The sequence below is a fragment of the Rana temporaria genome, chromosome 5, assembly GCF_905171775.1.
Source record: "Rana temporaria chromosome 5, aRanTem1.1, whole genome shotgun sequence".
Taxonomy (NCBI): domain Eukaryota; kingdom Metazoa; phylum Chordata; class Amphibia; order Anura; family Ranidae; genus Rana; species Rana temporaria.
The window spans coordinates 41,160,432-41,232,210 of record NC_053493.1 but is presented as its reverse complement, the minus strand read 5'-3'; the positions used below and the strand labels follow the sequence as shown (position 1 = coordinate 41,232,210).

Below are 71,779 nucleotides of genomic sequence, written 5' to 3'. Positions count from 1 at the left end.
TCTGCATTAAAAAAAACGGCGCCGCTTCGGCTGTGAAGCGGTGATCGTTTTTTTATTTTAGGCTTCCCAGTCTAGTGGTGAGATGTGGGGTCTTATTGACCTCATATCTCACTGTAAAAAGGTCATGTCATGCCATATTCCTATTACAAGGGATGTTTACATCCCTTGTAATAGGAATAAAAGTGATCACATTTTTTTTAAGTGTCAAAATATATATTTTTTTTAAAAAATGTACAATAACAATTTTTTTTTTTAAAGTGGCCCTGTCCCGTGTGCTCGCATGCAGAAGCAAATGCATACGTAAGTCCCACCCACATATGAAAACGGTGTTTAAACCACACATGTGAGTTGTTGCCGCGAACGTTAGAGCAAAAGCAATAATTCTAGCCCTAGACCTCCTTTGTAACTAAAAACATGTAACCAGTAAAAAAATTGAAAGCGTCGCCTATGGCGATTTTTAAGTACTGAAGTTTGGCGCCATTCCACGAGCGTGTGCAATTTTGAATCGTGACATGTTGTTGGGTATCTATTAACTCAGTGTAACTTCATCTTTTACATTATACCCAAAAATTGGGCTAACTTTACTGTTTTTTTTTTCTTTTTTCTAAACATTAAACAGTTTTTTTTTTTTTTTAACATGTTTGAAAAAATGCTGCGCAAATACCGTGCGAGATAAAAAGTTGCAATGACCACCATTGTATTCATATATACATATACATATGTATACATATATATATATATATATATGTATGTTTGGGGGTTCTATGTAATTTTCTAGCAAAAAAATTACGATTTTTTACACGTAGGAGAGAAGTGTCAGAATTGGCCTGGTTGTTAAGTGGTTAAATGAGATCGGGTGATTTTTTATATTGATTTAGTTATTAATGATTGCAGGTATTTGTACAGCACTGTCAATGTAAGCAACGCTTTCAGTGCCGGCCCAAGACATTGTGCTGCCTGGTATCAAGAATGAAATGCTGCCCCCCCCCCAAAAAAAATTACGTTCACCAAAATGCCCCCACATCCATTATTTTATATCATGATAACTAAAGTGGACCTATCATGGCTCCTATACATGTATATAGGAGTATAAAAAGGACCTGTTATGGCTCTATTCATGCAATTAACCCCACAGTGGAGCAGAGAGCGGAACGGGAGGAGCGGTCGGGCGGCAAATAGCCCCACAGTGGAGTGGAGAGTGGAGCTGGCGGAATGGGATGGCGTGCGGGCAGGAAATTTGCTGCCCCCCTGAAAGTGCTGCCTGGTACAATGGTACCGTCGGGTCCCATGGTAGGGCCGGCCCTGAACGCTTTATATACTATTAATTTACATCAAACCCTGTCCACAATTAGCTTACAATCTAAGGTCCCTACCTTACACACATACACACACTAGGGTCAATTTAGACAGAAGCCTACAAGTATGACTGTGGAGTGTGAAGTAAGCACAAACAGAACATGCAAACTCTATGCAGATGGTGTCCTGGTGGGAATTCAGACTGAGGACCCCAGTGCTGCAAGGGAGATATGCTTACTACTGAGGCACTCTTCTGCCCTCCTATATATTGTTCCTGACCCATAACACTGAGCTGAAATTCCAAAGGATACGTGCAAATAAGCTCTGTTCAGACTTTTCCTTGTACCTACAAACCCCAGCAGCTGCCCTAATGTAGTACAGTACATAGGTGAACCTAACTGTTAAGTGGCAACTTTTTATTATGTTTAGCAAAGAGTGCGCTAATGTTAGAAACATATACAGTTGTATTCAAAATTATTCAACCCCCACTGAAATTGATTGTTTTGCCCAGTTTGACATTGAATTTGATCATCCTGTCATCCTGCTTACAATTAAATCAAAGAGGCACGTGTAGGTCAGACAAATATAACATAACATTTATAATGAAATAACCACAAATGTCTTTTCTGTGCTCACATCATTATCAGTTTTATTCAACCCCCCAATTGACATTCAATCTTAGTACTTAGTACAACATCATTTTACAGTTATAACAGCTTTTAAACTTGAAGCATAGCTTGACACAAGTGTCTTGCAGCGATCTACGGGTATCTTCGCCCATTCGTCATGGGCAAAAGCCTCCAGTTCAGTCACATTCTTAGGCTTGCGCACTGCAACTGCTTTCTTTAAGTCCCACCAGAGGTTCTCAATCGGATTTAAGTCTGGTGACTGCGATGGCCACTCCAAAATGTTCCAGCCTTTAATCTGCAACCATGCTCTAGTGGACTTGGAGGTATGCTTGGGATCATTGTTCTGTTGAAAGGTCCAACGTCTCCCAAGCCTCAGGTTTGTGACGGACTGCATCACATTGTCATCCAATATCTCCTGGTACTGAAGAGAATTCATGGTACCTTGCACACGCTGAAGCTTCCCTGTACCTGCAGAAGCAAAACAGCCCCAAAGCATGATTGACCCCCCGCCATACTTCACAGTAGGCAAGGTGTTCTTTTCATCATTGGCCTTGTTCTTCCTCCTCCAAACATAGCGTTGATCCATGGGCCCAAACACTTCTAATTTTATTTCATCAGTCCAGAGAACACAATCCCAAAACTTCTGTGGTTTGTCCACATGATTTTTGCATACTGCAGTCAAATCTTCTTATTCTTTGGAGATAGCAAGGGTGTGCGCCTGGGAGTTCTGGCATGGAGGCCTTCATTACGCAGTGTGCGCCGTATTGTCTGAGCAGAAACTTCAGTACCCACATCTGACAAATCTTTTCTCAGTTCCTCAGCAGTCACACAGGGACTTTTCTTCACTCTACGCTTCAGGTAGCGCACAGCAGTCGAAGTCAGCATCTTCTTTCTGCCACGACCAGGTAGCGTTTCAACAGTGTCCTTTGCCTTGAATTTGCGAATGATGCTCCCTATGGTGTCTCTTGGTATGTTTAACATCTTTGCAATCTTCTTATAGCCATTGCCCTTCCTGTGAAGAGTAATCACCTCTTCTCTTGTCTTCCCAGACCATTCTCTTGACTTCACCATGTTTGTAACTACACTAGTAAATGTCTAGAAGGAGCCGAGTATCAAAGTCATTTGAAAGCTGCCTGATTGGTGCTTATTAGGCTTTATTGCTGCTCCCTGACATCCACAGGTGTTTTCAATACCTGATTGAAAACACTTCAATGAACCTCTGTTCTTCAGAGTGGTAGTCTTTAAGGGGTTGAATAATTGTGTAAATGAAGAATTCACAAAATAAACATTTACTACTGTATTACAAAACCAATTGATGTCATATTAGTTGCATATGGTTCTTTAAGAAGTCCTTGTAGGATTTCATTCTGAATACAATTACAAATGTACACTAAATTCACTAAAACCCTTTACAGCATTGGGGGGTTGAATAATTTTCAACACAACTGTATATGTGACATTCCAACCAATGAAGCCTCATCGATCCCAGTATGCTCTGAAGCTTTGCCGATATATGTGGTTGACCCATTTAGAGATGCCACAATAGCAGTATATGAAGTGCACCATTTCCCTTGTCAACAGCAGGCCTTTCCTCATATGGATGATAACAATAGTATGCGTTCAAGTGTGTGACATAAAAGACATGACCACAATAGACCTACTACTATAGTTACTTGAATAGAAGGTACTTGGCACAGCTAGTTTAGCCTTTCATCTCTACTGCTCTGATGACACGGTTCAGGATATTGATCCAGTTAAAGTGGTGTTCCGGAATTACAGACACTAATACACAGTCTCCGCATGATTTAGTGTTATAGTATTTCCCTTATCTAGTAAGGATCTCTAAATGTCTACTGCACATTGTAAATATCTTTTAAACTCGATCTCACAGATTCATATTTGATATTCGGCTCAATTATCTCATCCAGATATTCAGTAAAAGAGGTCATTGCACTGACCCTTTTCTCTTTTAATAAAAAAATGCACTAAGCACACAGTTTTTGCAGTTCTTGAATACCAAAAATATTTGTCATCTTTATTTCATTCAGATATATAAATAATTTACATAATCGTAAAATACTGAATCCGTTTCATGTACCCTCAGAAATGACAGATCTATTCCCAGCAGCCGTTATCAAGAATACAGCTGAAACGATTTCAATGCCAACTTTGTATAAGTTCATGATACGTTTGGTTGGATGTAATTGGGCGATCAGCGACCTACCTGAGAATAATCTGACATAAAAACATTAGAAAGAAGGCAACCTTGGTTTTACACAAACATATTGAGAGATCGCCATGAAAGAATCTTCCCAGGTGTAGGATAGTGTCAACTCATCAGGACGTGCAGTTTTTGCTTTGCCATGCACTATTTGCCATTTTTTATAAGGTAAGGTTACTTTCACCTCACTAATCTCCTAGCCCTCCGGATCTATTCTATAACCCCCCATTCCATCTGCGTATGTGTCTCAGAAAGACTCTAGCCTGATCAGCGGCTTTGTTTACGTTCTCTGGCCTTATGTTAAAGCCTCGTACACATGGTACGATTGTTGGCATGGGATTGTCTGTTGACAGACTGTTGTCCTAAAATCTTACCGTTAGTACGCTCCTTTAGACAATTGTTGTCCAACTTTTGGCCAACAAATGTTGGATGACAGGCTAGTAAATTTTCGGCGGACAACGGTTTGACGTCTGATTTTCATATGGTCAGTACATGCATGCTCGGAATCAATGCTCACCAAACACAAAGGGCCAAATCCACAGCCCCGCAGCGCAACGTAACTTAAGTGATTTAAGTTACACTGCCGCAAATTTCCTAAGTTAGGTATCGATCCACAACACACTTACCTGGAAATTTGCGGCGGTGTAACTCAAATCCGTCCGGCGCATGGCGTGCCGAATCTAATGGGGCGAGTCCCATTTAAATTAGGCGCGCTCCCGCGCCGGACGTACTGCGCATGCTCCGTCGGGTAACTTACCCGACGTGCATTGCGCTAACTGACGTCGCTCCAACGTCATTTGCTTAGACGGTAACGTAAATGGCGTCCAGCGCCATTCACGGACGTCTTACGCAAACGACGTAGAGTTTGAATTTTCGGCGCGGGAACGACGGCCATACTTAATAGGGCTTAGTCAAATAGGGCTCAGCCCTATTTTTACACGGCGTAACTCGACGTAAACAACGTAGCATTAGAGCGACGGGCCCGTCGGAGCGTTCGTGGATCGCCGTAAGTGTTCATTTGCATATTCTAGGCCGGCCGCAATGGCCTCGCCACCTAGCGGCCTGCCTAGAATTGCATCCTTAAGATCCGACAGTGTAATTCAATTACACATGTCGGATCTTCTGTCTATCTATGGTAAACTGATTCTGTGGATCAGTTCCAAAGATAGAAACAGGGATACGACGGCGTATCAGTAGATACGCCGGCGTATCCCTTTTGTGGATTACCCCCAAAGTTAGCAGAAGGGGCCCAAAGTGTGGCGCTCAAGAGCTGAAATTCCTCGTAGTACGTCACTACGTTTGTGTTTGTGGCAGGACAATTGTGTATGCAAGACAAGATCCTGGCACACGCCCTTTTGACAAAAATCAGACGCTCGGTTGGCCAACAATCGTATTGTGTGTACAAGGCTTAACGTTGACCATGCTGGCTCAAAGATGGGAAGATAACCCTACATAAATCTATGAGAGATCACTGTGCAGGCATGGCCAGCATTAAAGAGGACTTCAAGCTTTAAGTGGAGGTTCACCCAAAATATAAATTTTTTAACATTAGATTTAGGCATTAAATCAATGCCGTACTTACCGTTGTAGAGATAGATGTTCTCCCGCCGCTTCCGGGTATGGGCTGCGGGACTGGGCATTCCTATTTGATTGACAGGCTTCCGACGGTCGCATCCAGCGCGTCACGAGTTTCCGAAAGTAGCCGAACGTCGGTGCGCAGGCGCAGTATAGAGCCACACCGACGTTTGACTTCTTTCGGCACCTGGTGACGCGCTGTCTGCGACCGTCTGAAGGCTGTCAATCAAATAGGAATGCCCAGTCCTGAAGATCGGGTAAGTACGGCATTGATTTAACAAAATATATCAGTTTCTGCTCCCCTTAATTAGCCTAAATCTAATATTAATTTTTTTGTTTTTCGGGTGAACTCCCGCTTTAAGGTTTTAAACAAGGCCATTGCTCAGAGCAGACTATAGCTGTCCTCCTGATGTAAGCAAGTACTAATTTAGGGTGGGTGGTTGTGCTATAGAATAGGTCAAGAAGGTAAAGAAATCTTTATCGCATGGATCAGCTGAATTTATCACCACAAGCTAATTTATTGATTTCTGCAGAAAAATAATTGTAAAAGTCAAACTATCGGAAGAGTTCCTACTTCTTAAAATACCACTAGTTTTAGACAGTGGGGTAGATTCACGTACCTTTTACGGCGGCGTATCTCCAGATACGCCGACGTAATTTGAAATCCGCGCCCGCGTATCATTACGCCGATTCTCAAAGGCATAAACGCTAAAAAAATAGGCTTCCTCCGCCGACGTAACTTGAATGCTGCGGCGTAGAATTGTGTGCAATATTACGTTGGCCGCTAGGGGCGCTTCCTATGTTTTCGGCGTAGAATATGCAAATTACCTAGATACGCCGATTCACAAACGTACGTGCGCCCGGCGGTAGTTTTTTACGTCGTTTGCGTAAAGGCTTTTTCTGCGTAACGTTGCTCCTGCTATTAGGAGGCGCAGCCAATGTTAAGTATGGACGTCGTTCCCGTTTCGAAATTTGAATTATTTACGTTGTTTGCGTAAGTCGTTCGCGAATAGGGCTGGACGTAATTTACGTTCATGTCGAAACCAATATGTAGTTGCGCCATACTTGGAAGCAATGCACCCTGGGATATGTACACGGACGGAGCATGCGCCGTCCGTACAAAACGTCAATCACGTCAGGTCATCATAAATTTACATAAAACACACCCCCCCTTCCACATTTGAATTACGCGCGCTTACGCCGGCCCCATTTACGCTACGCCGCCGCGACTTACGGAGCAAGTGCTTTGTGAATACTACACTTGCTCCTGTAAGTTGCAGCGGCGTAACGTAAATACGATACGCTGCGCCGCCGTAAGCTAAAGTGAATCTACCCCAGTATGTTTTGGAGGTGCTTCCATTCATTTGTAATGGGCCCCTAATGCACATGTATGCAAGAAACAACCCACCTGATCCCTTAATGTTTCACAATGCATACATGTGCAAAAAGGTGTGCGTGTGTTTTTTTTTTGGGATGTGTGGATGCTGTTTGAGGATCAACGAGAAAAAAATGGGCACATGTACCACAAGGCACATCAATGCGCATGATAAAGCAGGCATAGGTGTAAAGCACTGTTTCATGCAAAAGTAAACTGCACACCTTGGCAGGGCCGGTACAAGGGATGGGCGGGAGGGACGGGTGCCCTGGGCAGAGTGTGAGAGGGGGCGGGTTGTTAGCAGGCATAAGAGTATCATTATCCTATGCCGGGCATTACTAAATGGCGGCCCGTGGTCGGCGTCCGGCCTGAGCTGCTGCTCTTTCTGGACCACCGCGATTGCCGCTTTTGTCCCCAGCCTCCTCCGCTATCATTAGCAGTGTAGAGAGGAATGGATGACGGGAGGCGGGACAATTCTGCACTAGGGGTGGGACCAGCACTCTGTGGAGAGCGGTAGCTGCCTATCACGTTAATCGGGAGGTGATTGTCTGCTAGGAGGCGGTCCTAGCAGCCAATCACCAGTTCGCTAATATGAAAAGTCAATCCAGCAGCTCCCGTGCCCCGCTGCTGTGCCTTCAGTTTAGGATTGCCCCACCTCCTGCTCTCCGCTCTGTGAAAGGTAGGAGAGTGAAGGGAGGAAAATATATGGAACTGTGAAGCATGGGAAGCGGGGGAATGGGGGCAGTGCTGTGTGGATGGGTCGTGTAAAGGGGATAATACTGTGTGGGGGGTCTTGTAAAGGGACACTACTGTGTGTGGGGTGATGTGTAAAGGGGGAAATGCTGTGTGGGGTGATGTGTAAAGGGACACTACTGTGTGGGGGAGTCATGTAAAGGGGGAAATACTGTGTGGGGGGGATATGTAAAGGGGCAATACTGTGTGTGGGGTGATATGTAAAGGGACAATACTGTGTGTGGGGGGGCATTTAAAGGGTGAAATACTGTGTGTGGGGTGATATGTGAAGGGGCAATACTGTGTTGGGTGATTTGTAAAGGGGCAATACTGTGTGGGTGATATGTTTGAGTGAACTCTGTTTCTGTCGCAATGAACCTAATTGAATTTGTATTGTTTTAAGTATATTCTTGTTTTGAAACAACATTGATTCTTTCTTAAAAATGGGGGGGGGGGGCGGCTGCTCAGTTTGCCATCTTCGCCCTGGGCACCAAATGGCTGTCCCAGCACTGCACCTTGGCAATAATCATGTATGTGAATTGAACGAATTGTACGTAGTCTTGGAGCTTCTGCTATACAAAATGCCCTCTAAAATTATCTTTCAGAAGTTGGCATCCGGCATCAGATCCAGGGGTTAATAAATGTGACTCCTGTGGAACAAAGAAAGAATAATGCATATTAAACACAGATTTATATTTCACTAAATACATTATATGGCCAAAAAGAATGCAGATTTTTGTCCATCACACGTTTATGAGCTTAGTGGATATTCAATTCCAGGATAGTGGCCATTCATATGGCATTGCCCACCCCTCCCTGGTGGCTATAAGCCTTAGTTTTTACGATGTTGGAAGTTTGCAGTCATCTAAATTGTTTTTGTTTGCTGTAGCATTACCATTACCTTTCACTAGAAACACCTGAACCCAATAATCTGGTGAGGTGTCCACATACTTTTAGTTAGTGTACTTCCCAACACTCACAAAATGAATGCTTGGTAAAAAAAAATCTGATCACTCACTGTTGAACATATAATAACATTGCTAGTAAAGATGAAAAAAAGACTGGAGTCTATCAAGGGCAACTTATTTTACCATCACTGCCTACCCACTTAAAGACTGACAGATGTCTCACTAAAAGGTATAGGACATCTGCTAGCCAAAGAATATGTCTTATGTCTTGGCTTAATATTTTAACCTTAATATTTTCACTGACCTGGAACAAGTACACTAAGGCCCGGATTCACGTAGCACTTACGCCGGCGTATCTCAAGATACGCCGCGTAAGTGTAAATGTGCGCCGTCTTATCTGTGCGCCGTGCCCACAGAACTAGATACGCCTGAAAATAGGCTTCCTATGACCGACGTAAGTTTCCTACGCCGTCGTATCGTGGGCGCATATTTACGCTGGCCGCAAGGGGCGCTCCAATTGATTTACGGTTCGAATATGCAAATGAGTGAGATACGCCAATTCACGAACGTACTTGCGCCCGGCGCATTAATATACGCAGTTTACGTAAGGCTTACGTCCGGTGTATAGTTATTCCCCATCTATGCAAAGGTATGGACCAGGAAACAGCCGTCGTATTTTACGCTGTTTACGTAGTAGTACGTGAATATGGATGGGCGTAGGTTACGTTCACGTCGTAGGCAGTGATTCGACGTATCTTAGGGAGTATCTTCGACGTAATTCTGAGCATGCGCACTGGGATGCGTCCACGGGGCGGCGCATGCGCCTTTCGTTCGGCCCATCATTTGCATGGGGTCACGCTTCATTTAAATGGATCACGCCCACTTCCACCTACTTTGAATTAGGCTGGCTTACGCCTACAAATTTACGTTACGCCGGCGCAACGTTGGGAGCAAGTGCTTTGTGAATACTGTGCTCGCCGCTCTGCGCTACATCGGCGTATCGTATATTCGATACGCTACACCGGTATAACTATGCGCTGCTGTATGTGAATCCGGGCCTATATTGTCAAAAGTATTGGGACACCTGCCTTTACAAGCACATGAACATGGTATCGGCACATAAATACAGATGGTTTGACACTCTGATGGAGTTACCTTTATCTGGTTTGTGTAGGTATAATGATAAATTTGGAGATGCCAGTTGTCTTCTGCCCATTCCATGAGACCTGGAGAGTACGCAGTCTACATATATGTCCCAGAAGTCCTGCGCTAACCCATCAAACAGAGCGTTATGTTTGGGGTTTGCCGATTCCTTCAAATAGACCATGAAGTCCCAAAGGCCCATGATAGTGTCTGCGACCCTAAGCTTCTTCATTTCCACCAGCTTGCGGGATGCTGCCTCCCAGCACTCGTGGTCAATTTCACCAAGGCCTTCTGCGTTTAGATGTCTTTGTGATTCTTTGTTATACATGGATCTAGCATATATTGAAGTCACCATCAGAAGGGAGATAAACTGGAGATACCAATTGCTTGCTGCCAAATCCATTGTCTCTACAAACAAGAACAGCAATGAACAACGAATTAAAACAAGTTTTCAAGCTGATAATAGCACTTGTTTCTGGTGTAAGTCCCAACAGCCTACACAACAGGTTGAATTTATATTACTTTGAAAAGGACAATCACTAAGATGTAGTAATTTTTCATACTTGTAGTGACACTATGGATCAAAATCCTGGAGGGAAATACAGGAAAGGTATAAAGAAAAAATAAGCCACGCAAATAACGTGATAAAAAAATTTCAACTAGCATACGTAATTGTGAACATTGTGCTATTGATAGATTGAAATCACTTAAAACGAACAGGTGACCCTATTCGCAATACATTTTAATGAGTCCCAGTGAAAAAATGAAAAAAAATCAATAAATCAATCAAAAAAAACAATCAATGTCTTATTTCAAACAAAGGACGCATCAGATGGTAGTTCGGTGGCTGAAAATACACTGCTCTCCTTCAGATACAATGGTGACATCAAACCATAGGGAACCATAGAACAGTGAAAAGATAGAAAGGAAATCCTCCACCTTCCAAACAAACTGCCTCTTACCGAAAGGTAGGATCCCAACCAGAGATCTTCTGTTGGCGTGTGGCTTTCTACCCAGCCTGGGGGTCTATGCAGCAAGATATCCGGTATCCGATAGATCTCCCACGCTCACAGATGATCAATAGTGATTAGCCAAGGTGAGGAAGGAAAGAAGGCTGACATAGCGTAATCCAGTAAAACAATTTAATATAAAAGAATGTTTAAAATCACACTTACAATAAGTAGATAAAAGTTTGCATGTGAAAATATGTAGCCGGCCAGCTAACACAGCCCGTTCACTCCGGGACACTGTATGTAGTGATGACGTCAGCACGCCGATACCCTACGCCGTTTCGTCACAATTGACTTCATCATGGGGCACCTAATGATGCGTACGTTGTTTGAAATAAGACATTGATTGTTTTTTTGATTGATTGCTTGATTTTTTTCATCTTTTTTCATCTTTTTCACTGGGACTCAGTGAAATGTATTGTGAATAGGGTCACCTGTTCGTTTTAATCTATCAATAGCACAATGTTCACAATTCCGTATGCTAGTTGAAATTTTTTTATCACGTTATTTGCGCTGCTTATTTTTGCTTTATATTGGTCTCATTTGTGTGTGTCTCACATTTAAAGCTGCATGCATACCTATTATCTGTTCATTTACTTGACAGCGCAGTATTACCACATTTTTCACAATACAGGAAAGGGTAACAAAATGGGATCTTGGAAAAAGTGGTTCCAAATGAAAAAAAAAAGAGAATCAAGTATCCCTTGTCTTTATTGTTACATGAATGTTGCAAATTTTAACAATTTAATAAATAATTTAAAGGATCACTAAAGTAAAACATTTTTTCTTTAAATAACAAACATGTTATACTTACCTCCACTGTGCAGCTCGTTTTGCACAGAGTGGCCCTGAACCTGGTCTTCTGGGGTCCCTCGGCAGCTGTCTCGGCTCCCCCCGCAAGGACTCAACACCTTCATGCGAGAGAGCTTGCATGGTGTTGAGCTCTTGCGGGCACGCTCCCATGATACAGCCGGCAACCATAGCCGCCGACTGTATCACTTGGCCCTGCCCCCTGGCGCGCTGCATCATTGGATGTGATTGACAGCAGCGCGAGCCAATGGCTGCGCTGCTTTCAATCAACCAATGATTGAGCGGGGAAGCCGGCCGAGAAGTCTGCGCGTTCACGGCACGGGACTTTCGAGGGGTTAGGTAAGTAAAGGGGGGGTTCGGGGGGCCTCTAATCTGCAGATGTTTTTTCACCTTAATGCATAGAGGTGAAAAAACTTTTACCTTTACAACCCCTTTAAGGTATGCAGTTGCAGGATCATGAAGATCCAGACCTGGCGAGTGAATGTGACCCATTGAGTACTACTTTGATAGGCGTGGGCACACCCTAATCACCCTGTGTGATGCAGATTCCCCCTGTTTAGACCATTGATCCCCATACCTAACAGGGCTCCTAAACAAATTGTAATATTAATAAAAAAATAATAATAATAAAACAATAAAATAATAAGACTAAAAACTACTGACACTGTCCACTGCCTTGGCGACACCAGTCTCTCCCTGACTGACATCGTCCAATGCTCTACTGACACTGTCAATATGTATACACATGCATGTGTGTTTGAGTTTCGGGGTACACACCCTAATGCAATAGGCTGCGCACACCTATGACTACTTTTACCATGGATTAATACGAATCCTCTACAGGAGTAATTTCAAATACTTTTCAAAGGCCTCCAGAGTTGGCAGGAGTAGTTGGTGCTTCAACTCAGGTTAGGCCTTTGGAGAGACGTTTATGCTGTGCTCCTTCCTCTATGTCTCTCAATGTAGAATAAGGTAGTTCCAGTTTTTCACATGATGATGGTAGGCATTTAAAATGCCCCAATTACTGAATTTTGCTATAAACGTGCAAGGCCGGCTGAAACCATACCAGGTTTTACCAGGAGTTGCCAGGTAATCAAAATGATTACTAAAACTCTAACTGCTGGGAGCTCTAATCTATACCTGCCTGCTGCAGACAAGAATGACACTTGTCACTCGTATTGGGGACAGCAGGGACCAGGATAACTGCTGCAGGAAAGATTCTTCTCTCTGCACAGAGGCAACAATAAGCAGAATAGTATGCAGTTTCATAAGTCTAAATATGCTAAAATCATGGGGCCAGATCCACAAAAGAGTTACGCTGGCGTATCTATTGATACGCCGCGTAACTTCTAGTTTGCTCTGGCGTATCTTTGTTTTGTATGCACTAAACAAGATACGCCTGAAGCTGGGCTAGATCCGATGGTGTACGTCTTAGTACGCCGTCGGATCTAAGGTGCATATTTACGCTGGCCGCTAGGTGGCGTTCCCGTCGATTTCCGCGTCGAGTATGCAAATTAGCTAGATATGGCGATCCACGAACATACGTCCGGCCGGCGCATTTTTTTACGACGTTTCCGTAAGGCTTTTTTCGGCGTATAGTTACCCCTGCTATATGAGGCGTATCCTATGTTAAGTATGGACGTTGTTCCCGCGTCTAATTTTGAAAATTTTACATCGTTTGAGTAAGTCGTTCGCGAATAGGGCTTTGCGTAGAATGACGTTCACATCGTAAGCATTGGCTTGTTGCGGGTTAATTTCGAGCATGCGCACTGGGATACCCCCACGGACGGCGCATGTGCCGTTCAGAAAAAACGTAATTTAGGTCGGGTCAAGTAAAATTAACATAAAACACGCCCACATCTTTAACATTTGAATTCCGCGCCCTTACGCCAGCAGATTTACGCTACGCCGCCGTAACTTTAGAGGCAAGTGCTTTGTGAATACAGCACTTGCCTCTCAAAGTTGCAGATCCACGTAGCGGATCGTAATTTTAGTCCGGCGTAGCGTATCGTATTAACGCTACGCCGGACTAAAATTACGATCCGCTACGTGGATCTGGCCCATGGTGTCTGGTTTGCAGCTCAATCTTTGGCATTTATTTCCAGGTTACAAAATAACTTTGATAACACAACCATTTTATTATTAGGGCTTTTTGACAGACTTTTTGTCTGTGAAAACTTGCAGAACTCTTTCAATCCTGAAAGGTCAATGTTACTGCACCTCACTATTGTAAACAGAAAAAACATTCTATTAAGAGAACAGCCTTGTATGTGTATTGAGGATGTTTACACGCAATAATTCAATGTCGACATGATGACGGAGGAAAAAGAGTTATATTTACTGTCCTTCATGTTTGAAGTGATCACTCAGAGAGACCCAGAATACCATCTGCCAATACTAAATGCTTTGTAACATAAGTACGTTGTCCTATCCTGCCTTTGATTCTTATTGTGATTGACCATTGTTCCCCAATCTCCTTGATGTACATTCCATGGTGGATGAACACTGATGCCTTGTACACACGATCGGAATTTCCGTTGGGATAAACTCTGACGGATTTGTCCGACTGAATTCCTTTCAAGCTGTCTTGCATACACACTGTCACACCAAATTCCGACCGTCAAGAACGCGGTGACATACAACACTACGATGAGCCGAGAAAAATGAAGTTCAATCCTTCCGAGCATGCGTCGACTTGATTCTGAGCATGCATGTTTTTTTTCTCCATCGGTGTTCCATACAGACGAACAGAATTTCCGTAGGAAAAAAAGAGAACATGTTCTCTTTCTATGTCCGTCGGAATTTCCGAAGGAAAAACTCAGATGGGGCACACACGGTCGGAATGTCCGATGAAAAAATTCCGTCTGACTTTTTTCATCGGAAATTCCGATCGTGTGTACAAGGCATGAGTGATACAATTTTCTAGTTTTGCTCTGTAATCAATTATTAAATTGCCACTTTAAAGTTCCTAATAATACACAAATATATGCATAATGATAGAGAGTGAACATATAGAACATGTCCCTGATACAGGGCAGAAGATATCAGGGCAGAAGATATCAGGTCATACTTTTAGGAGTGCCTTCATCTCCATTCTCAGAAAGCATTGCATGTGTGATACTTTGATCCTTGAAAGGAGTGAATGATTGGGCCCACTCATAGAGAAATGTTATCAACAGGTTGGTAAATCTTGCTATGTAAACATTGGCACCTTCAAATGCCTAATTTGGGGGTCCTAGTAGATGACAGGGTCAGCAATGGCATGCAATGAAAAGCTGCTGCAAGCAAAGAAAACAGAATATTGGCATGCATTAAAAAGGGGATTAACTCCACAGATAAAACAATAATTCTCCCACTCTACAAGACTCTGGTCCGGCCTCACCTGGAGTATGCTGTCCAGTCCTGGGCACCAGTCCTCAGGAAGGATGTACTGGAAATGGAGAGAGTCCAGAGAAGGACAACAAAGCTAATAAAGGGTCTGGAGGATATTAGTTATGAGGAAAGGTTACGAGCACTGAACTTATTCTCTCTGGAGAAGAGACGCTTTCTCCAATATCGTACTGATGACCAACAACAGAGATAAAACTTTTCCACGATAGGGAATTTAAAAAGACATTCACTAAAATTAGAAGAGAAGTGGTTTAACCTTAAACTGCTCTTTACTGTAAGGCCCCATACACACGAGAGGATTTATCCGCAGATACGGTCCAGCGGACCGTTTCCACGGATAAATCCTCTCAAAGATTTCCGCAGATTTCGATGCGATGGAGTGTACACACCATCGCATTGAAATCCGCGCGGAAATCCTCTGCCGATGACGTGTCGCGCCGTCGCCGCGATTATGACGCGGCGACGGGCGCGACGCTGTCATATAAGGAATTCCACGCATGCGTCAAATCATTACGACGCGTGCGGGGAATCCCTTTGGACGAATGGATCCGGTAAGTCTGTACAGACGAGCGGATCCATCCGTTGGAATGGATTCCAGCAGATGGATTTGTTGTGCATCACAGCAAATATCCGATCTGCTGGAATCCATCCCAGAGGAGATTTCTCCGCGGAAACAGATCCGCTGGCGTGTACACACCATAGGATCTATCCGCAGAAACCCATTTGCTGGGATTTATCTGCGGATGGATTCTATCGTGTGTACGGGGCCTAAGAGTGGTAAGGATGTGGAATTCCCTTCCAGAGGCGGTGGTCTCAACGGGGGGCATCGATAGTTTAAAAAAACGATTAGATAAGGACCTGAACGGCCACAACATACAGAGATATACAAGGTAATACTGACATATAAATACACACACAGGTTGGACTTGATGGACTTGTGTCTTTTTTTGTGTCTGCAACCCTGTTAGGTTAATTGCTCTGTGTCTATGCTGGCGAAATGCACTTTCTCTTTTTGTCCGGGTGACCATTGTCACAGTGACTAAAAGTAATGAGAAAACCCAAAATTTGAGCTGTCACTGGAATAGAACTAGAGGAAAAATCATCCAATGGGAACACCTGTTGAGGTGGCAACTGTCTAAGATCACAATTCCTTCACTTTGAAGAGACTTACTTCCTGTTGTATCTACAGGACAAGTCAAGGGAAATGTCCCTAATTTAACACAAAAAACAGACAGTAGTTTTAACCTTTCTTACTGTATCCAAAATTATTAAAAGACTCTGTGGTTGGGGTGAAAATAGGAAACGCTAGCAGGTTTATACCTAGAAATATCTGAAGCAGCCTCCCAAGCCTTCCTATCATTGCTGAAGGCCATCCCTACTAACAGGCAACGCTCTGATATTTATGGGTGATGTTAGAGCTTGCCCCCAGGCACATTCCTTGTAGCCAATTATTATGATGGGCAGCCTTACGGTCCAATAGGTAGAAAAAGTAACAAGTGGTGGGTGGCCAAGTGTTGCCCGTCAGAACGGCTTGAAACTTGGTCCTGTCTGGAAGATTTGGGAGGCTACTCTGCAGGTAGGTGCACATCTAAATGTCTACAGCAGTTGCCCACTTCCTTCTTGTGACGTTCTCATCAATTTCCTCTATAGGAGGTCTAAAATGCACCAATAATTAGTTCTTAAAGCGAAGACTATTTCTTCTAATTGTAGGTTCATCTAAGGTCACTGTATAGCTTACATCACACTGTCAGAGTTGCGAGAGTCAAAACAGGTGGATGATCCTGATCTTTACCACCCTTCACCTCCCGCCTCCTTATTTACATGGCAGCTAGAGGGGTGAGATGACATTGCCATGACTGCAATGCTTTATTTTGCAGTGCGGCAATTTTTAACTTGGAATGTTGAGTATGATAGGTAGCACCTGTAAAACTCACACATTGAAGTCCATGGGACCACAGGCCAAACACGGAAATGGCAGTTGCGACATGGCAGTTCAATGCAAAACCCCCTTTGGGATAGAAAAACAATGTTTTTATTCTGTGTGTTATGATTTGGAATTAATGTTTGCTTGCTTTAAAATGCCCCTTTCATCTCTGAAAACGCAGCTGATAATGATTTTGGACCAAACAGGCAGTATGGTAATGACCATGGATATGCCCAAGGTTTTTTCTTGGGTTATGAGATTCCGCCACTTATTCTCTATATTTCCCCCCCTTTACATCCTATTATTGTAAAACATTTTACTTAGCTTTCTTCTTACTATAATACTGGGTCTAAAATATTACTGAAGTGCTGTAAATATTGAAGAATGTATTTTCGATAATCACATTGTCACTATGCCTTTCTATGTTTTGCCATATATGTGGCTTGTATTGTCCTTATTACTATATAGGAGTGCTACGTCACGGACCTTGTTCAGTATCCTTTGCTTGTATTGTAATAAACTGCTTGACCTTCAATAAAAAAAAATGTCTTGGGGGAAAAAAATGCTGTTTACTGAGTGCACTGGGTCTAACTCTGATGCCTATTGGCCTGCACAACTGCTGTAATAGGAATGTGGAGGTAAGACAATGACAATGAAGATGTTAGAACAATATCTATTGGACTGCATACCTATTTATTTGACTTTGGTTGGCCTGTGTAAATGCATCTACCGGCAATTTCTAATATAATAATATTAAACCTTTAAAAAGGAAACCTCATGCTAATCCTCTAATTTAGCTATTTACTGATTCAGAACACATTTCCGGGGTGTGTGTTCCAAACTCACTAGATGCATACTTTTTCCCAGGGCAGCAACTCCTAGGTTCTGCATCCAGAGGATCAATACGTCAGCCAACAAAATAGCATTTTAGGGGAGGATCAGGAATAACAGCAAATACGATTTCTCTAAGAGCCGGTTCCATACCTTCCAACTTTTTGAGATGGGAATGAGGGACACCTATCAGCAAAAGTATGCAGGCATAGGACACACCCCATGCCACGCCTCCTTAAAGGAGAGTTGTACAAAAAACAAGATTGGTTAAATGCTTGTTTTACCACTACTATTCCTTTATATAGATCTTTGGACTTTACAAATGCAGCAATTTAGAAATCAGATGAAAGGTTTAAGGCTGGAAAACACTTTTTGATAGATAAAAAGTACATTTATATACAACTATATAGATAAGATAAAAAAAAAGCTTCTTTTTGACCCATAAAGGGTCGATAGCTACAAGAACGCAAGAGAAGGCATATAAATTGATGAGCAGATGGTACAGGTGTCCGTCTACTATGCATCAAATTAACCAGGATAAATCTGATATCTGTTGGCGTTGCCATGAGTCAAGGGGAAATATGTTCCATATCTGGTGGGATTGTCCCCCGGTGAGAAGGTTTTGGAAACATATCTTTGACTTATATGGAAAACTAGTGGATATAAATACCCACGCATCACCCAAAGTGGCTCTCCTAACCATGATTCCAGGATCTTTAAAGACAGCAAAGGAGGATGTGCTTATACACTTCCTCGCTGCAGCCAGAGCAGTTATCCCACGACACTGGAAATCGACAACGGTACCTTCCCTGGGGGAATGGGCAATTGAAATGGACTTTTCTAGAGATTTAGAAGGTATGCTGGCACGGGAAATGGGAAGAGAAGAACAGTTCTCTCGAACATGGTCCGTTTGGTCCAAGTTTAGACAGTCAGCTGAGTTTCTGATCTGGGTTAAAGGGAACCCTACCACTGTTTAGCCATATCGGAGTGATTATAATTATTAATGTTTTCATAAATTCCCCCCCCCCCTTTTTTTTCTTTTTCCTTTATCCCCCAGTGCTTTTTTTTCCCTTATTTTAGTTTTTCATGTAAGATTGTATGAAAAAGATATGTATTGAAGATTTGAAAGAAGATGTAAAGTATTCTATTAGTATATGTATATGTAGTCTCCACATAAATGTATCTGTTGTGTATAGGGTAAAACCCCTGTAACACTTTATGAAAATAATAAAAAATAATAATATTATAATAAAATGAGGGACAGATGAGGAGGAATGAGGGACAGAGGGACATTGCTCCAAATTAGGGACAGTCCCTCGAAATCAGGGACAGTTGGAAGCTATGCGGTTCACACTGGGGCAGCACGACTTGCCGAGCGACTCGGCAAGGTGATCTGCCCACGACTTCAGAGGCGACTTGCAAAATTACTTCTGTATTGAAGTCAATGCAAGTCGCCCTAAAGTCACCTCAAAGTAGTACAGGAACCTTTTTCAAAGTCGGAGCGACTTGAGACGTTCCTATTAGAACGGTTCCATAGTACAGAGCAGAGCGCGACTAAGTCGCCTGACGAGTCGCCCCTGTGTGAACCAGCTCTAAAGATGTCTTTGTTTTAAATTTTAGACTAGAAGCTCTTTTACCACAGTTTTTATTAATTTAGCTTCATAAACCCTATTTAGCTATCAATATGTTCTACAAAGCAGAGAGGGATTAGAACATCTGTCTGGCTTTTACTATTGTCTGTGCCCCTTTAGAGAGATTTGCCCTCTCTATTGGACCTCTTTACCTGTTATCACTGAAAATAAAAGTGAAAGAGAATCCTAAAATTTGGGTCGTCACCAAAACAGGAAGAGAGAAGAAGACCAATGGGGTCACTAGTTCTCTAGTTTCCTATTCCCTATTCTCGGAGGGATTTCATCTCATGTCTTTTTTTCCCTATGTGACAGAAAGTGAAGGAAAATCTCCCCAATGGGACACGGATTACAAAAAAAAAATGTCAGGCATTATAACACCCACAATTCCCCCCCCCCCCACCCCCTTTACTCTATCCAGCATTTTTTCCCTTCAGTACTTTACATTTTTTACATATCCAAAACGTATTTTTACATTTTTGGAGAGAGTAGTAACTACTGTCCCGTCTTTACAAAGTGAGGGAAGTCCTCGTGGGCCATTCACAGCTGCGCAAGAACTCAGCATATTCCTGTGACTGTATGTACAGCTGGATGCGGAAAGCCATGTTCACTCAGCCTGTACACAGCAATGGCAGGCTGACAACAGTTGCATCTGTCCCACAGGGGTTTGGATGCGAATAGTTGTGACAACTTATCTTGTACAAAGCAATGGCAAGCCGACAGCGGGGGCAGCTGTCCACAGCTTCCCACTGGTCTTACAATATAATTGCACATGGAACAATTACCTGTGGATAGGGACAGATAATTGCCCCAGGACGTGAACAGCTTGCATCCAGGATCAGTCATCTGTCCCTAACTGTAGGTAATTGCTCTTTATGTGATTATACCTGAACACCCATGGACAACCTGTCACCCTGTCATTGCTTTGTACAGGCTGAGTGGGCTCAACTATCTGCACCCAAACCCCAGTGGACAGCTGCAACTGCTGTGAGCCTGTCGTTGCTTTGTACAGGCTGAGTGGAAAGACAGCAGGAACAGCAGTTACAGAGGAACAGCAGTTGCAGCAGTTGCAGCTTACAGCAGTTGAAGCTGTCCACAAGGGTTTGAATTTAGTATTTATGTGGCAACTATCCACATCCAAACCCCAGTGGATATCTGCAACTTCTGCCAGCCTGTCATTGTAAGCTGAGTGGTCACAATTATCTGCATCTACCTGTGGATTTAGCAACAGGAATACACTGGAGTCTTGCTGCAGCTCTGATAAAAAGTCAATGAGGCCTTAGGCCAGGGATCTCCAAACTACGGCCCTCCAGCTGTTGCGGAACTACACGTCCCATGAGGCATTGTAAAACTGACATTCACAGACATGACTAGGCATGATGAGAATTGTAGTTCCTGAACAACTGGAAGGTCATAGTTTGGAGACGTAGGCAGTTGAATTAGTGTCCCCATTGGAACATTTACCCTCTACTCCTGTTCTGGTGACAATTCTACAATTTTGGACTTCCCCTCACTTGCCAAGAGTCTCCAAATCAAATAAAGAGAGGGAATCCACCCAGCAGACACAAACAGCAATAAAACTTGACAGGGATTTTAATCTCCCACTACTCCATCCAAAACTAAAAAAAATAAAAAATAAAATAATAATATTATGGAAAAAGAAAACATTTATAGAGTGGTATACATATACTAGAAATGTACTAACATCAATGATCATCAATAAAGTTGACTTACCTACAGTGTGCGCAGTATGACCTAAAACATAAAAAAATGTTTGACAAAGTTAATACAATACGTATGTAACATCGGAGAGGATTGTGCAGAGAACACTGAAGGAGAGAGATGATAGACTGACTTGTGCAGACCTTTGCAGTCTTCTGATCGGAGGATGACAGGTGAGGAGTAGGACAGCCTAGACAATTTTTATATTGACGCTCCTCCTACGGTCCTGCGTCACAAGGGGGGCCAGATACTGTCTGTGAGTCAGGAGTATTCCTATCAGTGTGCAGTGCTGAGATCACCGCTGTGAGCAAGAAGAACGCAGACACGGGAACAAGTCACTCAGCACAAACAACACATTGCAACTCCTCTGCCACACTCCATCCCCACATCTAATGAAGAACAAACAGTTTAACAGTTTTTTTTTTAAAAAAAGACAAAAAAATACAAAAACAAAAATAACATATTAGTTTTCTTTTTGTCTTTTTTTCCTCTTTTTTTTTAACAAGCAATGATTTTTTTTCCCCATAAGTGTAGGGAAAATTATTAATGGAAAGACTATGATATCTTTAATGCAGAAAGTTGAGCTTTGTCCAAAAACTATTTTTTGACGTTCATTGAAAAAATAAATTCAAACGAAAGAAGTGTGCCCAATGTGAAGAGGCTGCAGTATTTTGTACATCTCTGACTTTTTCTCCCCCCCCATACAGTGCAATTGGCACTGAACGACTGGCAAAGAGAGTAATGCCGCGTACACACAATCGGTCAATCCGATGAGAACGGTCTGATGGACCGTTTTCATCAGACCAAACCGATCGTGTGTAGGCCCCATCGGTTATTTATCCATCGGTTAAAAAATGTGAAACTTGTTTTAAAATTAACCGACGGATACCTAACCGATAGAAAAAAAAACGATCGTTTGTAGGCACGTCCATCGGTTAAAAATCCATGCATGCTCAGACTAAATTAGGGGATGGGAGCGCTCGTTCTGGTAAAACTAGCGTTCGTTATGGAGATAGCACATTCATCACGCTGTAACAGACAGAAAAGGGCGAATCGTCTTTTACTAACACAAAATCAGCTAAAGCAGCCCCAAGGGTGGCGCCAGTGGATTTGAACTTCCCCTTTATAGTGCCGTCGTACGTGGTTTACGTGACCGCGTTCTGACACGATCAGTTTTTTAACCGATGGTGTGTAGGCACGACTGACCATCAGTCAGCTTCATCGGTTAACTGATGGAAAAATCCATCAGACCATTTTCATCGGTTTAACCGATCGTGTGTATGTGGCATTAGCCTTCAATAACAGATTCAACCTTAATTAATTTGGATTTTCGGATGAATGCATTTTTTAACTAAACAAAATAAATAAAAAAACAATTTTCGGGAGTAACTAAATAAATGAATTTTTCGGACAAAATGATGCTGGGTTAAAGTGGACCTGAACCGAAAATGAAAATTTGCTATCTTATAGGTTACATCTATTAATGTTAATGGTGCCCTGATACAGTGGGGAAATGTATTATTTAATCCTTTGCAGATTTCTTAAGTTTGCCCACTTGCAAAAAAATAAGGGTTTATAATTTTTATAATAGGTGTATTTTAAATGATAAAGACAAAGGGCCAGATTCACGTAGCCGCGCGGCGGCGTAACGTATCCCCTTTACGTTACACCGCCACAAGTTTTCAGCGTAAGTGCTTGATTCACAAAGCACTTGCGTGTAAACTTGCGGCGGCGTATCGTAAAGCCGTCCGGCGCAAGCCCGCCTAATTCAAATGGGGCGTGTACCATTTAAATTAGGCGTGCTCCCGCGCCAAACGTTCTGCGCATGCTCCGTTAGGAAATTTCCCGTCGTGCTTTGCGCAAAATTACGGCGGACCGACGTATTTTTTGAACGGCGACGTGCGTTACGTCGTTTCGTATTCCCGGACGTCTTACGCAAAAAAAAAAAAAAAATTTAATTCGCCGCAGGAACGACGGCCATACTTAAACATGGATGGTGTAATTTTACACCACCTAAAGAGGACTCGTAACTTTGCGACGGGAAAAGCCGACTAGCGAAGACGTAAGCGAATGCGACAAACGCGCGTACCTTCGTGGATCGCCGTAAACATCTAATTTGCATACCCGACGCAGGAAAACGACGCGAACTCCACCCAGTGGCCGCCGGAGAATTACACCTACGATCCGAAGGCGTACGAAGCCGTACGCCTGTCGGATCGAAGCCTAAAGCCGTCGTAACTTGTTTTGAGGATTCAAAACAACGATACGACAGGGCAAATTTGAAAATACGCCGGCGTATCAGTAGATACGCCGGCGTATTTCCTCTGTGAATCTGGCCCAGAATATCAATCCAAAATCCAGAAATAACATGATACAAATGTTATAAATTGAGTTGCAGTTCAGTGAGTAAATTAAATATTTGATCCCCTACCAACCAACAATAATTCTGGCTCCCACAGACTGGCTACAGTATATGCTCAGATTAGTCCTGTCAATTTAAGAAGGTGCTCCTAACGACAACTTGTTATGTGTATAAAAGACACCTGTCCACAGAATCTCTTTCTTCCATTCAAACCCACCATCATGGGAAAGACCAAAGAGCTGTAAAAAGGACATAAGGGACAAAATTGTAGACCTACACAAGGCTGAGGTACAACTGTTGAAGCCAATATTTGCAAATGGAGGAAATACAAAATAACCATAATTTGCTGTCGGTCTGGAGCTCCATGCAAGATTTTGCCTCATGGGGTAAGGACGATAATAAAAGTGGGGATCAGCCCCGAACTACACAGGAGGAGCTTGCAAATGATCTGAAGGCAGTTGAGACCAAACAAAACATTGGTAACACAATACACCACCATGGATTGACTGCAGCGCCCACAAGGTCCCCCTCCTCAAGAAAGCACATGTACAGGCCTGTCTGAAGTTTGCCAATGAACATCTAAATGATTCAGAGAAGAATTAAAAGAAAGTGCTGTGGTCAGATGCGAGCAGAATTGAGTTTTGGAGGAAGACAAATGCTGACTTTGAACCTAAGAACATCAGGGGTAATCCACAAAAGGGATACGCCGGCGTATCTACTGATACTCCGTCGTATCCCTGTTTCTATCTATGGAACTGATCCACAGAATCAGTTTCACATAGATAGGCAGAAGATCCGACATGTGTAAGGGACTTATACTGTCGGATCTTAGGATGCAGTACCGCAGCCGCCGCTGGGGGCATTTCTCGTCGAAATGCCGCTTCGGGTATGCAAATTAGCACTTACGGAGATCCACAAAGCTTTTACGCTTCGTTTTTTCTCCGTAAGTATTAGTTTGCCATCGCAATATTAGGGCTGCTTTTACAAGGCCTAAACTGTTTACACCTTGTAAAAGTAGACCCTTCTATCCCGCGTCGCTGTCTTTTTTTAAAAAAAACACATTTTTCCTGCCGCAACTCGTTTTTTTTTTTTTACGCCCGTCGCGATTCTCAAAACCCGGCGCAACGTAAAACCGCGCAAAGCACGTCGGGAAAATGACGTCGGGAGCATGCGCAGTACGTCCGGCGCGGGAGCGCGCCTAATTTAAATGGGACTCGCCCCATTAAACTAGGAACGCCTTGCGCCGAACGGATTTAAGTTACACCATTTCTAGGTAAGTGCTTTGTGGATCGGGCACTTAGGTAGAGACTTTGCGGCGGTGTAACTTAAATGGCAAAAGTTACGTTGCGCCCGGTTTTTGAGGATTAGGCCCATCGTCCCTACAGTCAAGCACAGAGGTGAAAACATGATGCTTTGGGTCTGTTTCTCTGCTAAAGGTAGAGGCTGATTTTGCTGCATTGAGGGGCCAATGGACGGGGCCATGTATTGTAAAATCTTGTATAAGAACCTTCTTCCCTCAGCCAGAAAACTGAAGATGGGTCGTGGATGGGTCTTCCAGCATGACAATGACCCAAAACATACCACCAAGACATCAAAGGAATACATCAAGAAGAAGCACATTAAGGTCATGGGGTGGGATAGCCAGTCTCCAGACCTTAATCCTGTAAAAAATGTATGGCGGGAGCTGAAATTTCGAGTTGCCAAGCAACAGCCAAAAAAACCTTAAAGCGGGGGTTCACCCTAAAAAAAAAAATCTGACATTACATCCAGCTCACTACCGACATTGACAGTATGCAGATCTTTTTTTTGGTGTACATACCTCGTATAGCTATTTTCTTAGCCGGCACCATGGAGGTACATATCAAATTTGGCTATTGCCGAAATCAGGATAGCCCTCTCCTCCTTAGAAAAATTCCTCTTCCTCCTCTCCTTAGCAGCTGCCATCGCTCAGCAAAAGTACTTTGCTTCAGGGGGGGAAACAAGCAGGATGTACTTTTGCGCCGGACGGGTGTATGGCTGGGCGTATTTATGCGCTCTGCGTAAGCCGGTGGGCCGGCGTATCCCAGGAAGTTGCGCCGGCGTAGTTGTGAGCATGCGCACAGGGGTGCGGTCATACGTCCGCGTCACTGCGCATGCTCCGTTCATGATACGCCGGGCGCAAAACACTGCTCCACGCTCGGACCATCATTTGCATCGGGTCACACCTACGCCGGCTTACGCCTTTGAAATCTAAGCCACGCTGACGCAGCTTGGGGAGCACTGGCTTCCTGAATTCCATGCTTGCCTCTCTGTGCTGCGTCGGCGTAGCGCAAAGGATATACGCTACACCCGCATAAATATGCGCCAATGTATGTGAATCCGGGCCAATGTGTGGGGGAAAACTAACACTGCACATCACCCTGAACACACCATCCCCACCGCAACACATGGTGGCAGCATCATGGGGATGCTTTGGTTCAGCAGGGACAGGGAAGCTGGTCAGAGTTGCTGGTAAGATGGATAGAGCCAAATACAAAGAAAACCTGTTAGAGTCTGCAAAAGACTTGAGACTGGGGCTGGGGTTCACCTTCCAGCAGGACAATAACCCTAAACATACAGCCAGAGCTACAATGGAATGGTTTAGATCAAAGCACATTCTTGTGTTAGAAAGGCCCATTCAAAGTCCAGACCTAAATCCAGTGGCGGCCCGTCCATAGGGGGTGCCTTATGTAGTCTCAAAAAAAAAAAAAACGGGCCCTTTAAGAATTTGTATTTTCCTTAAAATATAGTTTTTACTTATGCAGTGATGGCGGTCCGTCTATAGAGGGGGCTGCAGCGCCGCCGGCTCTTGAAAATAACATACATTCATGCATTGCATGAATGTATGTTATTGTTGCCAGCTGCCGCTGGTCTATTCAGTTGGCCGGACATTGAGCACCGACCACCTGAATAACGGCAGCTGGTTGTCTGTGTGGAGGTGCCTATCAGAGCCCGCGGCTCTGATAGTCTTTCTGAGTACAGCCCTCGGCTCCCAGAAGGTCTATCCTCGGAACGTACGGGGGGTGCGTTTCTTTGGATAAGACTGATGGCCGTCTCAGCCAATCAGGTTCCCGGATTCTGGTTATCGGTAACCTGATTGGCTGAAGCGTCACCAAGGCGGGAGAAGACATCGAGGGACGTGGAAGCAGAAAGGTAAGTTAATTTTACAGGGCACAGCGGACGACAATGGGCACAGAGGCGACAAAGGGCACAGTGGCATCAATGGGTAGAGTGGTGACAAAGGGCACAGTGGTGACAATGTGCACAGTGGCAACAATTAAAGGGCACAGTGACATGCACAGTGGCAACAATGGGCACAGTGGTGACAATGGGCACAGTGGCAACAATTAAAGGGCACAGTGACATGCACAGTGGCAACAATGGGCACAGTGGCGCCAATTAAAGGGCACGGTGGTGACAATTGATGGCACAGTGGCTGCGTTTGATGGCATGGCACAGTGGTGACAATTGATGGCACAGTGGCTGCGTTTGATGACATGGCACAGTGGTGACAATTGATGGCACAGTGGCTGCGTTTGATGGCATGGCACAGTGGTGACAATTGATGGCACAGTGGCTGCATTTGATGGCATGGCACAGTGGTGACAATTGATGGCACAGTGGCTGCGTTTGATGGCATGGCACAGTGGTGACAATTGATGGCACAGTGGCTGCATTTGATGGCATGGCACAGTGGTGACAATTGATGGCACAGTGGTGACAATTGATGGCACAGTGGCTGCGTTTGATGGCATGGCACAGTGGTGACAATTAATGGCACAGTGGCTGCGTTTGATGGCATGGCACAGTGGAGACAATTGATGGCACAGTGGCTGCGTTTGATGGCATGGCACAGTGACTGCATTTGATGGCATGGCACAGTGGTGACAATTGATGGCACAGTGGCTGCGTTTGATGGCATTGCACAGTGGCTGCATTTGATAGGCACAGTGAGGCTGCAATTTTTTTTTTCGGTTTGCGCCCCCCCCAAATTTTTGAGCACCAGCCGCCACTGTCTAAATCCAATTGAGAATCTGTGGCAATTGCTGTTCACAAACGCTCTCCATCCAATCTGACAGAGGTTAAGCTATTTTGCAAAGAAGACTGAGCAAAAATGTCACGTTCTAAATGTGCAAAGCTGGTAGAGACGTCCCCAAAAAGACTTGCAGCTGTAATTGCAGTGAAAGGAGGTTCTACAAAGTATTGACTCAGGGGGGCTGAATACAAATGCACACCGAATTTTTCACATATTTATTTGTAAAAAGAAATGAAAGCCATTTATCATTTTCCTTCCATATTTACAAAGCAGGGAATAGTTGCTTTGCTGATCAATTATCCCCACAGAGACCCCCATATGATCAATCGCGCCTAAAATCCTGGTTTTCCGTTTGGCCTTTGCCAAAAGATTTTGTAAAGATAACTTAAGAGTTTCTACACCTGTAAGATTTAATTAATGTAATGTAATTAATTTACTATTGTTATCATCTGTTTTTATAATTAGTACCCTTCATTTTTAGAAATTTGGAAAAAAGTGACTTTTCTTTTATGACTATTAATTATAACCACCATCATCATCATGTACGATAGATTTTTTTATAGTTTTCATTTCTAATAAAAGCAAACAAAAAAAAAACAATGTATTCACAACATATAGTAAACTGCCTATTGGTTTTAGTTGAGAAAAGATGAAATAATATGAACTTTACAGCTAGACATAAAAAATAAACAAAATAAATTAAAAAATAACCGATAATCCTTCAGCACAGCCTAATTCAGCTAACAGTCAGAGCTCTGCCCGGAACTGATGTGTGGGAGCTGCGGGACAGGTTTGTCGGTGCACATTGTCAGCAGGAAGAGGAAGCAGCGTGCTGGTTGTGTACTGATCAGAGGTGACAGCAGGCTGAGTGGAAGAGCAGTATGGTGCACTGTAGTAAGGTGCTACTGAGGAAGGTAACCGAGCAGTGTCTGTACTACATGTCTTTTCTCTGTGTTCTGATACTAGGAGTACCTACATGCTGCATGTACTTACCTCTGTGTCATACATCCTGACATTCATATAGAATAGCTGGCAGTTCTGCAGTTTACACACCTCACCTCATGTTACAGGTGTGTATAAAACCAACTATATAAACTGTCTGAGAATATATATATAGATATATATATCTATATATATATATATATATATATATATATATACAATATATCATTTAGACGTTTTTTTCCCAGACTACCTCCTATATAATGATCATTAAAGTGGAGGTTCCCCCTAAAAAAAAATTAAAAAAATACATTGAGAAGACTGATTACACTGCGGGTATGCTGGGTTTTTTTTTTTTTTTTTTTTCGTACATACCTCGTTATCGCCGTTTCATCCCTCGGCTTCCGGGTATGATTCTTTTGGGTCTGGGCGTTCCTAGTTGATTGATGTTCCTCCGACCGACGAATACTTGACGTCACAACTTTCCGAAAGAAGCCGATCGTCGCTGCGCAGGCGCCGTATAGAGCCGACTCTATACGGCGCCTGCGCAATGACGTTCGGCTTCTGCCGGAAAGTCGTGACGCGCAGTATGCGCCGGTCAGAGGAACGTCAATCAACTAGGAACGCCCAGTCCAGCAAGAATCATACCCGGAAGCCGAGGGATGAAACGGCGATAACCAGGTATGTACGAGAAAAAAAAAACCAAACCCCAGCATACCCGCAGTGTAATCAGTCTTCTCAATGTATTGTTAGAATTTTTTTTTAGGGGGAACCTCCACTTTAAGGATAAGCTCTGGTGTGTTCGCATAGTACACGTGTAGAGCCCGCCAGGAAGTCTGCATGGTGCTGCGCTAATCACAACCAGGGAGACATTTCCCGATGCTCGGCTGCAGAGATCGGGAAATGTCTCCCTGTCTGTGATTAGCTTAGCGCCGTACAGACTTCCTGGCGGGCTCTGCAAGTGTCGTCTTTGTTACTGACATGTGAAAATGTCATGTCAGTAGCACCTTTAGAAACATATTTCCCTAGAAAAATGGTGACATGTTCAATACTTATTTTACCCGCTGTATATCTACATATATGGGCCCGGATTCACATACATCGGCACATATTAATACCGCCGTAGCGTATCTTCTTTACGCTACGCCGCCGTAGCGTATCTTCTTTACGCTACGCCGACGTAGCGCAGAGAGGCAAGCACTGGATTCACAAAGCCAGTGCTGCCAAATCTGTGCTGGGTTTCTTAGGCGTAATTCGTTGTAAGTGTAAGTGGGCGTGAGCCATGCTAATGAGGCGTGGCCCCATGCAAATGATGGGTTGAGTCTCAGACAGATACATATAATGAATGGCGAATGCGCCGTCCCGTGGACGCAACCCAGTGCGCATGCTCAGGATCACGTCGGAACTACTCCCTAAGATACGACGAATCACTGCCTACGACGTTAACGTAACCTACGCCCAGCCCTATTCACGTACTACGTAAACGACATAAGATACGACGGCTTGTGTTCCCTGGTCCATACCTTTGCATGGGTTGCGCCTCATCTATGGGGAATAACTTTACGCCGGACGTACGACTTATGCAAACCGCGTATATTATGCGCCGGGCGCAAGTACGTTTGTGAATCAACGTATCTCCCTCATTTCCATATTTTAATAGTAAATCAATGGGAGCGCCACCTACGTCCAGCGTAAATATGCGCCCACGATACGCCGGCGTAGGAAAGTTACATCGTTCGGATGAAGCCTATTTTCAGGCGTATCTTGTTTTCAGGGTCCGGCGCATAGATACGACGGCGCATATTTGCACTTACGTGGCGTATCTGTAGATACGTCGGCCTAAGTGCTTTGTGAATCCGGGCCATATTATACAGTCAATACATTTAACAAGCATCATTATTATATATGCGTTATGTTGGTTGTACGTTCACACCTGGGCGTTTTGAATCATGGGCTGAATCGCCGCAATTCTGCCCACGATTTCCAAATTCTCTGCTGAAATGACCAATCTTGCAACACAAATTTCAGATGCCATTTGTTTTAATGGCAGCTAAAAATGCGGTGCAGTTCTGCCGCCCAAAAGAAGCTCCTGATCCTTTTTTGGGCAGCAAGCTTCACGCGATGTGGTTTGACATGATTGCAGCACAATTTATCGCGCCAGAACCGCACCATGTTTTTAGGTGCCATTATAATGAATGGCATCTGAAATTCGCATTGGGCACTCTCTCATATTGGCAAAGCATTTTGAAATTGCGGGCAGAACAGATGTCAATGCCGCCTTAGGCCCATGTCACTGTAGCCATTTTGTTACCGGTAACATCTCACTGGTGACAGAATCGTTTTTGCCATTGATTTACTAAAACTGGAGAGTGCAAAATCTGGCGCAGCCCTGCATAGAAACCAATCGGCTTCCAGTTGTGTTTTTGTTTTTTGTCAAAGCTCAATTGAACAAGCTGAAGTTAGAAGCTGATTGGCTACCACTAGAGATGAGCTCTGGCGTGTTCACACAGTCCACATGCAGAGCCCGCCAGGAAGTCTGCACGGAGCTGCGCTAACCACAGGCAGGGAGATATTTTCCGATCTCTGCAGCTGAGCATCGAGATGATGTCTCCATGCCTGTGATTAGCACAGCGCTGTGCCGACTTCCTGGTGGGCTCTGCATGTGGACTGTGTGCGAACACACCGGAGCTCATCCCTAGTTACCACGCATAGTAGCACCAGATTTTGCACACTCCAGTTTTAGTAAATCAACCCCTTTTGAGTCTCGGTCGCCTTCATCTGAGTTGTTCTTCCTTCTCTGGCTCAAACCCACCCTAGCGAGCCCACCAGGACGCTGCCATCTGTGCTGGTCAATCTTTTGCGGCCTGGGCATTCTCTGCTCCACAGCCACTCGTATACAAAGGGCATGTATTCACAGCTATGATTGGCTTAGTATGATTGGATGGCTTCCAGGTGGGTTTGGACCAGGATCTGAGCTCATCCCTACTCTGCAGCATGTCAGCCTTTGGGTAACAGCACCCACTTTGAGCGATATCCTTTTGAAATCAATAAATTAAGTTTGAATATAACTCCCATAGCATTCCTTTTTGTAGCACTGATCATTGTCTAATGTTTAATCTGTTCTCCGCAGTATGGAAACTTCATAGACAATCTGAGGGTCATGGTGAAAGGTGGAGCTGGAGGAATGGGACTGCCACGGTTAGGTGGAGAAGGAGGAAAAGGTGGTGATGTGTTGATGGTAGCAAAGCACGGTGTCGCCCTTCAAAATGTCAAAGAGAAGTATGCACACAAACGATTCGTTGGGGATGATGGAGCCAACAGCAGGTGAGTGTCTCACACAGAAATCAGAAGCACATGTCTAAAAAGACACTTTTATAAGTGTGTGTGCATAATACATAAATGTGGGTGCATGTCCCTGAGCTCACCATTGGTGCATTCAGGGCTATGCATCCACATGGATGTCGTATCAGGACACAGCGACTGTTCATGCAGCCACGTATCCCAATAGATATCTGTGGGACTGCTGACATTCACGTTGTGGCGTACATGAAATAAAGCTTTGCATGATGCCCAGGGATTGGGAAGGGGGCCTCTGTGCCAGAGGCAGGCTGCCATTGGGAAGGGGGCCTCTGTGCCAGAGGCAGGCTGCCATTGGGAAGGGGGCCTCTGTGCCAGAGGCAGGCTGCCATTGGGAAGGGGGCCTCTGTGCCAGAGGCAGGCTGCCATTGGAGGGGGGGGGGGGAGGGGCATGGTGGCTGAACACACTACTCAATGTTTATTAGACACAAAAGACTTTGAGACCCATAAGAGCTGTACTGCATCTCCAGTGCTCTCACGGCTGGCAGAATAAACACGTAAACCATCTGTTTCTCTATGTATTCTTGTTCTTTCAGTGTGCGTTCACTTAAAGGCTCATCCGGTCCAGACTGTCCTGTTAATGTTCCTGTGGGAATAACTATCACCACTGATGATGGGCATAGGATAGGTAAGAAGCAATTCCTAATTCATGTTTGATTGCCTACAATGTTAATTAGCCCATCACCACCTGCAGCCTGTATATTAATGTTCCCTGTGAGCTCTGATACAGTAATGCTATGCAGGAGGAATGCTCTATTGATAAAAATGAAAGTATTGAGCCTGCAGATGGACCCAGCTGTCTTTCTCTGTGTATCCCCCAGGGCGGGCCTTTGCGGTGTGCGAGCTGTGCGACCGCACAGAGCGCCCTGGGCAACATAGGGCGCCGTGCGGCCATCACAGCTCGCAGCAAGCTCTGCCACCAGCACAGCGCCCGGCCGCGAGTTGGACAGATCAGCAGGGAGATCGGAGCTTGAGAGCTCCAGAGAGAGAGAGAGATGAGCTGGGCGTATCACAGCCAGCTCTGACATCTCTCCCCTCCCCTTGCTTGCCCACACAGCCAGTTAGAGGAGAGGAGCTGCTTTTACTCCTCCCCTCCTCTCCTCCTCTCCTTGTGTCTGCCCCGCCCACTCTCCCCGGCATACAGGGGATGTGGGCGGGAATTTTTAAGCACAGCAAACAGAAGGGAAAGATGGAGGAGTGTGATATCCATCCAGTCCCTCCTGCCGAGTGAGTACACTGTACACTGATGTAGGGGTGGCCTTCATTCCCTTCTCTCTCCCTATTATCTATCTTTCTTTGTCTGTCTGTCTATCTATCTTCCCTTTGTTTCTTTCTATCTATCTTTCTTCCTTCTATCTATCTATCTATCTATCTTTTTATCTATCTATCTATCTATCCATCCATCCGCCCATCCATATATCTATCTATCATTTTTTCTTTCTCCTCCCTTTCTTTCTTTCTCCTCCCTTTCTTTCTTTCTTTCTTTCTTTCTTTCTCATTTCTTTCTTTCTTTCTTTCTTTCTCATCCTTTTCTTTCTTTCTCATCCCTTTCTTTCTTTCTCATCCCTTTCTTTCTTTCTCATCCCTTTCTTTCTTTCTCATCCCTTTCTTTCTTTCTCATCCCTTTCTTTCTTTCTTTCTTTCTCCTCCCTTTCTTTCTTTCTTTCTTTCTCCTCCCTTTCTTTCTTTCTCCTCCCTTTCTTTCTTTCTCCTCCCTTTCTTTCTTTCTTTCTTTCTTTCTTTCTTTCTCCTTTCTTTCTTTCTTTCTTTATTTCTTTATTTCTCCTCCCTTTCTTTCTTTCTTTCTTTCTTTCTTTCTTTCTTTCTTTCTTTATTTCTTTATTTCTTCTTTATTTCTTTATTTCTTCTTTCTTTCTTTCTTTCTTTCTTTCTTTCTTTCTTTCTTTCTTTCTTTCTTTCTTTCTTTCTTTCTTTCTTTCTTTCTCATCCCTTTCTTTCTGTCTTTCTTTCTTTCTGTCTTTCTTTCTTTCTTTCTTTCTTTCTTTCTTTCTTTCTTTCTTTCTTTCTTTCTTTCTTTCTTTCTTTCTTTCTTTATTTCTCCTTTCTTTCTTTCTTTCTTTATTTCTCCTTTCTTTCTTTCTTTCTTTATTTCTTTATTTCTCCTCCCTTTCTTTCTTTCTTTCTTTCTTTCTTTCTTTCTTTCTTTCTTTCTTTCTTTCTCATCCCTTTCTTTCTGTCTTTCTTTCTTTCTTTCTTTCTTTCTTTCTTTCTTTCTTTCTTTCTTTCTTTCTTTCTCATCCCTTTCTTTCTGTCTTTCTTTCTGTCTTTCTTTCTTTCTTTCTTTCTTTCTTTCTTTCTTTCTTTCTTTCTTTCTTTCTTTCTTTCTTTCTTTCTCCTCCCTTTCTTTCTCCTCCCTTTCTTTCTTTCTTTCTTTCTTTCTTTCTTTCTTTCTTTCTTTCTTTCTTTCTTTCTTTCTTTCTCCTCCCTTTCTTTCTTTCTTTCTTTCTTTCTTTCTTTCTTTCTTTCTTTCTTTCTCATCCCTTTCTTTCTGTCTTTCTTTCTGTCTTTCTTTCTTTCTTTCTTTCTTTCTTTCTTTCTTTCTCCTTTCTTTCTTTCTTTCTTTCTTTCTTTCTTTCTTTATTTCTTTCTTTCTTTATTTCTCCTCCCTTTCTTTCTTTCTTTCTTTCTTTCTTTCTGTCTTTCTGTCTTTCTTTCTTTCTTTCTTTCTTTCTTTCTTTCTTTCTTTCTGTCTTTCTGTCTTTCTGTCTTTCTTTCTTTCTTTCTTTCTTTCTTTCTTTCTTTCTTTCTGTCTTTCTGTCTTTCTGTCTGTCTTTCTGTCTTTCTTTCTTTCTCCTTTCTTTCTTTCTTTCTTTATTTCTTTATTTCTCCTCCCTTTCTTTCTTTCTTTCTTTCTTTCTTTCTTTCTTTATTTCTTTATTTCTTCTTTATTTCTTTATTTCTTCTTTCTTTCTTTCTTTCTTTCTTTCTTTCTTTCTTTCTTTCTTTCTTTCTTTCTTTCTTTCTTTCTCATCCCTTTCTTTCTGTCTTTCTTTCTTTCTGTCTTTCTTTCTGTCTTTCTTTCTTTCTCATCCCTTTCTTTCTGTCTTTCTTTCTTTCTTTCTTTCTTTCTTTCTTTCTTTCTTTCTTTATTTCTCCTTTCTTTCTTTCTTTCTTTATTTCTCCTTTCTTTCTTTCTTTCTTTATTTCTCCTTTCTTTCTTTCTTTCTTTATTTCTTTATTTCTCCTCCCTTTCTTTCTTTCTTTCTTTCTTTCTTTATTTCTTTATTTCTTCTTTATTTCTTTATTTCTTCTTTCTTTCTTTCTTTCTTTCTTTCTGTCTTTCTTTCTGTCTTTCTTTCTTTCTTTCTTTCTTTCTTTCTTTCTTTCTTTCTTTCTTTCTTTCTTTCTTTCTTTCTTTCTTTATTTCTCCTTTCTTTCTTTCTTTCTTTATTTCTCCTTTCTTTCTTTCTTTCTTTATTTCTCCTTTCTTTCTTTCTTTCTTTATTTCTTTATTTCTCCTCCCTTTCTTTCTTTCTTTCTTTCTTTCTTTCTTTCTTTCTTTCTTTCTTTCTTTCTCATCCCTTTCTTTCTTTATTTCTTTATTTCTCCTCCCTTTCTTTCTTTCTTTCTTTCTTTCTTTCTTTCTTTCTTTCTTTCTTTCTGTCTTTCTTTCTTTCTTTCTTTCTGTCTTTCTTTCTTTCTGTCTTTCTTTCTGTCTTTCTTTCTTTCTCATCCCTTTCTTTCTGTCTTTCTTTCTTTCTTTCTTTCTTTCTTTCTTTCTTTCTTTCTTTCTTTATTTCTCCTTTCTTTCTTTCTTTCTTTATTTCTCCTTTCTTTCTTTCTTTCTTTATTTCTCCTTTCTTTCTTTCTTTCTTTATTTCTTTATTTCTCCTCCCTTTCTTTCTTTCTTTCTTTCTTTCTTTATTTCTTTATTTCTTCTTTATTTCTTTATTTCTTCTTTCTTTCTTTCTTTCTTTCTTTCTTTCTTTCTTTCTTTCTTTCTTTCTTTCTTTCTTTCTTTCTCTCTTTCTTTCTCTCTTTCTCTCTTTCTTTCTTTCTCTCTTTCTTTCTCTCTTTCTTTCTTTCTTTCTTTCTTTCTTTCTCTCTTTCTTTTTTTTTTTCTTTCTTTTTTTCTTTTTTTTTTTTTTTCTTTCTTTTTCCTTTCTTTCTTTCTTTCTTTATTTCTCCTTTCTTTCTTTCTTTCTTTATTTCTCCTTTCTTTCTTTCTTTCTTTATTTCTCCTTTCTTTCTTTCTTTCTTTATTTCTTTTTTTCTCCTCCCTTTCTTTCTTTCTTTCTTTCTTTCTTTCTTTCTTTCTTTCTTTCTTTCTCATCCCTTTCTTTCTTTATTTCTTTATTTCTCCTCCCTTTCTTTCTTTCTTTCTTTCTTTCTTTCTTTCTTTCTTTCTTTCTCATCCCTTTCTTTCTGTCTTTCTTTCTTTCTTTCTTTCTTTCTTTCTTTCTTTCTTTCTTTCTCATCCCTTTCTTTCTGTCTTTCTTTCTGTCTTTCTTTCTTTCTTTCTTTCTTTCTTTCTTTCTTTCTTTCTTTCTTTCTCCTCCCTTTCTTTCTCCTCCCTTTCTTTCTTTCTTTCTTTCTCCTCCCTTTCTTTCTTTCTTTCTTTCTTTCTTTCTTTCTTTCTTTCTTTCTTTCTTTCTTTCTTTCTTTCTCCTCCCTTTCTTTCTCCTCCCTTTCTTTCTTTCTTTCTTTCTTTCTTTCTGTCTTTCTTTCTTTCTTTCTTTCTTTCTTTCTTTCTTTCTTTATTTCTCCTTTCTTTCTTTCTTTCTTTCTTTCTTTCTTTCTTTCTTTATTTCTTTCTTTCTTTATTTCTCCTCCCTTTCTTTCTTTCTTTCTTTCTTTCTTTCTCCTTTCTTTCTTTCTTTATTTCTTTCTTTCTTTATTTCTCCTCCCTTTCTGTCTTTCTTTCTTTCTTTCTTTCTTTCTTTCTTTCTTTCTTTCTTTCTTTCTTTCTTTCTCATCCCTTTCTTTCTTTCTTTCTGTCTTTCTTTCTTTCTTTCTTTCTCATCCCTTTCTTTCTCATCCCTTTCTTTCTTTCTTTCTTTCTCATCCCTTTCTTTCTTTCTTTCTTTCTTTCTCATCTCTTTCTTTCTTTCTTTCTTTCTTTCTTTCTTTCTTTCTTTCTTTCTTTCTTTCTTTCTTTCTTTCTTTCTTTCTTTCTTTCTTTCTTTCTTTCTTTCTTTCTCATCCCTTTCTTTCTTTCTTTCTTTCTTTCTCATCCCTTTCTTTCTTTCTTTCTTTCTTTCTTTCTTTCTTTCTTTCTTTCTTTCTTTCTTTCTTTCTTTCTTTCTTTCTTTCTGTCTTTCTTTCTTTCTTTCTTTCTGTCTTTCTTTCTTTCTTTCTTTCTGTCTTTCTTTCTTTCTTTCTTTCTGTCTTTCTTTCTTTCTTTCTTTCTTTCTTTCTTTATTTCTCCTTTCTTTCTTTCTTTCTTTATTTCTCCTTTCTTTCTTTCTTTCTTTCTTTCTTTCTTTCTGTCTTTCTGTCTTTCTTTCTTTCTTTCTTTCTGTCTTTCTGTCTTTCTTTCTTTCTTTCTGTCTTTCTTTCTTTCTTTCTTTCTTTCTTTCTTTCTTTATTTCTCCTTTCTTTCTTTCTTTCTTTATTTCTCCTTTCTTTCTTTCTTTCTTTATTTCTCCTTTCTTTCTTTCTTTCTTTATTTCTCCTTTCTGTCTTTCTTTCTTTCTTTCTTTCTTTCTTTCTGTCTTTCTGTCTTTCTGTCTGTCTTTCTTTCTTTCTTTCTTTCTTTCTTTCTTTCTTTCTTTCTTTCTCATCCCTTTCTTTCTCATCCCTTTCTTTCTCATCCCTTTCTTTCTTTCTTTCTTTCTTTCTTTCTCATCCCTTTCTTTCTTTCTTTCTTTCTTTCTTTCTCTCTCCTCTCTTTCTTTCTTTCTCATCCCTTTCTTTCTTTCTTTCTTTCTTTCTTTCTTTCTTTCTTTCTTTCTTTCTTTCTTTCTTTCTTTCTTTCTTTCTCATCCCTTTCTTTCTTTCTGTCTTTCTTTCTTTCTTTCTCATCCCTTTCTTTCTTTCTGTCTTTCTTTCTTTCTGTCTTTCTTTCTTTCTTTCTTTCTTTCTTTCTTTCTTTCTTTCTCATCCCTTTCTTTCTTTCTGTCTTTCTTTCTTTCTTTCTTTCTTTCTTTCTTTCTTTCTCATCTCTTTCTTTCTTTCTTTCTTTCTTTCTTTCTTTCTTTCTTTCTTTCTTTCTTTCTTTCTTTCTTTCTTTCTTTCTTTCTTTCTTTCTTTCTTTCTTTCTTTCTTTCTTTCTTTCTCATCCCTTTCTTTCTTTCTTTCTTTCTTTCTCATCCCTTTCTTTCTTTCTGTCTTTCTGTCTTTCTTTCTTTCTTTCTTTCTTTCTTTCTTTCTTTCTTTATTTCTCCTTTCTTTCTTTCTTTCTTTCTTTCTTTCTTTCTTTCTTTCTGTCTTTCTTTCTTTCTTTCTGTCTTTCTGTCTTTCTGTCTTTCTTTCTTTCTGTCTTTCTTTCTGTCTTTCTGTCTTTCTTTCTTTCTTTCTTTCTTTCTTTCTTTCTTTCTTTCTTTCTGTCTTTCTGTCTTTCTTTCTTTCTTTCTTTCTTTCTTTCTTTCTTTCTTTCTTTCTTTCTTTCTGTCTTTCTGTCTTTCTGTCTTTCTGTCTTTCTGTCTTTCTGTCTTTCTGTCTTTCTGTCTTTCTGTCTTTCTTTCTTTCTTTCTTTCTTTCTCATCCCTTTCTTTCTTTCTTTCTTTCTTTCTTTCTTTCTTTCTGTCTTTCTTTCTTTCTTTCTTTCTTTCTTTCTGTCTTTCTGTCTGTCTTTCTTTCTTTCTTTCTTTCTTTCTTTCTTTCTTTCTTTCTTTCTTTCTTTCTTTCTCATCCCTTTCTTTCTTTCTCATCCCTTTCTTTCTTTCTTTCTTTCTTTCTCATCCCTTTCTTTCTTTCTTTCTTTCTGTCTTTCTTTCTTTCTTTCTTTCTTTCTGTCTTTCTGTCTTTCTTTCTTTCTTTCTTTCTTTCTTTCTTTCTTTCTGTCTTTCTGTCTTTCTTTCTTTCTTTCTTTCTTTCTTTCTTTCTTTCTTTCTTTCTTTCTTTCTTTCTTTCTTTCTTTCTTTCTCATCCCTTTCTTTCTTTCTCATCCCTTTCTTTCTTTCTTTCTTTCTTTCTCATCCCTTTCTTTCTTTCTTTCTTTCTTTCTTTCTCATCCCTTTCTTTCTTTCTTTCTTTCTTTCTTTCTCATCCCTTTCTTTCTTTCTTTCTTTCTTTCTTTCTCATCCCTTTCTTTCTTTCTTTCTTTCTTTCTTTCTTTCTTTCTTTCTTTCTTTCTTTCTTTCTTTCTTTCTTTCTTTCTTTCTCATCCCTTTCTTTCTCATCCCTTTCTTTCTTTCTTTCTTTCTCATCCCTTTCTTTCTCATCCCTTTCTTTCTTTCTTTCTTTCTTTCTTTCTCATCCCTTTCTTTCTTTCTTTCTTTCTTTCTTTCTTTCTTTCTTTCTTTCTTTCTTTCTTTCTTTCTTTCTTTCTTTCTTTCTTTCTTTCTTTCTTTCTTTCTTTCTTTCTCATCCCTTTCTTTCTCATCCCTTTCTTTCTCATCCCTTTCTTTCTTTCTTTCTTTCTTTCTCATCCCTTTCTTTCTTTCTTTCTTTCTTTCTCATCCCTTTCTTTCTTTCTTTCTTTCTTTCTTTCTTTCTTTCTTTCTTTCTTTCTTTCTTTCTTTCTTTCTTTCTTTCTTTCTTTCTTTCTTTCTTTCTTTCTTTCTTTCTTTCTTTCTTTCTCATCCCTTTCTTTCTCATCCCTTTCTTTCTTTCTTTCTTTCTTTCTTTCTTTCTTTCTTTTTCATCCCTTTCTTTCTTTTTCATTTCTTTCTAATTTTTTTTTATATCTATCTATCTATCTATCTATCTATGAAGATGGGGGGGGGGGGGGGCGCCACAGGATTTGCTTGCACAGGGCGCCTGAACACCTAAGGCCGGCCCTGGTATCCCCACACCTTAATTTCTGCCATTAGACAGGATTTAAAAGTTCAACTTTCAGACACTGTACATATGCACTATTAAAAAAGTAGCATAATTAGAAAAAGTGTTTTTCCCTATCTCAGATATGGCGGTATTTGCTAATGAAGATATTTCATAATGAATCTGTTGCAGTGGCAGCAACGTATTGGCAAAGCACAAATACGTTTATGAATCTACCGTATGCCTGTGAATGGCTATGGAATTGCCACATATCTTATATGAATCTGCTGCAAAGTTCCTTGTAGCGCTCCAATGCCACAATTATATTGCAAAGCATTTATTGAATCGTCCAATGTGCGCCTGTTTACACACTTTTAATATTTATCTAATGTTCCACTTTAAGTCCTTTTTGTTACCTTAACCACTTCCCCACCGCTCCTATAACCTGAAAGACGGCTACAGCGTGGAGGACGTCATAACACATGCGCATGCACGCCCCCTGCATGCTCTGTGACCGCTATGTCCTTTGGATTGTGGTAAAGGGCCAATCGTAGCAGTCCTTTACCATGCAATCAGCTGTGTCCAATCACAGCTGATCACATGTAAATAGACTTGTCGGTTATCGTATTTTTTTTACTCACACTGTCTCTGTGTAAGGAAAGGAGAGCCGATAACCAGCAAGTCTGACAGGGCACAGTGAGTACACAATGATGCCCTGATTATCGGTGTAGCCCCTATCAGCGCACATCAATGTAGAAAAAAAAAATGACTTTAGAACCGAAACTAAGAAAATCATTATTTTATGAATTTTTTTTTAAAATATTCTGGGGTAGATTCAGGTAGGATGGTTTAAATTTGTGCGGGCGTAGCGTATCTCCGTTATGCTACGCCGCCGTAACTTAGTGAGGCAGGTTCTGTATTCACCAAGAACCTGCGCCCTAAGTTACGGCGGCGTATCGTAAATCTGCCGGCCTAACCGCGCCTAATTCAAATTGTGAAGAGGTGGGTGTGTTTTACGTAAATAAAACATGACCCCACGTAAATGACGTTTTTGACTAACGGTGCATGCGATGTCCGTGAAAGTAACCCAGTGCGCATGTTCCAAATTAACCCGCAAAAAGCCAATGCTTTCGACGTGAACGTAAATTACACACATACCCATTGAATGAATGAATGAATGAAAACTTATATAGCGCGGCACATGCGAACTAAATCGCCTCTGTGCGCCATTCACGGACGACTTACGCAAACAACGTAAAATTTTCAAATTTCGACGCGGGAACGACGTCCAACATAGGATACGCCTCATATAGCAGGGGTAACTATACGCCGGAAAAAGTCTAACGTAAACAACGTAAAAAATGCGCCGGGCAAACGTACGTTTCGGAATCAGTGTATCTAGCTAATTAGCATATTTGACACGTAAATATACAGAAGTGCCACCTAGCAGCCAGCCTAAAATTGCAACTAAGATACAACGGTGTAAGAGACTTACGCCGGTCGGATCTTAGTCAAATCTATGCGTAACTGATTCTATGAATCAGGCGCATAGATACGACACCGCACACTCAGAGATACGACGGCGTATCTGAAGATACGCCGTCGTATCTCCTACCTGAATCTACCCCTCTGTCTTTGGAAAAAAATTACAAAAATGTCATATGGGTACAGTGTTGCATGACCGAGCAAATGTCATTTAAAGTGCGACAGCGCTAAAATTTGAAAATTGGCCTGGGCAGGAAGGGTATTGAAGAGGTTAAAATATCTTAGAAATATGTAAGGCCTGAACAGATAAAACACAATAAAAGTAATGTAGCCAGTAAAATCTGAAGCTACAAAATAGTTTTGGATTAGAAGTAATGAGTACACAAGGGGGTGATGGCCCTGGAGCCGCCCCCTTTGAATCAAGCTATGAATGGAATCATTCTAACTTCTATCATATCAGGTTCAGGTAAATCCCTATATGCCTTCTGCTGCAAAATACTCAACTGTCTTTGACCTAAATTATGTGTTTGTATCTGCTCCACTGACTGCGGTACATTAATTCAGTGGAAAGAATTTGGGAGCCCCCATGTCCATCTAGAGGTGCAACTTATCGAATTGTATTCTTCTGTTGTAGGTGAGCTGGATAAAGAGGGAGACCAGCTCAGAGTCGCCAGAGGGGGTCAAGGCGGTAGTTTCCGAACAAACTTCCACCCATCCAAGGGACAGAAAAGGGTAATTCGGTTGGACATGAAGCTGATCGCAGATGTGGGATTGGTTGGGTGAGTAGTTCAGTGGACAAAACCGATAACAAATTATTTTACTGCCGAGACCTTCTCTTTCAAATTATTCATTAGAAATGGTATGTTTCCACATATCTGTGGCAACTGAATATACAGACATAAATTGCCACAATTTATTACATCAAATCCCATCACATCTGAATTTTTTTTTTTTTTTTATAAATAAAGTTTTTATTGAACAATTTACATTTGAAACCTGGTTCTGCAAGTTACAAGACAATATTGGAGAAATGCATAAAATAAAGAAATATGGCTTCTACACATATAGGCACAGTAGATAAAAAAAAACGTATTCAGATCGAACAATGGACTCTAGTAACTATCAATGAGTGGAAAACCTTGTGCCTACGCTATTCATGGGATTGTACGCTAGAAGAATATATAGGTTTACGGACCCTCAGTGCATGTGTCTGTGGACTCAAGCCATCTGTCCCAGATTTTGTTGTACTTATCTGGACAACCTCTGTTAATGTATATGAACTTTTTGTAGGGAAGTGTTATTTATATCTAGTTTCCAGTCGTTGAAGCTGGGGGGAGTGGGTCTCATCCACTGTCTGGCTATAATTTTTCTAGCAGAAAACAATGTTTCATGCAAAAATGTTTTGGTGAATTTGTCCATTTCTGCATCAGGGAATATCCCCAGTAAGCATTGTTTGGGATCCAGGGACAATGGGGATCCCATGTCATCATGGAGGAAGTCCACAATCTGCTTCCAAAGACCCTGAAGGACCGGGCACGCCCAAAGTAGATGGAAGAACGTGCCTGTCGCTTGGTTACACATTGTGCACGAAGTAGAAGACTGCTGTCGAAAGCGGGCGATTCTTAGGGGGGTCTTGCATGCGTCAAGTGCTTCACTCCACTCCTCCTCCTCCATTGGGCCCACCTCTCTTTCCCATCTTGGTTTAAGGCTGTAAGCTAGCGTAGTAGATGACGGGGTGAGGAGCATGGTGTAAAAATCAGAGATCAGTTTACGTGGGTCTACATCCTTAACCACTGCCATGATGATATTTGGTGCAGATTGTGGCAAAGATTGGGGGAACTGAGCTTGGGCTGCGTGACGCACCTGAAAGAATCTAAAAAGCATGGAATTAGGCAGCAGGAACTCATTTTGGAGGTCTAACTTAACATTTTTGATGAAAAAAAAAGCCTGACATATGGGCGAAACGTGTTTGGAATTCCACTCTACAGTGCTGTATCCATAAAACTGTATTGATATGTACTTTCCAATTGTTACCTTTTTAACAATTTTTTATTTGCTCTTCAAATAAAAAAATTCTTGTATATCATATTTGATATTATTGCATCTCATTCTGCACCTTAAAAATCCCAATCAATCCCCTTGTATCTATTTAACATTTTTGATGATTTCATTTTTTCAGGTGTATGCGAGGTTGGGGGTAGGATGTTTAGGTGAAGAGTGATATGTGAGAGCAGATGCAGAAGGGGAGGAAAGGTAACTGAGACAGACAGGGAAATATCTGGCTTTATAGTGGAGGGGAACAGGAATTGGTGTTGCTGTAGAATAATTAGGGTAAGGATTGGCAATTGGAGTTTGGAAGAGATGTGGACGTGAGGCTGTGAGGAAGATGCAGTATTTGGGGCTGCCTCCAAAGGTGGGGGGGGGGGGGTGTTTGCTGCCGGTAGGCGGGGTTGAATAGAAGCTGCTCTCCCCTGTGGATCGGCTAGGAAACTAGGTAAGAGAGAGGAGAGGAAAATAAGAGCCGGCCGGATCACACAGAGTGGGGATCTCCCTTTGTTACACAGCTTGGATTTGTCCGGTGGCCGCTGGCAAACAAAACAAAGCCCCGCCTCCTGGACCGGCATTGGACCAGTGTGCTGTCTATCATAGGAGGCGGGGCTTTGTTTGGCAGCGGCTGCCGGGGCAATTCAAATCCAAGCTGTGTCACAGCGGAGATCCTCGCTCTGTGTGATCTGGCCGACTCTCATTCCTGCGATGCCTGTGCACTGGCAAGGCTGTATTGATGAAGAAGGGGGAAAAAAAGACTTTAGTATCACTTAAAAGCCTGGCTAGTAACTCAGGACTTGACATTTTGAGCCCTGGTAAATATAAATAGATACTTGGGAATTGAGTCTCAAACCAGGTTTTTATGGCAACATTTGGTGTTCTAGCTGGTAGTATTTGGCCACATTCAACTGAACTTGTTCTGTAATGAAGACATTTTAACCCCTCATCCAACGGTTTACTTGGCTCTAATTGTAGTACGATACGGCATGGCTCCAAGGCCTGGAGTAGTATACAGTTCATGGCGTTTGGTCCGTGTTTCCTGCCTTTCTCATCTCTTGATTTGATTACTGGTTGTCTTTAATGTGGCTGGGCGAGGAGCTCCCTAATTATGTTCAAACATGAATCTTTTACTGACCTACCCTCCAAAACCTGCCTGCTTGATTCATAGAAATGCAGCAATGAGTGTTCTCTTACCTTTGCACTAATAGCGGCTCCATCATTTGATCTCTAATTGTTGTTTTCTTATTGTATGTTCGTCTTTTAGTGGATTCCCTTTGATGGGGATATTATTGTGGAAACTAACAATACCTTCTTAAGAGATGATCTTTTTTCATACATAATAAAATTCTGTAGTTGGATGTAATAGTTTATTAAGGGGAAGATAATCATTATTGGCATTTTTAATTGAGAGCTCCAATATCGGTGGTCGTTGTCTTTGCATTATTTAGCAGTCATTTATGTTTGTTTTTATGCAATTAGTGATGGAATAATACTTTTCACAGAATGTACCCCCTAAATACAATGCAGTGTTGAGTCTGTCTTTTAAGTCATAAAATAATAAACATACACTATATGGCCAAAGATTTGTGGACGGCTGACCTTCACCATTATATGAGCTAGCCAAGGGCTGATGGATATATATATATATATATATATATATATATATATATATAATATATAAATATATATAATATATAAATTAGTGACGGGGTATGCGAGGTGGGATACATAATCATAGGTACATTTCACCTCGCATACGTTCTATTATGAGAGACTGAACCGGAATCCGGTCCGGGTTTTACAGCCTCTGGGCCTGGCTAGGGTTCCGGGTCTGGATGTTTGGGTCCACTGGAGTCCACAATCAGCTGGACTTTAAAAGACCAGGAAGAGAGCACAACAGGGCTCTGGCTTGAGACTCAGGAAGGGACCGGAGTGAGAGGAGCGCTGAATGTTGGACTAAAAAGAGGTTTGCTTTACTGCATGTTTTGTGGGTGACAGGGGCCAGCCCTGCACTCTTTAGAGAGGAGACTATTTGTTTAGTTAGCGCCGGACGGCAAGGATTTAATTTATTGTTTTCTTTATTTTTTATTTTTTTTTAACCTGCAAACCTTTTAATAAAACCTGGCATCTGCCAGACTTAAAAAGAAAGTGCCTGCTTGCGGACTGTCATTCAGAAAAGGTGATCCTCACGAGCTAATCTCCCACAAAAAAAAAAAATATATATATATATATAATATATATATATATATAATTTATATTTATATATTTATATTTATATTTATTTATTTATATTTTTTTTTTTTTTTTTTTTTTTAATAAAGCACGTAAAGACAGTCAAAAACTGTCCTTTTTTTGGTTTACTAGTCTTTTTTTTTTTTTGTGAATGAGTAGGGCTACTGTGTACCCCCTACTCATTTGCATGGGTGTGCCAGGTTCTGGGGGCCCCATTGTTGAAGGTTTCGATAAGTTACTCCCACAACCACCAGGCCAGGATTGTGAGGAAGAGGTCCTTGTCCTCTCCAACATATGGACAAGGTGCTTTGGAGGTCCCCTTTGTGTTGATGACATATAACATGGTATGGAGGAGGGGGGGTGCTTGTTGCTTGGATAAGGGTCTGGTATATTATGGACTGCAGGGGGGATGGGGGTTCTTCTTTCTTTCTCCTCCCTCCTGTTACCACAAGGTGTCAACCGCACCATTGAAATACCTTTTGTATGACGGCTGGAATATTAACAATACCCTTCACAGGGAACGCCTAAAGGCAATAATTTGGGGTGGTGGCCATATAGTTTATTATAAATAAAATATTAGTTTTTTGTTTTTTTTATTCTATTGCTCTGATTTTCCTTTATACTCTCATTACTGATTTGAGGCCAGAGACAAAGTTCAGGTAAGTATTTAGCAATCTAGGGCTACCCTTGGGGCTGATGAGCATTTACAGCAATCACAAGCCTTTGATTATCACTTGCATTTGTTGAGCGATCATTGCCTGTCAGATCATTCTTCCTTTCCCAGAGAAGGGAAGGAAATTACTGACTGCATGTGTGCTGCCTCTAATCGGTCAATAAGAAATCTTGCATATGAAAATGTTTATATATATATATATATATATATATTCAGCAGGTACAGGCCAAACTTCCATTTATGTGGGGCTGTGCCTGTTCGTCAGAAGTCGATCGTTAGATCTGCTTCTATCCAGTGGCTTGTTGAAAACATTTTCTCGATCAAGTGGCTGTAGCCACTGATCAGTGTGTTTTGATAGTAGAGGATTCCCACTGCCAGAATACACATCCACCTTGCTCGTGTGAATGGAGGAATCCATTTGTTTTTTGCCTGTTTTATTTATTTTCCCCTGAGTCAGCTATGGTCATCTTAAATCTAGATGGCAGCTGATGTCTCGGCAGTAGGATGAGGGATTCGTGGGCCTTCCAATATTCTAGCAGAGATGGCACCAGATTTTGCACCCTCCACCCTTTATAATGTCTGTGCCCCCTTCCTTTGAAAAATGTCCTGCTGATTCTATGTCCAAAGGATACCTGTAAAGAAAAAAGTAAAGTATTTTCTACTGACCTTACATTGTCATCTGCCATTTGAGATCCCAGGGAATAGGGAGCAGCCCAAATCTCATGAAACTATGCTCTTGCATGGACTAGTGGGTCAGAATGTCATCTTGTAATATTTAGGCTACTCTGCATTCCCCAGTAATCACCCTGGAAGGAAACGGCGATGCGGAAGACTGGAAAAGGGAAGTGTAAAATCAAATTTTTGTTGCTTTATACAACAGGCACCTTTTGGACTTGGATACTTAGGGACGGGGCCCCGGACATTATAAACAGAACTTTCATTTTCCTACAAGGTCCACCTAATAAATTGGATTAATAAAGACTGCCAGAAAGCACAAATGTAGTGCTAGGCTTTGTTATCAGAAAGCCCAGCACACCATACAGATGTTAATTAATCGAAGCGGCAAGCACGCAATAAGATATCTATCGCAACATATAATTATTATAGTGTGGAACATTTGTGATAAATGTGATAAAACAAATGCTGCAATGTATAATGAATGTAAAAGCTTAAAGTCTCTTGGGAAATAATTCCAATAAGCTTCCAAAAAAGGCTTCCTCCAGCATGATCCACCACCACCACCAAGAGATCCAAATTTGCTTACAGATGTTAATGACTCCACAAGAGTCTAACCCATATTAAGGAAAAGTTTCCCACTGGTCATTTCCAGCAATATTCTGGAAAGTGAATCCCTGGAAATCCACTCTACCTCATTCAGATGACTTCTCAACACCATCTGCCACAATCAATCAGTGCGTGAAGGTAAGTACCCAAAATAAGACAATTGTATGCTACACATAGTGTGAAAACTGTATGCATTTATTATTAAACCCATTAAAAGTGCACTATTAAGAATGGAATAATAGACAGCGCTGTAAAAAAAAAAATTCAAACGTGCAGAGCGCATAACTGTGTACTTCGGAAGTAAAACGGGTTAGTGTGATGAGGTCACAGCCAGGCTCTGTCCTAATGTGTTTCGTCATAGATGACGTCTCTTGGGGTAAGTTGTGAATCATTAACATCTGATAAGCAGATGTGGATCTCTTAGTGGTGGATCACGGTGGAGGAAGCCTTTTTTTCTGGAAGCCTATTGGAATTTATTTCACTAGACAGAGGCTTTGTGCTTTTACATTTTTATTATGCATTGCTTTTGTAGCATATGTTTTATCAGTTTTGGTGGTGTTGCAGTGGTTAGGGTGGCACAGTTGTTGTTGTTTAAACAAACTACTTAAAGATATAAAACATAAGTTCATAAATGTTAATAAGGAAATGTCACGTTTTTAATGTTTTTATTTTTTTTTTTTAACTTAGGTTTCCGAATGCTGGCAAATCGTCTCTGCTTGGTAAAGTGTCCCATGCCAAACCTCAGATCGCTGACTATCCGTGTGAGTTTTCTGCTCTATTCTATTATGATGTTTGTGAAAATTCAGATAGACTTCTGTGCAATCAGCGTGTTGGAGTTTCCCCGCTCAGTCAGTGCCGTTTACTATAGCCAGCAGCGCTGATCAGTGTATTCTGATGACAGGAAAGTCTGTCTGCCTTTAGGATACAACGGCTCAGCAGGGAGGATTGAATGTGTGGATGGGAAATTTGAGTACATTTATTTTATTTTAATTTTGCTGGTTGAGCATTAACAAAAAATACTCATCTATGAACCAACAGGGACACCCTTGGACATACCCTGCATATTGGACTCCCGAACTACATCTGGGAAGTGGTCTGATTGTGGCTATACTCCTCCAGGCCCCCCCCCCAAAACAGGAGGAAGTGCTGGATATAGATGTTAAAGGCTCCGTTCAGCATATTTAGCTGAAAACTGGAGGAACACCTGGGTGGACACATCCAGCTGACATCTTGGTCTTCTAATTCCCCCCCCCGGGAGTTGATAACAGTAATTACTATTAACATCGATGGTGATGTCCCAATGTATAGCCCGCTTTTCATATCCACTGCAATCCATTTACTTGAATCTTCTTGATTCTTAGATTCAAGAACTGCCATTAATCGCGAATACAGCATTCAAGTGTCAGAGCAATCATTTGTCATTGTTTGGATAGATTCCTGTCCAACTATCAATCTCAAATCTACCCTTTGTGTTGTTCCCCACATCTGCCCTTTTGGCTCATTAGCACCTACCCAATAACTGTCCTGAAGAAGCAATTTGTGAAACGCGTTGACAAGAACGCATGGAAAAACTCATGGACTCTACTCACTGATACAGTATTATAGTACTCAGGGCCAGTGCTACCAATAGGCAAACTAGGCGCCCTGCTGCCTAGGGTGCCCAGGCCACTGGTCTTTCTACTCCTCTCTGCAGCAAGCAACTAAGTCTCAGCAGCGGCCACTCCATTCGCACATAATGTCAGAGGCACGGTGGAGGACTGTGTGTCCCCGACTCCCGAATGAATGAAAGCAAGCAAACATTCATTGATGGGCGCTGGTGAGGCTGCATTTTATGTGCGCTTCGTTAAAAAGGTGGGGTATACGTGGGCAGGGCAAAGGGGGCGGAGCCAAGGGGGCAGCAAAATTAGGTTTCGTCTAGGGCAGTGGTTCTCAACCTGGGGTTCGGGACCCCCTCGGGGGTCAAATTATGATTTGCCAGGGGTCACCGAATCCTGGGCTGTTCCTAAAGCCCACGCTGCTCTCCCAGCCTTTTCACGGCCACCCAGCATGGCTGTTCCTGGAGCCCGCACCCGCCCACTTAGTCTCTTCGCAGCACGCCCATTCTGTTCACAGCATGGTTGGGGGGCAGAGACTAGAGGTCAGCTGACTGGTGAGGAATGTGAAGTGGGAGGGGCTGGAGGAGACCCTATCTCCTGATTTCGGCATTAGGGGTCACTGCTACGAGACACTTGAACCCGAAGACACAGTGAGTAACACTTATAGATGCCATTAAAAGTCCCTACGACAGTTCTCAGATCAGCAGATGACCTTGATCAAGAGCACCTCAGTTGGCTGATCAGAACTCTCCCCAGCACTTCCACTCATCCCAACTCCCCACCAAGGAGTAAGAGAAGGAGTAAAAATAGAGAATACATGGAAGGAAAAGGAAAAAGAGGGGGAGGAACAAAGAAAGGGGGAGAGAAAGAACAAGAAAGATGGCAAAAAAAATTTGGATAAAGAGAGATAAAAGAAGAACAAAGAGAGTGGTACATCCTAAAATGTACCATAAGGGGATTTAATACTGTACGAGTAGAAGGGTGCGCTAAATGTCTGTGGGTTAGGAGTGCAAATTACTCATCTTGCCTTGGGTGCTGACAACCCACGCTACAGGTTTTTTTTTTTTTTTTTTTTTTTTTTTTCTGTTGGGGGTCCCCACAACTTGGGAAATTTTATCAAGGGGTCGTGGCACTAGAAGGTTGAGAACCACTGGTCTAGGGTGTCAAAAATCCTTGCACCAGCCCTGATGGTACTTTTTTGTTCATATGGATTTTACTTGTATCCATATTTCCATGCCTATTGTATTGGGTACTTGTTCTCAGTCAGTTAGGTGTTTTGGTCCGTTTTATTTTAATTGGCATATTTGTATTAATGTATTATTATTATTTTTTAATACACTGTCTCATGTTGTGTCCATAAAATCCCACCTTTTCCTTGATTGAGTTGTTCTCAACTTATTCAATATTTTTCTACTCCTCTATGGGGTGACTTTCTCTGTTGCAATTTTATACTGTAGCTGGAATATGTTTGTTTTCTCTCCCAACCCCCAGCTTGCTAGCAAGTCTGGACAGTGAAAAAGCAGCCACAGGCTCTGATCTCTCCTCCTCTCAGCATGTTCCTTGTCAGTAGATTGTAGTACCTACGGTATATTGTGATCTGGGGCAAATGCATTCTTTCTATGTCTTTTGCAGTTACAACAATGAAGCCAGAGCTGGGGAAAATCATGTATTCTGACTTCAAGCAGGTAATCATGAGGATTATGCTGTATTTCATGACTGGATACATTATACCAGAAAGCAAAGAAGTTCAAGTACAGCTAAAGGCTCCTGTATGGCGGTCTAAAGAAGTCCCAAATCAACTTGCTATATGGTGCACAAGCCACATAAAGTAAACCAACTGTAATACAAGCTGGTAGGGATGTCCCGCTCCCGATACTAGTACAGATACCGAGCATTTCCCCGGGTACTTGTACTCGGGGAAATGCTCCGATGCTTCAGCCCGATACCTGGGCAGTCAGGGTGATCAGTGTGGCAGGGGAGTTACAAGAACTGATCTGCCCCCTTTTCAGCTGCTTTAGTTAAAGTTCTACAGCGGTGATCAGTGCTTGTAACTCCCCCCTCTGTGCTGTAGTCCGTGCTCCGTGTCCCCCTCTGTGCTGTAGTCCGTGCTCTGTGTCCCCCTCCGTGCTGTAGTCCGTGCTCCGTGTCCCCCTCCGTGCTGTAGTCCGTGCTCCGTGTCCCCCTCCGTGCTGTAGTCCGTGCTCCGTGTCCCCCTCCGTGCTGTAGTCCGTGCTCCGTGTCCCCCTCCGTGCTGTAGTCCGTGCTCCGTGTCCCCCCTCCTTGCTGTAGTCCGTGCTCCGTGTCCCCCCTCCTTGCTGTAGTCCGTGCTCCGTGTCCCCCTCCTTGCTGTAGTCCGTGCTCCGTGTCCCCCTCCGTGCTGTAGTCCGTGCTCCGTGTCCCCCTCCGTGCTGTAGTCCGTGCTCCGTGTCCCCCCTCCTTGCTGTAGTCCGTGCTCCGTGTCGCTCTCCCCCCTCAATGTCCTCCTCCGCCCCCTCGATCTGTCAGGATGGAGAGCGGAGGTAGGAGCCGCTAAATCCAGCTCCTACCTTTTTTGAATGAACAGAGTCAGTGATCACTGGGGAAGGCACTGCTTTTGTGCACGTCGCTGGATCAAGATGGGGCTCAGTTAAGTATGGGGACTCTGGGGTCTGCTTTTCCCACTGTAGCTCTTAGATGAGAGAGGAGCAGCGCGGTTGAAGGTCACGTGACCGGCCAAAAGAGATCTGAAAAAAGGTATTCTAAAGGTAAAAACAAAATTGTAAAAAAAAACTTTCACATGACATTAAAAAAAAGTAACGGGTATCGGCGAGTACTTGGGGGGGGAAAAAAAGTATCGATACTTGTACTCAGTCTCAAAAAAGTGGTATCGGGACAACCCTACAAGCTGGCACAGTTCTACATGAGAGTGAAAACATCTCCTTGCACAGCCTAGTGTAGAAATAAACTTTGTAGTTTTGGGTATTGTGATTTCAGCTGAGTGGCCAGCAGGCAATTTTAAGTTGTGACCTTCCATTGCTAGGAGGAGGAAAGGAGCAGAACAAGGTTTATGGGGCACTGGCACCCTTGGATCTGACACTGTGCCGGTCTTCCTCTGTCTTGATTGGCAGGCGCAGGATGACCTAATTCCCATGCATGGCGCAGGAGCGCAGTCATCCCAGCACACAGGCTCTGCCAGAATGTAAACTGAGCTGTGCATGGTTTAAAGGGATTGCAAGCAGGCAGGTACGTGTATTTTATTGAAGAGGAGACATTGTGGGGTTGATTTAATAAAGCTGGAGGGTGCAAAATCTGGTGCAGCTCTGCATAAAAACTTCCAGTTATTTTTATTTTTTGCCAATGCTTAATTGAAGAAGCTGATTGGCTACCATGTACAAGCTGCACCAGATTTTGCACTCCAATTTTAGTAAATCAACCCCAGTGTCCGTATAACATGGTGACAAGGCGGCCCTGCTGCACCAGATTATGTACTTGGTACGTGATCTGGGTAGTATGCGACCCCGCTGTGCTGTGATTGAACACGGCAGATGCTGATTAGTGGGTGCCGGCCGATAGATCACCACCTGCCGATCGTTCAGAACACACAGGACGGGTCTCTTCCTATATAAACAAGGCAGAGCTCTGTCCTGTCAGTGGGGAAGTAATGGATTTTTTTTTCTGCAAAGCAGGGAATGAAATCTATTACTTCCCTTAGTATGTCATTAGCACAGTGACAGTGTGTATTTTTACAGTAATAATCAGTGCTTAAAACATACACTGTCACTTTACCAATGACACTGGCTGGGAATGGGTTAAACATCTAGGGCACGGCTCTCAAACTGGTGGCCCTCCAGGTGTTGCGAAACTACAAGTCCCATCATGCCTCTGCCTGTGGGAGTCATGCTTGTAACTGTCAGCCTTGCAATGCCTCATGGGACTTGTAGTTTAGCAAAAGCTGGAGGGCCACCAGTTTGAGACCCCTGGTCTAGAGCGATCAAATGTGTTCCTAGCCAGTGTTTTGGTGGTTTTACTAAGGGAAGTGACAGATTTAATTCCCTGCTTTAAAACATTAAACATCTGGGTTGTTATGTGACGTCTGAGACATTGGTGGGGGAATTGAAACCCTTTCCACACATCAAGGAGCAGCAGAACAGAAGGAATTTTTTGAGATGCACCTGTACAGTCTGTTTTGTACACCGTTTTTTTTTTGTTGGTTTTTTTTTGTTTGTTTTTTTTTCCTTGTACTAGAACCACACCTATGTTTGTATCATTAAAATGCCGGATTGTTAATCCATGTTCCAGATTTCCGTTGCTGATCTCCCGGGTTTAATAGAAGGAGCGCATATCAACAGAGGAATGGGACACAAGTTCCTGAAGCATGTTGAGAGGACAAAACAGCTTCTGTTTGTGGTGAGTATGAACTCTTCCATCCAGCATAACGTCTCTGTATAATGCTGTGTGAATCCAGACTTATGACTTTCAGTGATATCTCTTAACCACTTAATAATCGGACTATTATGCAGGTTAAGGACCTTGCTCCTTTTTGCAATTCGGCACTGCGTCGATTTAACTGACAATTGCGCGGTTGTGCGACGTGGCGTCCTTTTTCCCCCCCCACAAATAGAGCTTTCTTTTGGTGGTATTTGATCACCTCTACGGTTTTTATTTCGCACTATAAACAAAAATAGAGCGACAATTTTGAAAAAAAAATCAATATTTTTTTACTTTTTGCTATAATAAATATCCCCAAAAAGATATATAAAAAAAAAAATTTTTTCCTCGGTTTAGGCCGATACGTATTTTTCTAAAATAATACTTTTTTTTTTTTTACTAGTAATGGCGGCGATTAGCGTTTTTTTTTTTTTTTTGTGACTGCGACATTATGGCGGAAACATCAACACTTTTGACACATTTTTGGGACCATTGTCATTTTCACAGCGAAAAGTGCTATAAAAATGCACTGATCACTGTGAAAATAGCAGTGAAAGGGTTAACCACTAGGGGCGCTAAGGGGTTAAGTGTGTCCTAAGGGAGTGATTCTTACTGTAGGGGGGCGGGGCTGGACATGTGACGTCACTGATCGTCGTTCCCTATAACAGGGAACGAACGATCAGTGACACTGCCACACAGAAGAACAGGGAAGGTTTGTTTACACTCGCCTCTCTCCGTTCTTCAGCTCCTGTGACCGATCGCGGGACCCCGGCGTCAATCGGGTCCCGTGGGTATGGTCACGGAGCTTCAGCTTCAGACCCACGGCTGGGCTCATAAAGGCAACGTACAGGTACGTGCCTGTGCCCAGCCGTGCCATTCTGATGGCGTATATCGGCGTTAGGCGGTCCTTAAGTGGTTAAAGTGACTAGTGTTAGGAGGTACAGGCATACCCCACTTTTAGTACTTCTATCGCTGGAAAGTGAAAAATCAGGCTCACCTCTGCATAGAAACCAATGAGATACCAAGTTTTATTACCAGGCTTCATTGAACAAGCTGTGCTTTAAAAGCTCATTGGTTTCTATGCAGTCGGCCTGATTTTGCACTCTCCAGCGATAGTAACTAAACCCCAATGTGTACTAAAAGTGGGGTATGCCTGTAATTATGGGGGGGATGCCATTACTGGCCTGAAGAAGACAAAAAATGTTATGTCTCAGACCTGGAACAAGCATGTTATACATGAGAGTCATAAAAGTGTCAGAACCCCCCTGTTTATTATTATTTTTCCCCCCCCCCATAATAACCCTTTTATTTAAAAGATAAAATGCAAAACATACAAAGTGTTCCACAGACGCCGAGAAGAACATCCTGTTTCTATACTTGGTTTGGATCACCGTCTGAGTCAGCAATGAAGCCAAAGCTTTAGCACGACAGCCAGGAAACTAATATTTTCAGAGGGGGGGGGGGGGGGTCAGCAGTGGCAGCCTCTGCGATTCTGACTTCATAAAGCCACTTTTAAGTCAAGACAAGCCTGTCTGCCTCAACATGACTGCTATGGCCTCATTTTCTCAGACCTCTTCATTGGCCCCGCTGAAACTACTTTCAGTTTGCTAGTAAGGCCTCAAATTTGGACCTAAGCCCCACCCACCAGCTTAGACCCCCCTATCCAATGAGAGCCCTACTGATATTTCCACTCTAGGACCTCATTCACATGGGGCGTACCTATGCATAGACCTATGCGGCCCTTTACCCAGATGGGATGTACAGGTGTTGTGTGCGTCTGCATGCCGGCAGTCCCATTTATGTCTATTGGGATACAGCGACTTCTCTGGTCCCAATTTAATAGCCGTGCCTATGTGAGTGTGTGTCCCTGAAAGCAGACTTGTGTGCATTCACAGACACGCACCCTCATGATTGTCAGATTGGGACCAGCAGCTGTGTCCAAGGAGTTGCTGTATCCCAATAGACATGAAAAGGACTGCCTACACATGAATGCACAGAATACCTGTGAGTTCCATGCGGGCAAACGCAGCCCTTTGCACAGGTGCACAGATACGTACGCCCGTGTGAATGAGACTCTAGGGCCCACCCGCGCTGGTGTGATCCATTGTGGTGCGTTATCATTGAACCTTATGTTCCATAATGAATAAAAAAAAAAAGCATGACCCTTTCAAAATGCAGCACACCGAGCCCATGATATATGCATTGTGGTGTCACAGCATGGTGTGCATTGGGCTGTACTGTTTAATAAATTGGTACCTCTCTCTATATGTGATAATGATTAGTGACTGGATCGGCAGTGAAGCCAAAGCTTTAGCATGACAGCCAGGAAACGAACATTCTCAGAGGGAGTAAAGCAGTGTCCGCTTCTGAGAGTCTGACTTCACAAAGCACTGCAGTTTCCTGCATACAGAGCAATGTGCATCGTAGCAACACATGATATTGCATGCATTTTATTGTGCGCTGCCAAAACACACAAGTATGAACAGGTCCTAGTATCCCAGGTCCCAGTATTTTAAATGTATGCTACTTTCAAAGGATAAGATCACCTTCTGAAGCATGGTACATGTGGAACATGTAACCATATTCCAGCATCTGCAGCCTCCCCCCGATCCTTCCTCCCTGTGACAGCAGGCAGGGGATCCTCTCCCCACGGCCGTTGTCACATTTTGAAACCGGTGCAGCTGTGTGGGGCTCCACGCACAAGGCCGGTTAATTCAGTTTCCTGTGAATTAATGCCTACAAGTACCATCAGCCATTGTGGCTGACAGATTGTAGTTCTCAGTGAGCTACGAGGGTGCTGGTGAACATCCTCATTCATTGATGTTCCTGCTCTTATGTAACTGCCCATACTAGATACAAGCAGACCGCTATGCTGAGAGCCTGAAATTGCCCATGGGATCTGCTGATCGTGGGTGCAATGCTCTGCATAATAAATGCATTCTTCTTTTAACCCTCATCTCTAAAACAGCTGTGCTTATTTTCAGTGAGTTCTATGTGTGTGTTTCCAGGTTGATGTTGGCGGATTCCAGCTTTCCTTTAAGACTCCATTCAGAACGGCATTTGAAACGGTGCAGCTGCTCATCTTGGTGAGTTAGACCCTCGGTTTGCTACAACACAGTTGCTTGGGTCACAGATCCCATTGTTTAGTGTGTTTTCATCTGTTTGATGGAAAGTTGACACCTAAGGGGAAAGTCCATAAGCTAATCCTGCTGCTGTGTGAAAATGTTACATCCTAGGAGCTGGAATTGTACAAGGAGGAACTTCTAGACAAGCCTGCCCTACTAGCGATCAATAAGATGGATTTACCGGGAGCAGAAGAAAAGTTCCAGGAGTTGATGAAACAGCTGGAAAATCCACAGGGTAGGTAATCTTTAAAGTGATTGGAAGGTACTTAAAGCCGTATAAAACCCAAACGTAAGCATTTATTATATTGCAGCTCTCAATTCTTAGATGTGATTGTAACAGGATGACCCGTGACACCCAGAGACTTTTGAGGGATGGGGGATACTCCTGTGCCAGCGGCCCTAAGAACTCTTGGGTCTAAGTTCACCCTGTGCCCCTTTTGAGCATAGGGTGGCTAATCATAATTCATGTATTACATGAGATGGGACATTAATAATAGTTCATATTGCAGGATCTTGAGAGATTGCAAGTTGTTGGTTAATTGTGACCCAACCAGTCAATAGTGACTTATCTCTCTGTGAAGACTGTTAACATGTTAAATAAGGCTGGCTCTTGAAAGGCCTTTAATTGTGTGATAATACTGTCTAAAGCCTATTGATGCTCAGAGGTGTGAATAGGTGTCAAGCTGTATGCAGAGACGGAACGTCTGCCTAGGGAACTCAGTGTGTGATGGTGTTTTGTTTGTTATGCTGTTAATGAAGGAATGTGCAGTGATGAGATCATGATAATTATAGGCCGGCGCCGACACATCTAGAATGGTTAGTAATTAGCCTTGGTGTGTGATTAGGGGGGGTGGAGATCTCATTGTCCCTTTGAATACTGTCACATGATTGTAACTGCATATAAGACTGAAAGATACCATTAAAAGTGTTCATACATTTTGAAGCAGAGAATAGAGCGGTCAGTCTCATTTTCTGGGGAATTGATATGGATCGGGTCCTGTTGGTTTGTCTGTGTCAGATGAGCTGTCGTGGGTTGATGGAAGGTCGTAGACGGTGGTGACCGTTACAGTGATGTATAGAAGTGTTAGCTGCAGTTTGGCTTCAATATATTGGTGTATTTAAATCTGCTAGTATATCCAACACTTCACAAGCTGAGGAAGGGACAAGACCATAAGTGTTAGTGGGGACTGTTGTCACTGAGACAGAAAAGGATTATAAATCCAAGAATTGTCATTAAAGCAAGAGGTGATATAAAATCCTTACATGGGGCAGATTTTCTGGTGGACATCTAAGATAGGCATTCTCCTTACTTTGTGAAGATTTCCTCCATACCTCCTGTTGCATTTACAAAAGAGATGAAGGGAAACATCCCTGGCACAGGGCGTAGGCAGCAAAAAAATAACTAAAAATACGTTTCTCAAATCGTCTTTGTGACGGACCTGACAGGGGCTTTTGGACGGGACGGCAGGTGGCCTCTTGCCTACTGACTATAGCACTGTTGTATTTGTGGAGCTACCTTGAGGGTCAGGCTTCACATGAAACCTGATTGTTTGCTCTGCTGGTGATAGGCCGAGGCTTTTGTAAAGTTTTAGGCACATTGTTAATCCTAAAGCTCAATGCCAAGATGCCCTGGTCTGGCTGGACAGAACTAATCTTTTATTCTACAGGTAGAGCAGCACGTGGAACTATTAGATTAACAGAAACAGGTACAAGCTAACAGGAGGAGAGTGAAGAGTGATGAAGTTATCAGTCTTCACTTTCCAGCCAGCGGGCTGGATGGTGTCAGCAGTGCTTTCCCTTATGGTAAAAGAAGAACTGGTGCCCTCCACGTGGCTGTGTTGAGTGGCAGGGCAGTGTTTTATATGAGGACTAAATAAAAAAGAAATGCCGATCTTCTGGCAGATAAAAAGGCTCTCCATATTTGTATACCATCAGTTTATGAGGATACTTGCCTAGTTGTAAACCCACTTTTGAAAAAAAGAAAAACACACTTGCAAGGCAAAGGCATAATGAGTTGGTATGCATAGCATACTAGCTCATTATGTAATACTCACCTGGGATCGAAGTCCCTGCTGCGGTGCCCTACACGGCACCGGCCGGCGACATGTCATCCCTGAGTTACTTCCGGGTATCGCAGCTCCGGCGCTGTGATTGGCCGGAGCCGCGATGACGGGAGGGGGAGCTGCCAGTCACGGCATAACCTCCTTTAGAAACGGCACGGTCGCCATTTCTAAAGTGCGCTTGCACTGTTGCGCCGTCGGCGCTCGGGTCTATTGTAAATGTCTCCTAAATCGTGGAGGCTTATGAGATATTTCCAGCACCTACATGTAAGCCTTACCTGTAGGTTGTACAGGGTGTACAAGCACTTTAATGTGAAGCTCCTTGCAGCAAGTGATGGAAGTGGAAACCAAAATGACCAGATTAGATCACTTCCTAGTAACTATGGTCACCTTTTCTGAATTTTCTACTGACTTCAAAATGCTTTCTTCTTTCCAGATTATCTCCACATACTGCCTGAAGAGCTGGTCCCCGACCGGCAGATCGCCTTCAGACACATCCTTCCGGTGTCCGTTGTGTCCGGCCAAGGAATCGAGGAGCTCACTCGCTGTGTCCGCAGATCCCTGGATGAACAAGCGGAGCTGGAGATCCAGGGAGCTGCACAGGAAAAACTACGAACCCTCCATAAAATAACATCTCCCAACGTGATTAGAAAAATTCAAACGCCATCCTCCTAATACATGGCGACCTCCGTGCCTTGTATATTTAATCTGTGTATGATTTTGTACAGTTTATGTAAACCCTATTACATTTCTTTTGTTTTAGAACTGATGCCTTAGCTGGTTTTTTTTTCAGTCTGGTAGTGTTTGTTTTGTTTACACTTTATGGGCCGGATTCACAAAGGGGATATGACGGCGTTTCTCCTGATACGCCATCGTATCTCTGTTTCTATCTATGCGACTGATTCATAGAATCAGTTACGCATAGATATCCCCAAGATCCGACAGGTGTAATTGTTTTACACTGTCGGATCTTAGGATGCAGTACCGCGGCCGCCGCTGGGGGGAGTTTGCGCCGTAAACCAGCGGCGGGTATGCAAATTAGGAGTTACGGCGGATCCACGACGGATTTTCGCATTCGCTACGTCACCGCTAGTCTAGTTTCCCGTCGCAAAGTTAGTCGTCGTTTTAGGTGCCCTAACTTTAGTCAGCAAACGTATTGCTGTCTAAAGTATGGCCGTTCTTCCCGCGTCGAAATTTAAAAATGAACGTCGTTTGCGTAACACGTCCGGGAATACGGAAGTACGCTACGCGCGACGCCGTTCAAAAAAATTACGTCACGGCGCGCAAAGCACAACGGGATTTGCAAAACGGAGCATGCGCAGTAGGTCCGGCGCGGGAGCGTGCCTAATTTAAATGGCACACGCCAATTTAAATTGGCCCGCCTTGCGCCGGAGGCCGCCGGCGTAGTTTTCATCGCAAGTGCTCTGTGAATCAGGCACTTGCGATGAAAAATTGCGTCGGTGTAACGTATCTACGATACGTTACACCGCCGCAGTTCTATGTGAATCTGCCCCTAAATGTGTAAGGAAGAAACCACCTTGTTCTGTGTTGCTTCATAGTACTCAGTCCCAGACAGACCTGTCCTGGTTATATTTGGTGTAAGACAAATCTTTCCTGAAGCTGGCAATACACAGATTGGATTTTGGCTGATTCCTGCTCCGTCAGCTGACATTCCTCCTCTGCTTGATCCTGTTGGCACCAGCCAGTTTGATACAGTTATATTTTTCATTCAACTTTTGTCAAAGAAGTCGGTCTTAAAATTCTCAGCCAAACAGCGACTGCATCCTTTCAAAGGTAGTCAGTGTTTTGAGTATTCTGACTGCAGGTGCCAGCTGTCAGAATACAGTAGCCAGCACTGCAGATTGGTCCACCTACTCTGTTTAGCATGGATGGGGGAATACAAACACTAATCTCATTCAGTCTCATGACCAGCCTAAAGTTCACATTTTGTAAAAAAAGCAATAAATGCACATCTTTTTTTGCAGTTAAAAAATTTGCATTCATTATTATTTTTTTACATTGCACCCGCAATTCGCAGTTCATGGCTACAATACCAAGATCCTGCAGACAACAGTAACTTTGGTGGCAGGGGCAAACAAACCCACCAGCCAGCGGATGCCTTCCTGGCTTCTCCTCCTGGCCAATCTGGTTGCTTCTCCTCCTGGCCAATCTGGTTGCTTCTCCTCCTGGCCAATCTGGTTGCTTCTCCTCCTGACCCACTTCCTGTCCTGATTGGCCGGGAGGAGAAGCAGGAAGACAGCAGAAAATATTGATTCGCTAATGCCACAAGTGGGTGGGCTTGGGGTGCAGAGCACTGCCCGACCTTTTTGGAGCCTCAGGCCCCCCCAAAAAAAAACCCTTCTAGAAATCTATCTAGAAATCCGACGCCCCGCATGTAGATTAGGGGTGCGGTGCCCCTGAGCCCCTTATGGACTGGCCGCTGCTGCTCAGTTAGCTGCCCATACTTCTAATGTGGGCAGGCAGTTACTGAATGGCAGGAAGAATCCATGGACTACAACAGCGCCCTCATAGTTCATTTTAGAACTACAAGTAATCAGCCGCATGGGCTGACGGTACTTGGTCTATTGATTCACAGAAGCCACGCATGGCCGCTCTGTTTTTAAATTGTGACTGTGTGTGCTGGGAGACGATCCCCCACCTGCTATCACAAAGCAGGGAACACTAGTGGCAGGAGGTGGGTCAAGTTACACCCTAAATATATAGGTGTAACATTCTCCTAAAGGTGAACATGGCCTTTAAGGTACTGCTAAGGAAAGGGTTCCTAAACCAACGGTCTGTATGGTTCCATACCCACCAATCACAATTCAAAATATTTGTTACCCATTAAAATGTCATATGGCCTTTAACCGCTTAACCTCTGGAAGATTTACCCCCCTTCATTACCAGGCCATTTTTGCGATTTGGCACTGCGTTACTTTAACTTACGATTGCGTGGTCGTGCGACGTTGTACCCGTATATCCCACAAATAGAGCTTTCTTTTGTTATTTGATCACCTCTGCAGTTTTTATTTTCTGTGCTATAAACAAAAAAAAAACTATTTACTTTCTGCTATAGAACATCCAATAAAAAAAAATGTAAAAAATCGAATTTCTTTATAAATTTAGGCCAATATGTATTCTGCTACATGGTTTTTGGTAAAAAAAAAAAAAAAATCCCAATAAGCGTATATTGATTGGTTTGTGCAAAATCATCTACAAACTATGTGATATATACTGGAATTTAGTTTTCTCAGAACAAAGCTCTGCTTTGTTTACATAGACAGAGCTTGGTTCTGTACCACTGGCCGACGATCGGTGGGTGCCGGTGGACATCCAGTTCTCAGCACCCGGAATTGCAAAATTGCGCGCGTGTGTGTGTGTGTATATATATATATATATATATATATATATATATATATATATATATATATATATATATATATATATATATATATAATTGTTGTGTTGCAGCCTGAAATGAAGACAGACACAGTTTTTGTTTTGATCCAGCTGTATTTACTAGTGCAACTTCTAACACTCAAGTGAAAAATATAACACCTACATGTCGGAAAAACAAATTCAAAAACAGAATCTTTGAGTTGGAGAAAGGATCACCCCCTTGTGTCAGTATTTTGTTGAACCACCCTTTGCTTTATATACAGCCTTTAGTCTGTTGGGATTTGTCTCTACTAACTTTGCACATCTAAACTGCAATATTTGCCCGCTCTTCTTTGCAGAACTGCTCAAGTTCAGTTCATTTTGATGGTGACTGTTTGTGGACTGAAGTCTTCAAGGCATTCCACAGATTTTCTATGTGGTTTAAAGGGGTTGTAAAGGTTTTTTATTTTCTAAATCGGTTCCTTTAAGCTAGTGCATTGTTGGTTCACTTACCTTTTCCTTCCATTACCACCTCCATGCTTTACTGTAGGGATGGTGTTATTTGGATAATGAGCTGTATTGGATTTCCACCAGACATATGGTTTAGCGTTGAGGCCAAATATATAAATTTTAGTCTCGTCTGACCATAATACCTTTCTCCATGCGGCCTCAGAATCTTCAAGTTGCATTTAATAAGGACCGTCTCCTGTACATATACGTCGGCACTTTAAAGATGGATATATCGGTAACGACAGGAGCTGCTGCCACAACGGAGAGGCATCCATCTTTTCTGTGAGCGCTCCTGTTTACGATACAGAGTCGTCGGCAACGGCAGAGGCGATCGGGTCGTGTGGGCCATGGATTAGGGCTGCAACTAACGATTATTTTCATAAATGATTAGTTGGCCGATTATTGTTTCGATTAATCGGATAATAGCCTTTTAAAAAAAAAAAATTTGCATTTTTAATTTTTTTGGGCCAATTTGTTGTTGGGCAGATTGCAAAACACAAATTGCCGCAAAAACACATTACATCTTTTCTGCAGCTTCTCCATTGAAGTATATTGAACCCAAAAAAAACAAAATGGCACCGTTTTGTGTTAAAAACTCTTTGCCCTTTCCAAATACGCAGCAGCTGAAAAAAAATCATGGATGTAAACATGTCCCATAGGAAAACATGTAAATGAACTGTAGTGTGTTTCTGCAAAAAGCACCAAAAAACACACAGAGGTGTGACCCCAGGCCTGAGATGTTTAGTAACATAATGGGGTTAAAAAAACAAAGTACAAAAAGAGCAAATCACTTTTTTGTACTATAAAGGGCTAATTTTTCTTTTTTAACCCCATTATGTTCAGGGCTCAAGTCCTGCGGGAACGCGTGGGAACGGAGTTCCTGCACTTTTTTCACAGCAGGAACTCAGTTCCCTTTGCAGGACTAGAGCAGCCGAGCCACCCGAGCCGCCCAAGCCAATTCTTCACTAAGCGGCGATGCCCAGCTCGAGTCACTGTCAGGGGCAGGCGAACCTTAGTAATCCTTTATGTTACTGGCCGCTTCCTGTATATGGATTCATCAGGTAGTGTGCGAGTATTCCGTCACTTCCTCGATGCCGCAATGTCTCCTGGGAGCTTTTTGTCATTGTTCCCAGGAGACTTTGCGGAGATCTGCCGTGAGTTATCGCGGGATTTAGAACTTGCTTTAAAAAAAAACATGCGTTTTAGTAATTATGCATATGAGGGTATAATTTTTTTATTTTTTGGTGGGCGAGTGGATCTTGGGTGGGAGTTCCTACACTTTTTTCCCCAGGACTTGACCCCTGATTATGTTATTGGCTGATTAATCGATTATGAAAATTGTAATCGATTAATTTCATAATCGATTAGTTGTTTCGGCCCTAGTATGGATACAAGTGAGGGCAAGATGGCCCCCACCCGTCTCCATACCATAGCAGGGCGGAAGCGACGTCAAAACGTCACTTCCGCCCATAGCTCTTAAAGGGATATTTTTTTTGTTATTTATTCAGGCATCTCCCAGTGCTCCCCATATTCAAATGATTGTGAGAAAAATATATATTGCGCCAAATTATAAATAAATCAATAAACTACAGCTGCTACCCAAATAATCAAATGATTATGAACAGTGGTATATGTGGGGGTGGGTGCGCTAGTCACAATTATTTTATTATTATGGCATTTAAGTCCAAATATGAGATCTGAGGTATTTTTGTATTACAAGGAATGTTTACATTCCTTGTAATAGGAATAAAAGTGACCCGTTTTTTAAATTTATTTTTTAAACTGTTTTAAAATCAATAAAAGTAAAATAAATAAGTAAAAAATATTTTTTTAAAGCGCCCCGTCCCGACGAGCTCACGTGCAGAATCAAACGCACACGTGAGTAGCACCCGCATATCAAAATGGTGTTCAAACCACACCTGTGAGGTATCGCTGCGATCGTTGGAGCGAGAGCAATAATTCTAGCTCTAGACCTCCTCTGTAACTCAAAACATGCAACCTGTAGAATTTTTTTAAACGTCACCTATGGAGATTTTTAAGACGCCATTCCACGAGCGGGCACAATTTTGAAGCGTGACATGTTGGGTATCAATTTACTCGGCGTAACATTATCTTTGGGCTAACTACTTTTTTTTTTTAAAGTGCGCTTGTAAGACCGCTGCGCAAATACGGTGTGACAAAAAGTATTGCAATGACCGCCATTTTATTCTCTAGGCTGTTGGAAAAAAAATGTATAATGTTTGGGGGTTCTAAAGTAATTTTCTAGCTAATTTTCTAACTTGTAAACACAGAGTCTGAAAAACAGGCTCGGTCCTTGAGTGGTTAAGTTGATCAGATGAGGTGATTATTTTAAAGGGGGATGATTCTTCTTTTCTATAACATGTTACAAGTTACACCCGTGTGCAGGGTGTAATATGTAACATCTTACAGATGCAGCTAGTTTTAGTCATAGTCTTTTGACTAATGCCATTTTAGTTTGTTGTATTTTAGTCATCTAAATTAGATTTTTAAGTTTTAATTTTAGTCGACTAAAATCTCCACTTCATTTTAGTTGACTAAAATCTAATGGGTTTAGTTAAATTGTAATGCATTTCTGCAGAATTTACAAACTCATTATATACTCCTGCAGTAAAATTCTAATAACATGCAGTGGGGAGGGGGAAGTAAATTGGAGCAAGGGAGTGCACAGGGCACAGAACTGGTCTGGGGAGGTGTTTATTTTACCTTGCTGGGAGCAGGGCCGATCCGCCCTATACGCTTGCTAAGCAAGCTGCGTAGGGGCCCGAGCAATTACCGCCATTTTCTTGTAGACCAAACTGTAGGAATTGAGCTGCGGCACCACCCACCTCCCATCCCGCTGATCTGTGAGTGAAATGATGTAGAAAGGGGCGGGAGTGGGTGGTGCCGCAGCTCAATTCCCATTGCCAGCCACCTGGCCGGCTCCCTGTCTGCTCTGTACTGTAATGGCGGCATAGAGAGTCTCTGCTGCTGAGGCATCATACCTGATGATGTAAGGGGGGACTCCGCTGGGAATGCCTGATGTAAGGGGGACTCCGCTGGGAGTGCCTGGTGTAAGGGGGGACTCCGCTGGGAGTGCCTGGTGTAAGGGGGGACTCCGCTGGGAGTGCCTGGTGTAAGGGGGGACTCCGCTGGGAGTGCCTGGTGTAAGGGGGGACTCCGCTGGGAGTGCCTGGTGTAAGGGGGGACTCCGCTGGGAGTGCCTGGTGTAAGGGGGGACTCCGCTGGGAGTGCCTGGTGTAAGGGGGGACTCCGCTGGGAGTGCCTGGTGTAAGGGGGGACTCCGCTGGGAGTGCCTGGTGTAAGGGGGGACTCCGCTGGGAGTGCCTGGTGTAAGGGGGGGACTCCGCTGGGAGTGCCTGGTGTAAGGGGGGGACTCTGCTGGGAATGCCTGGTGTAAGGGGGGGACTCTGCTGGGAATGCCTGGTGTAAGGGGGGGGGGCTCCGCTGGGAATGCCTGATGTAAGGGGGGGCTCCGCTGGGAATGCCTGATGTAAGGGGGGCACTCCGCTGGGAATGCCTGATGTAAGGGGGGGCTCCGCTGGGAATGCTTGATGTAAGGAGGGACTCTGGGCTTCCACTGATTCGGCATTATGGTGAGTTGAATAATTTCATTCTATATTACAATGTAATAATAGAAATAATGCGCTTAAATCATCCTGACACCATAACAACCATGGTGCCGGGGTGATTGAAGTGCCAACACCAGAGTATCTTTATCTGCTGATTTGTTAAACTTTCTGGAATACACATATTTCTATTGTAGGGTCTGGGCCTGCTGTCCCTCCATTCATTCATTCATTCATTCTTTCTTTCTCTCCCTCTTTCTTTCTCCCTCAATCCCTCATTTATCTCAGACTGGAAACATCCCCTCTGAGCCACGCCCATGTAAGCCACGCCCACTGTTCCCGTAAACCATGCCCGTTTTTTGCCACCGTAGAGCACCCCTTAGCAGAATTTTGCTTAGGGCTCCAGGGAGGTCAGGATCGGCACTGGCTGGGAGGGTAAACACTCAGCATGTGGTGTGCAGGGTATTGTTCCAGCACTCCCAGGCAGCAAGCAGACAGAGGGAGGAGCCTATATCTCTCAGCCAATACAGCTTGTCAGGGGGATGAGGCTTTGACAGGTGGAGCTCAGAGGAAAGCGGAAGTTCAGGTGGATAAAAGTCCCTCCCTCGCATTTTCATTCTGTTTTTGTTCGTTGACGAAAATTGGAATTGGTTTTCATCATAGTTTTTATCAATTTACTTAATTTAGAATTTTATTTTCGTTTTCGTTACTGAAACCCGCAGCAGATGAAAATTATGACGAAAATATTTTCACCTACAGAATTAACAACTGGTGAGCATGTAATCGTACTAAAGCCTCGTACACACGATCGGATTTTCCGACGGGAATTGTGTGATGACAGCCTGTTGGTGGAAAATCCCACCGTTTTGTATGCTCCATCGGACAATTGTTGTCGGATTTTCCGTGGACAAATGTGGGATGGCAGGCTTTAACATTTTCTGCCAAGTCCGTCAGAGAAAAGTCCAAAGTACAAACACGCATGCTCTGAATCGATGCTCACCAAACATGACATTAGCAGAAGGTGCCCAAAGGGTGGCGCTAAACAGCTGAAAAATCAAGTAGTTTCGTGTTTGTTGGCCGACATTGTGTGCCGTTTATATGCAAGACAAATTCCTAGCCAATGCCGCTCGGAGAAAAGTCCTACGCTTTGTCCACAGCAAATCCGATCGTTTGTACCAGGCTTTAGGTGGTGGATACACAGAAAACTGGGGTTGGGACTTTAAATGAGGCGTATGAAAAAACACACGCCTCCATCCCTATTGAATACAAAAAAAGGGGGGGTTTTTGGGACTTTAAATGAGATGCGTTTTTAGACAAACAGTAGTATAAGTAAAATAGTAAACGTTTATAACCAGGCTCATACATACCACCCAAACAGCAAGCCAAATTCAACTGTCTAACTGTATATGTTAAAAGCAGAGATTGGTTGCACGCATTTGCAAGTACATGAGTAAGCTGCAGAGCCCGCGCCAAGGCTCTCTGCGATCTGCAGTCCTAACTAAACTTCACCACAATACCAAGCATAGGTGGAGGCGGGGACACACCCCTAGTCACCTGTCCTCCATCTACCCATTAGTCTTTACATGCCTCCATTGAGGAGACTTCAAAAGTTTAGTTAGGACTGCAGATCGCAGAGAGCCTTGGCGCGGGCTCTGCAGCTTACTCATGTACTTGCAAATGCGTGCAACCAATCTCTGCTTTTAACATATACAGTTAGACAGTTGAATTTGGCTTGCTGTCTGGGTGGTATGTATGAGCCTGGTTATAAACGTTTACTATTTTACTTATACTACTGTTTGTTTAAAAACGCATCTCATTTAAAGTCCCAAAAACCCCCCCTTTTTTTGTATTCAATAGGGATGGAGGCGTGTGTTTTTCATACGCCTCATTTAAAGTCCCAACCCCAGTTTTCTTTGTACCATATAGGGATGGAGATGCGTTTTGCTGATACCCTTATACTATTATGCGTTTTTTTCCAGTGCTCTTCACCACAATACCAAGCATAGGTGGAGGCGGGGACACACCCCTAGTCACCTGTCCTCCATCTACCCATTAGTCTTTACATGCCTCCATTGAGGAGACTTCAAAAGTTCAGTTAGGACTGCAGATCGCAGAGAGCCTTGGCGCGGGCTCTGCAGCTTACTCATGTACTTGCAAATGCGTGCAACCAATCTCTGCTTTTAACATATACAGTTAGACAGTTGAATTTGGCTTGCTGTTTGGGTGGTATGTATGAGCCTGGTTATAAACGTTTACTATTTTACTTATACTACTGTTTGTTTAAAAACGCATCTCATTTAAAGTCCCCAAAACCCCCCCTTTTTTTGTGGATACACAGAAGGTGGTTAAGGTTTTGTCACAAGCAATTTGTGAAAGTGGTCTCGCATGCATTGGAGGTTGAGGATCATAAGAAAGATTAAATGGATAATATTTGGTTTATGTTAATTTGAGTTTTTTTGTTTGCAATTTACGGAAGGTGTGGAGTTGCACGACTTTGGAGTATAACTTTGGTGCAACTTTGGCTTTGATCAATGATAATGGACAACTGTTGCACTGTATAATATTCAGGTACGACTTTCATGTAACTTTTGAGGGTTACCATTGAAGTCTTTGGCCCTCAAGTTGCATGAAAATTGGACCAAAGTAGGGCATGAACTACTTTGAAGTTGCTGCGACTAAGTCGTACATATTTGAATGGTTATCATTAGAAAATTTGAGGAACGACTTGTCATATAACATTGATGTCCAACGTCGCACAAGTGTAAATGGGGCCTTTTTCCAGGAAATTGTATTTTGTGGTATTCTATATTGGGGTAAATGCACAGAATCTTTGGTACTGCCCTACTAATTTGCATAAGAACAAAAAGGACTGTTGGGTCACCTAATGGTTAACTGCAGTACAAGATCACTATTTCTAGGCCACTGCAAAATAACTGTATATACTCTTTCTGCTGGCCTCAGGCTGTACTGGTGGCTGTCAAGAACTTCTAGGTACTATTGAATGGATTGGGCTTTCGGTATGTGAATTAATAAGGAAAAGGCAGTTGGTGTTACTGAAACCAAAAGTTTGATGACCCCCCCCCCCCCCCGACACCTATGAGACTGTTGGTTATCCCAATCCAAAACCATGGGAATTAAAAGAAGTATGGACTTAAAAATATAAAAAAAAAGAGAGTAGGGGTTAGGGTGTTAGAGGGTTAGGGTTGAAGAATATGGCTAGGACTCAGGAATTGGAACAGCGACCTCTCCCAAAGGTCAGAAGGCGGGGCTGACCCACCCCCACCAAAGTGTACCACCTACCCCAACTAAGTTGGGGAATGAACAAGTCGGGGAAAGCCCCCCCCCCCCCCCCCGACACCTATGAGACTGTTGGTTATCCCAATCCAAAGCCATGAGAATTAAAAGAAGTATGGACTTAAAAATATATAGAAAAAAAGAAAAAAAAACTATTCCCTTAAGTAGATGCAGCATCAATCCTGTGCCAGCTCTGTAGTAAGAACTGAGCGATCAAACACCGCTGATCACTCCGCCCTGAGCAGAGAGCCGTGTCTGTCAGTCAGCGGCTCTCTGCTCTGCTCCTCCAGCACTCACTGGAGCTCAGGGCTGTGGAGAGGGGGGGAGCGGCTGAGCCAGGTGCCGTATCAGACATCTTGGTCTATCCTGACCATATGCTCGAGCCTTGACTGGCTCAGCCGACACCTGACTTTATCCCACTGTCAGCTGAAAACGGGTCACAGGGATCCAAAACTAACTGCACTCCTGTGACCTACAGAAGTATAGCCAGAAAATAGCTTTGGCTATACTTCTCCTTCTAATATGTAGTCGGTTCTCTCTCTCTAGGGATAGCGCAACCTTCACAGTTCTTGGAAGGATTTCCACAAGATTTTGGGATATGTTGATGGGAAATAATTTTTGTGATGTCAAGTGCTGATTTTGGAAGAAAAAACCTGAATTACATGCCAATAAATCTGTGCACAACCCTTGAGTTCCTCCCCACCCAAATCACCTCTTTATGAAGCTGGCTGTGAGCAGAGGTACAGCCATGCTGGAACAGGAAAGGACCTTCTAATTGTTACCACAAAGTTTGAAATGTTTTTGTATGCTGTAGTATTAACAGTACCTGTAAAGCTGAACTCGGACACAAAAATGTTCATTAAGTGTAAATTTACCTTTGGTAACATTTTACAAATTTCCCCCTATGCAATTCCAGATCCCATTATTAGTCCAACTCTTTGTGACCAGAGGCTTAGATGCCCAGACCAGATCTGTGTTAGTATGCTGAGGCTGACTTGACAATAAATAAAATAAGACAGTGCTGACGGGGGAATTAGCATTTGTCTTCTCCCAGCATGGCTGCTACCCATTATCAGTACGAATCTCTGCTGACTTAAGGGTTTGTAAAGGAATTTTTTTTTTTTATCTTAATAGCCTCCTTTACCGTAATGCAGTGCTGTTTTCATGTCCTCATTGTTCGTTTTTGCTCTCAAGTTGCTGTAATTCTTCTCTGATCTCCACACTTCCTGGTTGTCTGTTTCCTGATGACCACAGTCCTGGGAGCTTTCTCTCTGTGGTCACTAATCAAGGAGGTGTGATTACTGTGTGTCTAAAACCCCACAGCACCAATCAGTTTCGTTTTCCAAACCATCACTGCCCTGTATTGGCTCTGTGGCTCTGTACAGCAGAGAGGCAGGAAACAACATGCAAAAACGAAACTAGAAACGACAGGTACATTTATATGATCGTTTTTTATCTATTTTTAATCGTTTTTAAAAGGAATCGGTTAACTATTATGTCTCTATACCCTGTAAACAGTCATTTCAGCAAAAAAAAATGTTTTATTTACAACTCCTTTAAGAGTCAATTTTTATTTAAAGTATAATTTCATTTTCGGTTAGGATTTGCAAAAATTCCGCTATGCAATTCCAGATCCCAATAATAGTATAGTAGTGATCCTCATTTTGCTGCTCTGGCTTTTCTTTACAAATGCAACTTTGGGAAGCCTCTCCATAGAAGTTGCTGACCTCTTAATAGTCATTACTGATGATTTATCAGTTCTTGAACCCCTTTATGAGCAAAAGCATAGATGCCCAGACCAGATTTGACAGTGCCGGTATGCTTAGGCCAACTTGACAATAACTCTAATAGCCAGATTCACGTAGGCGGGCGCAACGTTAGGCAGGCGTAGCGTATGACATATACGCTACACCGCCGTAAGTTAGAGAGGCATGTGCTGTATTCACAAAGCACTTGCCTCCTAAGTTACGGCGGCGTAGCGTAAATGGGCCGGCCTAAGCGCACCTAATTCAAATGTGGAACAGGGGGGCGTGTTTTATGTAAATGATTGGTGACCCGACGTGATTGACGTTTTTAACGAACGGCGCATGCGCCGTCCGTGGACATATCCCAGTGTGCATTGCTCCAAAGTACGTAGTTTCGACGTAAACGTAAATTACGTCAAGCCCGATTCGCCTACGACTTACGCAAACAACGTAAAAAGATAGGCCTGTTCCGACGTCCATACTTTGCATGGGATGCGCCACCTAGGGAGCAGCTTAATCTTTACGCCGACGGCATAGATTCAGAGTTACGACGGCGTATCTACTG

General features: G+C 42.7%; 2 protein-coding genes across 3 annotated transcripts; one reads left to right on the top strand and one right to left on the bottom strand.

Moving 5' to 3' along the window:
• Positions 1-8,299: 8,299 nt before the first annotated feature.
• On the bottom strand, positions 8,300-10,283 carry FAM237B (family with sequence similarity 237 member B). The gene is made up of 2 exons (XM_040352448.1): positions 9,892-10,283; positions 8,300-8,478 (listed from the first exon to the last, which is right to left on the bottom strand). The coding sequence occupies exons 1-2, from the start codon at positions 10,280-10,282 to the stop codon at positions 8,450-8,452; spliced, it is 420 nt and encodes a 139-aa protein (XP_040208382.1). The 5' UTR covers position 10,283; the 3' UTR covers positions 8,300-8,449.
• Positions 10,284-28,390: 18,107 nt separating this feature from the next.
• GTPBP10 (GTP binding protein 10) lies at positions 28,391-59,469 on the top strand. Of its 2 annotated transcripts, none has more exons than XM_040352446.1 (10): positions 28,391-28,524; positions 31,683-31,876; positions 32,446-32,537; positions 41,913-42,057; positions 48,201-48,274; positions 50,741-50,793; positions 53,387-53,494; positions 56,524-56,601; positions 56,752-56,875; positions 59,137-59,469. In XM_040352446.1, exons 1-10 carry the CDS (start codon positions 28,492-28,494, stop codon positions 59,373-59,375), a joined length of 1,140 nt encoding a protein of 379 aa, XP_040208380.1. In that variant the 5' UTR covers positions 28,391-28,491; the 3' UTR covers positions 59,376-59,469. The 2 variants fall into 2 exon arrangements, with proteins under 2 accessions (XP_040208380.1, XP_040208381.1); XM_040352447.1 differs by lacking the exon at positions 28,391-28,524 and adding an exon at positions 28,573-28,680.
• The last annotated feature ends 12,310 nt before the right edge of the window (positions 59,470-71,779 follow it).

Excerpts from the sequence above, each read along its gene's own strand:
- GTPBP10 (XM_040352446.1), top strand. The coding sequence starts at position 28,492 with ATGGTGCACTGTAGTAAGGTGCTACTGAGGAAG. Across the intron at positions 31,877-32,445 it reads GATGATGGAGCCAACAGCAG|TGTGCGTTCACTTAAAGGCT; the intron begins GTGAGTGTCTCA and ends TTGTTCTTTCAG. Across the intron at positions 53,495-56,523 it reads CAAAACAGCTTCTGTTTGTG|GTTGATGTTGGCGGATTCCA; the intron begins GTGAGTATGAAC and ends GTGTGTTTCCAG.
- FAM237B (XM_040352448.1), bottom strand. The coding sequence starts at position 10,282 with ATGGATTTGGCAGCAAGCAATTGGTATCTCCAGTTTATCTCCCTTCTG. Across the intron at positions 8,479-9,891 it reads CCTACACAAACCAGATAAAG|GAGTCACATTTATTAACCCC; the intron begins GTAACTCCATCA and ends TTTGTTCCACAG.